The 72,089-nt window shown below is 36.7% G+C and overlaps 3 protein-coding genes across 9 annotated transcripts; 1 reads left to right on the top strand and 2 right to left on the bottom strand.

Moving 5' to 3' along the window:
* Window positions 1-20,002: 20,002 nt before the first annotated feature.
* MRPL22 (mitochondrial ribosomal protein L22) lies at window positions 20,003-29,464 on the bottom strand. 2 transcript variants are annotated; one of them, XM_039335784.1, is made up of 7 exons: window positions 29,328-29,464; window positions 29,191-29,236; window positions 24,918-25,047; window positions 23,340-23,405; window positions 22,687-22,764; window positions 21,591-21,660; window positions 20,003-20,910 (listed from the first exon to the last, which is right to left on the bottom strand). In XM_039335784.1, the coding sequence occupies exons 1-7, from the start codon at window positions 29,350-29,352 to the stop codon at window positions 20,699-20,701; spliced, it is 627 nt and encodes a 208-aa protein (XP_039191718.1). In that variant the 5' UTR covers window positions 29,353-29,464; the 3' UTR covers window positions 20,003-20,698. The 2 variants fall into 2 exon arrangements, with proteins under 2 accessions (XP_039191718.1, XP_039191719.1); XM_039335785.1 differs by lacking the exon at window positions 29,328-29,464 and having other exon boundaries at window positions 29,107-29,237.
* On the top strand, window positions 29,459-59,957 carry GEMIN5 (gem nuclear organelle associated protein 5). Of its 4 annotated transcripts, none has more exons than XM_039335783.1 (28): window positions 29,459-29,742; window positions 31,856-32,010; window positions 32,803-32,984; window positions 34,851-34,999; window positions 35,124-35,237; window positions 36,702-36,834; window positions 37,387-37,549; window positions 38,185-38,397; window positions 39,200-39,285; window positions 40,191-40,273; window positions 40,662-40,798; window positions 43,487-43,560; window positions 44,238-44,419; window positions 44,830-44,969; window positions 46,124-46,295; window positions 47,471-47,698; window positions 48,459-48,566; window positions 48,681-48,809; window positions 49,725-49,820; window positions 51,642-51,779; window positions 52,188-52,335; window positions 53,102-53,221; window positions 54,324-54,534; window positions 55,365-55,622; window positions 56,265-56,427; window positions 57,673-58,192; window positions 58,983-59,079; window positions 59,632-59,957. In XM_039335783.1, exons 1-28 carry the CDS (start codon window positions 29,571-29,573, stop codon window positions 59,797-59,799), a joined length of 4,539 nt encoding a protein of 1,512 aa, XP_039191717.1. In that variant the 5' UTR covers window positions 29,459-29,570; the 3' UTR covers window positions 59,800-59,957. The 4 variants fall into 4 exon arrangements, with proteins under 4 accessions (XP_039191717.1, XP_039191716.1, XP_039191714.1 ...); XM_039335782.1 differs by having other exon boundaries at window positions 35,121-35,237; window positions 48,462-48,566; XM_039335780.1 differs by having other exon boundaries at window positions 35,121-35,237; window positions 57,676-58,192.
* Window positions 59,958-60,921: 964 nt separating this feature from the next.
* CNOT8 (CCR4-NOT transcription complex subunit 8) lies at window positions 60,922-70,009 on the bottom strand. 3 transcript variants are annotated; one of them, XM_039335778.1, is made up of 7 exons: window positions 69,934-70,009; window positions 66,055-66,229; window positions 64,549-64,742; window positions 63,917-64,078; window positions 62,997-63,141; window positions 62,266-62,376; window positions 60,922-62,054 (listed from the first exon to the last, which is right to left on the bottom strand). In XM_039335778.1, exons 2-7 carry the CDS (start codon window positions 66,169-66,171, stop codon window positions 61,905-61,907), a joined length of 879 nt encoding a protein of 292 aa, XP_039191712.1. In that variant the 5' UTR covers window positions 66,172-66,229; window positions 69,934-70,009; the 3' UTR covers window positions 60,922-61,904. The 3 variants fall into 3 exon arrangements, with proteins under 3 accessions (XP_039191712.1, XP_039191710.1, XP_039191711.1); XM_039335776.1 differs by lacking the exon at window positions 69,934-70,009 and adding an exon at window positions 69,756-69,925; XM_039335777.1 differs by lacking the exon at window positions 69,934-70,009 and adding an exon at window positions 69,300-69,694.
* Between the last annotated feature and the right edge of the window lie 2,080 nt (window positions 70,010-72,089).

The raw sequence follows: 72,089 nt of genomic DNA, 5'->3' as shown, positions 1-72,089 counted from the left end.
TTAACCTACTCAAGTGCCAGGACAGATTGGTGTGTGTCATGACATTATGATCAGAACACTTGTGTGCATTAGATCATATAGTTAAGCCTTTCTCCTAACTTCTAGCCCCCACACTTCTAGCCCATTCACGCTATGTCTTTAGCAGCAATAGAAAAGAATTCGCCGCTGTTTTCTTCCAGGAAGGGTTTTTTTCCCCCTATTTCCTACACTAGTCTACAGCTCTGTGATTCCTGTATGGTTTCCCACTTAAGTATTATCTAGAAACAACCCTGCCTAACTTTTCAAGTTCAAAGCACTATTCAGTGCTGTAACTTGTTTAGACTCACCAGCATGAATGCAGCAAAAACAGAACAGTAGCTTAGATAGTTGCAGTTCATTCAGGATCAATAAATGAAAAAGTAACTTTCACATTTTGGTTCTAATTTATTCACTTTGAATTAGAAGCTGTGATGTTTGAATGGCAAACCTGTCAATTAAAGGACAGCAGCATTAGACATCTTCCTGCCAGGTTTTATGCCAGCAGCTAGAGAGAGGACTTTGTGGGGGAAGATGAAAGGTCAAATCAACCCCAAATCATAGTCAGGAAGGTAAGGTTTAAGAACAATGTTAGTGGCAAGGTAGGCTGGTAGTAATGGGAGACAAATAAGTTGTATGAATGAATGAACCTGAACCTTATTTACATTCTTTAATTAAAACCCATTTGATCCTTAGTTCCTATATTAGCTCATCTATGTTATCTTATATCCTATGTTGTCCTTTATCTTCCCCATCTTCGCTCCCATCATGTTACCTTAGAGACTGAAAAGATAAACTCAAAGGGGTTCAGCAGTAGTGGCAGCAGAAAAAGATAAAAAAAGACCCCCATATACAATGGGAGAACTTTACCGAAGAAGAAGCATTACAATCTTTGCAGAAGTATTGTGATCATTATTTCATTTTTTTAAAAGATATATTTGTGAAATATTATCTTGGATGTAAAGAGCACACTTCAAATCAGAGTTTGGGGAATCAATCTAGGGCTGCTGATTGATTGTTATACTGGTTCATAAAGTCACATTTATGTTGTATTAACAGAAGATGTCCTATTGATTTTCTTGTAGCACAGTTTCCCAAAACCAAATGCCCTATGGAAGCAGCAGAGAATGAACTCAATTCTTTGACCACTGTTCTACTCTGCTTTAGCTTTCCATACATGGCAGCACGCTAACTGCAGCATTACAGATGGAGTGGAGGCTTGCCAACCTCCATTTTACTGTTGTAAACAATGCTAGAGGGAGAAATGAGGGCTATTTATAACGATGTCATCATTTCAGAAAAAAAGATTGTTATTGACGAGAGGATGATCTAAATACAATAACTATGATAACTATCAAAGCTAAGGGGTTGATATTGGTGACGTGTCTTATTATTTGATTGCCAGCATTTCTGGCAAACCAGAATAAATAAATTGCATTTTGAAAATGCATCTTAATGTTAGATAAAAAATAAAATAGTTTTTTTTTCTTCCCATAGTTGTTCCAGTAGGAAATTACTTAGGTTTTAACTCTGAACAAATGTATAATGATGTGCTTTGTGTCAGTGTACTGTTTATTTAGCCAAGGCAATTTGTCAATCAAAAGCGCCAAGACAATGAAAAAATAGAAATAAATCCTCAGCTTGAAAAAGAAGCCAGGGGCAAGTCAACTTTCAGAGTGACTGTATTTTTCATTATTTTACTACCAATGGACATTTTTTATCATTCTTATCATTGTTAATTATTATCCTCTTAGGGATACCATATATGCCTTTACAAATGTAATAGCTATTTTCATCAGCAGACATGTATTTATTATAAATCTAGTTTCAGCTTCATCTTATCCTGGACTATGCCTTTGCTAAAAGCAACTCTGCAGTTCACAAAGTATTTCTCAATACTTTGACACACAAAGCCTATTCAAGGAATTTTTTTCCAATGTTTTGTTGGATGGGAAAATATGAAAAACTCATCTGAATACCAAATTAGGAGTGAATCTCACTTGATTCAGAATGGCTATTCTCAGGTAATCCTTGCTTAATGACTGACTCATTCCGTGGTTTTCCAAGTTACACCAGTATTGAAAAGATAACATTAAGATCAATGCCTGCATTTGTTACTTTTACAGCATCCCATGGTCACATGATCATCATTATAGTCAGTATGTGTTGTCCTGTGTCGGGCCTGTTGCTTTTCCTCCCTCCCCCCTTGCAGAGCAGATTAAAAAAACATTAAATGGAAAATGTGAAGACTATAGTTGCAGACCGAGAATTGTGCAAAACCCTTGTAGCCCAATGTGCTTAGCACAGAACATGATGGTGATGCAGAGCAGAGAGAATGGAGAGAGGAGGATTATAAGAGAATAAGCAGACACACAATGGGATGTGCATCAAAAGCATTGCAGCAGCTCTGAGTTTGCTCAGGGTTAAAAGCTGTGAGCATGTTACACAAGTAACCCAATGTATTCTCCATTGTGTGCCTGCTTACTGTATTGTAACCCCATCCTCTCCAGTGAACGTAAATATGAACATTAATTCCATTTTTGCTAATTATCCCAGTTCCAGTGAGCATTCCAAAGGGCAGGATAGTGAGGGAAAGGAAAGCACAGTCATAGTTACGTGATTTTTCACTTGGTGGCCATTTCGCTTAATGATGGAACTGCCAATCCCAATTGTGGTTGCTAAATAAGGGCTACCTGAATAACATTGCAACCTCTTAACAGAGAATTAAGTAATAAGCTTACTGTACAGCCCAGCGATGAGTTCCTCCCACCTCCCTCATTTTTTCCTAGTCATTATCAAACCACAAATATCTTTTTTCCCCTATGGGATATTTATATAAATTGATGTTTGCACAGTATAGTCTCATATATGTTTATTCTGATGTGAGTCCAGTTGAATTCAATGAGATTTGTTCTCAGTTAAGAGGATAGCAGGATAAAAAAAAAATCACACACATGCAGAAACACTAACTGCGTTTGCAAACTCAGGGCAGCTTTGAAATAAAGATAAAAGGTTCCTTCATCCTCATCTCCCAATTTTTTTAACCAGGACTTATAATATTAAACTATCACACTGCATATATCAGAATCTATCAAAGAAATCTAGACTTGGTTAAAAACCTCTCTCTCTTCTGCTCATAACTGTTAAGCAAATAATAAACTTTTCTGAATGCAAAGAGCAGTGCTTTTTTTGTAAAAAAAAAAAAAAAAAAAGGTGCTGGAACTCACACATGTTATACAACCCACCTTGCCTACCCTACAAGGTTCCATCCAAAAAAGGTGCTGGAACTCCGTTCTGGGCGTTCTATGACAAAAAAAGCCCTGGCAAAGAGAATAGCTAATGCAGTTCTAAGAGCTTTGGGTTTTATTCAGAAGACATGCTTTCAAAAATGCAGAAGCGTGTACATAATTTGAGATACAGACTTGGTTGCTTTATGACTTGCACATAGGGCTACATAAAACAGAGTCATAGAATAAAGAGGGTTGCAGGTAACTTATTTCAATTCCCTTCAACTTGCATTCTTGTGTGAAGGCAATTTTTATTAGTCCAGGATTCAGAACAGCTCAAGGGAATGGGGCAATGTCATCCTTTGCTCCAAATTCTCCAAGTCACAAGTTTAAATGATTGCAGGTCATTTTCAATCTGTTTCTAAAGGTGCAAAATGGGAATGGAGATAGTGATAGCACGGAAATGCCCTGAACTGCACCTGGTTCCACAAATGTAAGAGGAGAGTTTGGGTAGTATAAGAACAAAAATTCAAGTTTCCATGTTCTTTGTAACTGCACATCTTGCTTCAGGTTCTCTTGGCCGCTTTGGAAGTTGCTCTGGTTATCTCTTCATGTGGTTGTGCATGCACATGTATGCAGAGGCGGCAGCTGGGATGGGCTTTTTGAAACAACTACGTGAGCAGGAATAAGTCACAGCCACTTTAACAAGTCAAAAGGGGTACTTCAAATGTCTTTACTCTTTGTTCCAAAAGATTTGTTTCGAAAGATTTGCATAGCACTGAAAGAACACCTTAGTGAAAACACTGGTATGTTATCTGTAGAAAGTAAAGTGTATGGTAAGTATATTAATCTTTGTGAAGAACTTTTTGGGGGGGGGGAGAAATTTGTGATCAAATTTTGCTAGCAGAATGTGTCTGTTTACAGCAGATTTTTGTGGCCTTGGCCATTCTATTAAGGCAGTAGAATTGTGAATACATCTTTTGCTTACGTCTCTTTTCTGTAAAATGAGTGCTGAAATGTAGTTTATTTTACATTATTTGGAGCTCAGAACCCAACTTAGACTCTATTTCTCCACTTTTCTAGCATTTCCGTCAAAACAGTAGTTGAATGTATTGACTTTCTATCAAATAGATATGGTAAAGGGCCTGTTTGCACAATTACATCTATTGCATCATTACCTTTCCAGAGCCAGACAAAGTTAGTGACACATTTCTATGCCATGATTCCAACTAGTTCACCAGTACGATGTATTTTATGTGGGTCTGTCCTTAAAAACTGTCTTGAAATGACTGTTGATGCAAAATGCAATGGCTAAGTTGCTGATTAGGACAAAGTACAAGTTTGCTATAAATCCCTATAGTTAAAAGATCCTCAGTAGCTACTGGGTGTGAGGTAGGAGGTGTTGATCTTTAAGGCTACCTATAAATCTGCCCAATTACTGAGACCATCAAGACAGGCCCTTCTGAAGAGGCCCTTGCAGCCAAAAGCTTGATGTTGGATATTGAGAAAAGGCCACCCCCTATGTGTTTTCTAGGCTAAGAAGTATGCTGGCTTCCAGTCCTTTAAGAATTTATTTAAAAACACAAATCCCTTGTTAAGTTTTTAACTATTAATTATTTTAATCATTGGTTTGAATTTTGGTTTTGATTTTAATTGTAATAAATTTTGTTTCTGCATGTTTTATTGTTCGAAGATATCTTCAGTGTTGGGAGGGAGTATAGAAGGGAGGTGTGTACAGTATATATTCAACATTAAACTCCTTTCTTCTATACATAAGGAGGGAAAAGCTAATGTGGCATATTAATCTTGGCAGATGTACTGGCAGTTTCAATTCAATCCCTAATGATGCCCAATTAGCAAAGAAATTAAAAAGCTTTCGTCTCCGTATGGGCCCTTGGGAGAATCTCACATTTTCTTTCCCTGCACTTATCTTCTTGACAGGAAGCTCCTCCAATGATCTCACAAAAAATCTCACAATTTTTGGGATACTTCCTTTGTCATGAGGATGATGACTCATCTCAAGTATTCTACCAGCAGTCACTTCCTGGTTTTCAAACTCTGAATTTGCAATGAAGGCTTCCAAGGTGGTAGAGCTATAGATCTAGCATTGGAGGACTTCCCCACCAACAAAGGGCAGATGGCATCTGGGGCTCTGGTTTTGTTTTCAACTACTTTGTATAAATCAGAATTACAAATTATTTTTTGTGGGAGAAAATATTTATAACATTTTTTGTGGCACATATTTTAAATATGCTCATAACAAATACTCCAAAAATATATTCTTTTTATATTTGTTAGTGTTGTACCATCAGCATGATATAAAAAGAATGGGATTCAAGATGCTGAGGTGATCAGTAGAAACTTAAAAGAATTATATTAAAATTAGAGATAGTATATCTGGCTTGCAAACTGAGGTTGACCACTAGAAAGCAGCAAAATAATGTTACCTGCTGTATCTTTTGAATGCCACCAAGTAATCATCTTGCATTTTTGCAAGTCACATTCTGTATGCCAAATTAATTTCATATTTTTAATCATGAATATTTCCAGAGTGAGTTGTTTGAACTTGGTGAGACTTTGTTTGCTTTTACTTGGCATTTTTGATGTGCAGTTCTTTAGCATAAAACTCCCAAGTTCTCCCACATTAAAACAGTAAAGCAACAAGCACTGTCAAACCTCACTCTTAAATATTTTCTACAGTAATGAAGTGCAGCAGAGTAATGAAAATATTAAAATGATAATGTTAGTCATTTAAAGCCAAGTGCAATAAGCAGGCAAGAGAACTTGGACAATCAAAAAGGATCCAAAAGGCCTTCAAGTAGTAGCAAAAATATAATTAGTGTTCTCCACAGAAGCTTCTCCAGTGAAGTTTTTCCACCCAAAGGATATCATAACTTTTCTTGATTGCTACCTGCCTACCTTTAGAAGGCAGGGGAGGTCTCTGTAGATACTTAAATCTTGCTAAAGTCCAATTCACTAAAACCAGTGTGCCACTATTGTAACCAGAAATTACACTCCTAAAATGAAGATCATTTCTACATGCTAAAGAGATTTTGTTTCCTATTATCTATGCCACATGCAATATACTGAGGGTATGAAATATTGTCAATGTATGTTTTAGTTTGCTGTAGTAGGTTTATCTATGTTTTACTTACCAACAATACCTTAACCCAGGGGTATCAAACTGCCGGCCTGCGGGCCGGACACATCATGTGGAAGCTGCACCCACCTCATTGCCAGCAATGGCAAAACTGTCCCAATACGTTGCGCGACAGCACGTGACATCACGAGTTTGACATGTCTGCCTTAACCTATCAAACAGTAACAATAGATTGCATCCCAAGTATTGAGATGCTGTTTCATATGTTGAAAGAAAAATCTTCATCAGGGTCCAGTCGAAGCTGGGAATAATCAAAATGGAGACTGCTTTAGAAAGAAGGTTGTAGTTTATTGAAGAGGAGAACCAGACAGAAAGATGGCTGTGGGAAAGCTGACCACATGTAGTAGGGAGTGGTGAGTTTTTATACCTTCTTGAGCTTTTGTTTGGAGTTGTTTCTGTGGCATGAACTTTGATCTGAGTCTGAGTGTGCCTTTTTGGTATTCTGATTGTGGTGGGTTAATCCTATTATGTCCCAAAGGTCATATCCTGCTTCCCTGGCAGTGTGGCTGATGATTATGTCCTGTGTTGGATTTTTTTGGTGTGAGGGATTGTTGATTCTAGGGATCTTTGTCTTTCTAATCCCATCAGCTCTAAGCTTCCAGTGCCAGTCTTTCTGAAAGGATTATGATATCTGCATTTCTACAGAGCTGGTTTCTGCATGGGGGAGTAAGACTAGGGGCTATTAAAAAAACTGGGCATTCTTTTCTGCCTTTTTAAGATCCTTTGAGGAAATATAATATTCTGCCCTTTTTAATATTTCCTTCTCTGGTGGGGGCTGACTTCCCACAAATAGAATAATAAAAAGACAATTCTGTGTGTGCAATTTAAGTAATTTAACATCACTTGCAAAGGGGCTTCTCACCTTTTGCAAAGGACTAAGGATTACAATAGACTGCTCCCTAAGAAGCCTCGTGGATCAGGCCTTAGGCTAGAAACTAGAAGACTGTGAGTTCTAGTTCCACCTTAGGCGTGATAGATGGTAGGGTGACTCACAGGGTTGTTGTTGTTGTGGGAAAAAATGGGAGGAGAAAGGAGCATTATGTACTGTATGTTCAACGCCTTGAGTTATTTATCAAAATAATAAAGGTAGAATAAAAATAATTTAATAAATAAATAAACATAATCAGAATCCACATTCACAAGATGACTAACAGTCCCTTCTCTTTTTCTCACAGCTGCATGCAAAAACTGCCCAAATTGTCGGAAGATTACAACTACCAAGAAAATAAGTTTAGCATGGGACAGATAGAACAAATCCTCCCTGAATGTCTCTCCTCACTGCAAAGGAAGGGGAGGGAGAATATTCCCAATCTGCACATAGAAGGCTCCTAAGAAGCAGCCAAACAGATGGGGAGAGACAAAGTAATCTGTTCAAAGTCAGCTACTCCCAAGGAATAAAGAAATAAGGGGCTGATGTGGTACTGATATACTCCAAAAGAAAACAACGATAGGAAAGGGGGGGGGGGAAGCCCTGCATCTTGTTTTGCTGATAGAAACAGGTGGCAATTGCCAATTTTAAGTGCAATTCATGGAAAAACAATGTGCTTAGGATGTTATTTTAGACTGAAATGTGTTACAACATTTTAAATAGGCTCATAATAACTCAAGATGCGATGTTAAGCCACTTTGCTGGCATAGGCAGGAAAGCTGCTACAAAATCATTGTCTTTTGTGACAAGGAAGTAGATTCATCAGGTTTATATTTTAGACTAGTAGCATCCAATTTTCTATTTCAGTTAGCTGAAATAAATATGAAAAGAACCACAATGGTTCACAAACTATACTGCTCAAAAAATAAAGGGAACACAAAGGTATAGGATCCTATACGTTTGTGTTCCCTTTATTTTTGTGAGCAGTATATAATATACTTGCTTGCTGCTTTTTCTCCCATGGCTGATCCTGAGACAAAATGTTAGGCTGCTGTTTAAAGTGATTCAAAGACCTACTGTATAAAGTAAGATCTGCATATAACACTTGGGTGCAGCTGCATAATAACCCCTGCATTAAGGAATTGTGGACAAGTGAGAAATGTAACTCTACTGGGAAAGTGAAAAGCATGAGAAAGGGACTCAAAACACACACAGTCCTCCCGATTTGACTTCTTTGTCCTCAAAATGGACAGTGAAGGTTTTGGTCAGGCATACAAGGTTGTAATATACCCTACAACAATAAAGGACCATTCCTGGAATCCCTTGTTTCTTAGCCATCACAGAGCTGATGAAAAGTGCTACATATGGACCCCATGCCAATATCCTCCCTCATAAACATATGCACATAGGGGATATCTATTTCCACATACAACTGTAGTAATAGTATTTGTTTGATTGATTGATCGATTGATACTCCACTTTTTTGTATAGTGTCCATATTGCTCCTTCCTCTTACTTTTCCCTGCAACAATAATAGCAATAGCATTTGGACTGATATACTGAGCAGTTTACAGAGTCAGCCTATTGCCCCCAACTATATGAGTCCTCATTTTACTGACCTTGGAAGGATAGAAGGCTGAGTCAACATTGAGCTGGTCAGGATCGAACTCTTAGTTGTGAGCAGAGTTAGCCTGCAATGCTGCAATTTAATCATTGCGCCACCAAGGCTCTTAATCCAATGAAATAGGATGGGCTGAGAGAGAGAAAGAGAATGATTGGCATAAGGCTACTCACTGAGTAAGTGAGCCATGGGCTAAAGTGGATTAAAACATGGATCTCCTTGTCCCTAATCCAATACCTTAAACACTACACCACATTAGTTTTCTAATAGTTGCTGGGAACTACATTTCTCTTACCACTGAAAATCTATATGCAGTGGGATATGAGATAAGAATGACTCACAAAAAAGTCTTAGCATTTACAAGTTTGGTTTGGTTGTTGAAGAAGACTTTTTCAAGACTGAGAGTTATGCACTATAGTTCATAATCTTCTGAAAGAGGGTGTAAAGGCAGCAGAGCACTGAATGAGAGAAAATAACTTGAGACTTCAAATAGAAAAGACAGAATGCTCCCAGGCAAGAAAACAATGGATTCAGAATTATGATTTCAGCTTGTTTGTGACAATTAGGTTGGGGCAACAATAAGGGTCTCCTCAGAGACTTCTACCAAAATTATGGAATTCCTTGCTTACCTAGGGATGATATGATAGCAATCTTCCAGTACTTGTGGAGCTCTCACAGAGAATAGGGGAATGACCTATTCTCCAAAACACCAGGACAAAAAGTAACAAGTGGAAGATCATTAAAGAGAGATCCAATCTAGAACTAAGAAGGAATTTCCTGACATAGCTCACTTCCAAAAATTGTGGAGGATTTCTGTCTCTCTCCTGGCTGAGCAGGAGTTTGGACTAGAAGACTTCTAAGGTCCCTCCCAACTTTATTATTATATGTTCTACAACAGTAAGGAAGAGTTGGAATATCCAGTGGTACCAGCAGCTATGGAGTATATACTATAGAGTAAATCAGGAATTACATTTAAGTTTCCAACCACAACAGGCACATTTCTTATTCTCTTCCAACATTTTTTTAGATGCTCAATATGTTGTGTTTCAGCATGAGAAGAATGATAAGCTTATTTTAGTTGTTTGTCCTTAACACTTTTAAACATGGGAAGATCCTACCTTGAATGTAAGTTTTAATCTAAGAATAACATAACTAGTGGTTGATTTGTTCTGGTGTACTTTGGGTTACAACATGCAAAAATGGACATTCTGCAAGCTTTTGATTCCATGCAATGTTTTTCCAGATGTTGCTTACAAAGCATTCTTGAAACTTTGATGAACATTTTAGTCTATCTGTACCTGGCTGATTTGTTGCTAATGTTATACGTCTGGTTCCATTCTTTTTTTAAAAAAACTTCTATAAATGTTGTTACACATTGTGTTCCATCATCACAATTATTCTGGAACACCTGCTCAATACATCTGTAATATGCCTGGCTATTGTTGAAATAATTGGGAACATATTTGATTACTTTAAAAACGCATCCACCAGAGCTAAAAGATTGGATACATAAATGCTCTTGTGAAATCTATGTGAATTTTTTGCAATAACAAGATAAGCCATTGTCCCACCTTGGTGCTCTTTGGACCATGTTTTGGGCATAATAACAACCTCAGGAGTTGAGCCTGAGCGTCCAGTTGGGATTACTGCTGTTGTAGCTCCAATCTACAGCACCACTGCACAGTGCCACAAGCCTGCTTGACTTCTTCTGGCTTATGTTTCTATATGATTTCAACCTGCCTTTTGGAGATGAGCGGGAAGAGCAGAGACAGCTTAGGGCAGCCTGGCCATGATGACAATCATATATTTGTTTCAGATCATCTGGGACGTGACTCATATGAGATAATAATCTCATTGCTATGATGCTAACTGATGTCACCAACCATCACAAGAAAAAAGGACCTATTTAATGCTATCATCCCAGTTGTCTAACACAGGAGTCCTCAACCTTGACAACTTTAAGACTTGTAGACTTCAACTCCCAGAATTCCTCAGCCAGCAATTTTGGGAGTTGAAGTCCACAAGTCTTAAAGTTGCCAAGGTTGAGGACCTCTGGTCTAACAGATCTATAGTATTTGGTTTCCAGAGGGCTGTTGGGGAATTTCCTATCTTGTAGTGTGTGCAGTTCTACCAAGGCCTTGGTCACACTCTTGAACACACTGTGCCTTTGGATTGCAGTTCTTTCCTGCTTATGGAACCCAGATTGCACTTAAATGAAGAACTCTCTAAAGATGAATGGGCAGAAGAGATATCAAAATGACCCTGGCATCAGACTGGAATGAGCCTGACTATAACTGGTAACTCAACATAGAGCCTATACCATACATGTAGTCCTCAACTTACAATTACAGTTGGGACCAGAATTTCTATTGTAAGTTGTGGTCATAAATTAAATTTGAAACAATTTTATAACAATTTTTATGGCATTTGTAAAGCAAATCCAGCTTCCCCAGTGGGCTTTTTTTTTTGCCAGAAATCAGCAAATAAAGGTTGCAAATCGCAATCACATAACTATAGGACACTGCAACCAATTGTAAATGCAAGCTGGTTGCCAAGAACCTGAAATGTGATCACGTGACCACAGATGCATGATGCTTCAGCTTAATAGTTAGGAAATACTTACTGGCTCTAAATTAGTTCATATCTCCAGGCCTAGATGATCCTAGGGTTCTGAAGGATCTTGCAGATTTTGTGACTAAACTTCCATCTATTATTTATGCGATTTGTTTACATAATTTCTCTACCACCTCAGACTCTAGGCAGTTAACAAATCCTTGAAAATGGACAAAGGATCAGGTGAGTGAATAAAGGAAATGTTCCTACCTTGAAAACAGAGCATCCAGGAACAACAAAGCAAGAAACTGGCACTGATGAAGTGTCTAGAGGAGATTATAAATTGGAATTGCTTACAAAGTAACTACAGCAAAATTAAGAAGGCAGAGGCCAGAAGGAGATTTTTTTTTCATCATTACACCCACCTTGTCAAACAGCTGGAAGGGTAAGATTTGTCCCAATTCTGTGGAGTTTCTGGAAACCTGTTAAAATAGATTTTTTTTCTAGAGGGAATTTTAAACTAGCTAGATAACACTATGGCAATGTTGAAAGCTGCTTTGTTTGTTGGGGAATATGTGCAGTGGAGGAGGGGTTATTGTGTTTATGTTTGTAAATAGTGGACATTTTTACAGCACTGAGAATAATCATGTCTATGAAACCACATGTCTACTCTACCAAGGTTTACTTTGGTGAACTAAGATGAATAGTTCTAATTCTTTCATCACTTTAAACTACAAATGCTGCATTTTGACCATAGATTATTGCTAGAAAAATAAGAATATAAGACTAGGCTTATTAGTGTCATTTCTGTCTGCTTTTTTTAGAAATATTGCACAGCATGAAGTGATAGAATTCGTGTTCTCAAGTTGTTCTAGCATATATGATTGATAGTATGCCTACCCTTGCCCTAACCCATATTTTTAACTTATAAAATGCATGAAGAAAATGCCAATTGGTATGTTGCTCCTTTTTCCTGAACTCATGAAAAAAGTCACAAAAATATGAACACCTTAATAAAAAAAATTAAACCACAGTCTCCCAACTTCCTATGTCATAGATCATGCAGTTAATTCTGTTATTTAATTTAATTATACCTCTCTTTATCCAGGCAATTTAGGGAAAGAAATGTTCTTTTGAAACAGATAATAAGAAAATGTGGCAGTGACAGAGAATCTATGCATATGCTGAAACGATTTTATCTCATCATTTACTATCATATAACACACTCATATAACACACTCATAAAATTAAGAATCACATTTCAAAGAAAATAAAGTAAATGAAATATGAAGCCTTATTTAACATTAAAGATCATGAAATGAAAAACATTATACAATGCGTTTAGGAGTGCTGAGAAAGATGTCGCTATGTGATTAAATCTTGGCATAAAAATGAATATTTCCAAGTAATTTTATAGCAGGTTATATCAACATCAAATAGCAATCACTCAAACAAGCAAACAGCAAAGCTAGCAACAGTGGGAAAGTGTTTTTTAATTGAGTTACAGGAAAAGTCAAGGAATGGGAATTAATATATCTTTCTGTAAAAAAGGTCATAGTGGATGCCACTACAAAAAATGGCCTTGCTCTGAATCCCAGCAGATCAAACAATAGAAAATACTGACACAGTCAGACAGACAGATAAAAAGAAAGACCTCAAGAAGTATGTACTGTCATGGAAGATAGGCTCAATAATAAATTGAAACTTACATTAAATATAAAAGAAGAAAACTGTATTGATTGATCTATTTAACAGATCAATTGCAGTGATACAATTTTTAAAAAACTGACTCGGAATAAGTGACTCTTGACTTAGTCTTAAAAGAAACTCATCCAAAAATTTGGTGTAGCCAAAGCTTTTATCAGATGCTATTCTTTGTATATATTTACTGTATATGGTCAAAATGCCTTAAAATGTTTATGGAGCTTTTCAGTCATCCAGGTCACGGTTGTCCCAAAGGTGCTTTTTCAAGAGGCAACTGGACTTCCTTGTTTTTCTTTGAAGATGTTTCGCTTCTTATCCAAGAAGCTTCTTCAGCTCTGATTGGATGGTGGGAAATGGAAGGATTTATATTCCTTGCAGACAGATGTTATTTGCATTCTTTTATAGAGTCGTTGAGGCCACTTGGAGGTTTATCGGTCTCCTCAGGGTTACCTGAGTAGTGCTTCCCCACATGTGCAGATCTATACATTGCAGAAACAAAACAACCACTTCATAAACGCATGGCACATCATAGAAGAACAAACCCAACAGGACAAGATTCAGCAGTCCATCTGCATTTAAAACACAAAAGACATTCTTTTGAAGACAGCAAAGTCCACATTTTGGACTGAGAGGAACACTTGTTTGAAAGAGTGGACAAAGGGGCCATCTATGTCAAAATTGAACAGCCCTCTCTCAACAAAGGGGGAAGGATACGACATCATCTATCTCCAGTCTACAACACAGTCCTTTCAGCAGTTCCAAGAAGGCTCTCCACACTCATTTGTACTACTCAGGTGACCCCGAGGATGCAGATAAACCTCCAGGTGGCCTCAATGACTCTCTAAAAGAATGCAAATGACCAAATGTCTGCAAGGAATATAAATCCTTCCATTCCCCACCATCCAGTCAGAGGTAAAGAAGCTTTCTGGAGAGAAACGAAACAGCTCCAAAGAAAAACAAGAAAGTCCAGTTGCCTCTTGACAAAGCACCTTTGGGAAATCCTCTTAAAATTCAAACACTTTCTTCTGAGCAAATACGGGCAGAATTTGGTTACAGCAAGAATGGAAATAGGAAACATTTTGCTAAGGCACTATTTGTAATCACATGAATGATTTGTGGTGCAGTTTGATAGTAAACATTATAATAATATATTCAATCTGTATGCCACTCAGTTTAACAGTCTTGATAAAAAGCTTGTTCCCTCATTTTTTTCTGAAGGCCTAGTAAGAAGAGATGTTGAAGAAAAAGGGACATTTCAGAATTTAAAAATTGGGAATCTTTCCTCCCCCCAATATATTTTAAATAAGTGGGGTTTCTGTTTAAATATACTTCAAGGGAGTGGGAGGAAATCTATCTTCTATATAATATTTTATTTTCCTAAGAACAAGATATTAATTAAGCATTCATTAACTTTTGTTCTTTGATCTGTTGAATTTTTCAGTAAAAAGGATTTCCAGTAAGATTTTCAGAAGCCCACACTGTCAAAATTTTCACAGATCAAGCTACCTTAGAAAATATTCATAATTGACTGAATGCCTGAGATCTCTCCATGGGACCCCCAAACTTCATCTGAAATATTGAATTTTCTGAGTTGGTGGAAGCTCCACATATTGCTGTAATAGAATTATAGAATAATGTTATTAGAATAGCTATAGAACCCCAAACTGGTATTGCTTTATCCATCCTCAGCATTCCTTATTTACTTACCTACTTACTTACTTACTTACTTACTTACTTATTATAATCTCTTCTAACGTTATACTGAAATAACTTGGATACCAAAAGGATTTTACAGAAAATATTCTGTGCAGTATCTTACCCAAGTTCAAGAATTCTAAAATGACGTAGAATGTGTCAAAGTTGGGCAAGTAGGATGAAGTGTAATTGGTAGAGGACAGGAAGGCCTGGAGGAACGTTGTCCATGGGGTCGCGATGGGTTGGACACGACTTCGCAACTAACAACAACAACAATGGACCCTAATGTGCATCTGGCTTTTTTTTTAGGCTACGTGGCCAGGAAGTCCTTTGCCCAACTTCACACTGTATGCCAGTTATGCCCCTTCCTGGACAGGGAGACCCTCCACTCAGTTACCTATGCCCTGGTCATCTCCTGATTGGATTATTGTAATGTGCTCTACATTGAGCTATCCTTGAAAAGTATCCGAAAGCTTCAACTGGTGCAGAATATGAGCATTTGAGCCATACTGGGTGCCCAAAGAAGGGCACATATAACACTGCTCCATGAACTACACTGGGTTCCAATTTGCTTCCAGGCCCAATTCAAGGTGTCAGTTGTTACCTATAAAGCTTTACATGGCATAGGGCCAGGCTCCCTATAGAAACAGCATCAGCCCACCTCACTCGTTCAGGCAGGCAAGGTATACTACAGAACTTGTCACTAAAGGATTTTGACTGGTGGGGTCTAGGAGGAAGGCCTTCTCTGCTGCTGCCCTTGCATTGCTCTCAGAGGTGAGGAAAGCCCCCAATCTTTTGGCCTTCCGCAAAGGGGTGAAAAAGTGGCTACTGTATGTAGCCTTGCGAGGGGAACACAGTGACCTACACATCTATGAAGATTGCTGGTCCCATGAGAATCTCCTATCCGCCTGTATTAACTACAGTTAATTCACCATCTTGGAATTCTTCACCTTCTGACATTTTTATAATGTTTTTATAATTTTAAAACTTTTCATCCCAAATTGCTCTATTTTTAATGTCTAATTTTGTTGATTATATTGTACACCTCCCAGAGCCCTTTTGAGGTAGATGGGTCGTTACGAAATGTGAAATACAAATAAATAAACAAAAAATTGGCAAAATACGATGGTAAACAAGGAATGTCCGGCAGGGATAATCTTAGGTTCTTTTTGAAATTATGATGCTGCAGATGTCAGTACATGAGCAACTTTCCAGATCCTGGTACTCAGAGGCTGCATGGAGGAGTATATTGAAATTCTTACAAGGGTGCGTAAAGTCCACCTTTTCTTAGAGACATGTAGATATTATAATATGCCATGCTCTCGTGTACATGGTTTTATATGGCTTCCATCCCTTTTCTTTGAAAGGAAGGATGGGAATTAGCTCATAAAGCTAATGCACTCTTCCCACTCTAAAGTGGGAAGATCAAGGAACCATGAATCTAGTACTGTAAGGAAGCTTGAACCCACCTACCCACAATTGAAAAGTCACAGTACAATAAAACTGGTTACATTGTGCCTCCTGGTGGCCAGTGTAACTGAAAATACCATCCCACAGAGATGCACTATGTAAAAGCAGAAATGTTCTTCTCATTCCAATAGCCCATATACATTAGTGAATTTCTATGGCTAACTGTGAACTTGCATATTCCTGTTCTTAATTCAACATTGGCTTCAGTTGGATTGTGCTAGAAATAAACTGGAAGTCAGTGGAGATTTTAGTATTACCAGCAAGATATAATCCATGGAGTGAGTAGCAATTAATAATTTAGCTGCTGTTTTGAGTGTTTTGAGTTCTCATAAATTCAACCCAGAACTGCATATGTTTTCTATTAGCAAAAAGTATGTAGGAGATTTGTGTGTTGGTGGAGTGGCAAGAACTATCAAATTAGCACATCTTCTCTGTGGTACTGGTGAATATACAGTATACTATCTTATTTGTAACTGGGAAATGGGATACGGTGCTCTGATTTATTTTCTCTATTTTGTGCATCATTAACACGTTAAATGAGTTCAGAGCAGTTATAACCCAGATTTTCTTGCTTTGATTATAGATATGGATTGCATTCCACCAATTTTGATGGTGTTAAGTATCCAATAAGAGAGGTGTGTGTGTGTGTGTGTGTGTGTGTGTGTGTGTGTGTGTGTGTGTGTAAATCTGACCCTTAGTATGAATATTGAAAGGCCAGCATAGGTATCTGCCCCAATGGAAAAATTCTTGCTTTGATAATCCATTCAAGATTTTATTGCTGTAATGAATTTCATGGGCAAAGGAATGAGGATACATTTGGGAACTCTTCTAAAATAATCAGAATGTAATAGCTAAATTATTAACTGATATTCACTCTATGGATTATATCTTGCTGTAGTAAAATCTAGATTGACTTCCAGTTTATTTGTAGCACAAGTCACTTAACAGCCAGTGTTGAATGGAGACCAGGCATATACAGGATGAAGTGCTCAGCTAACCATAGAAATTTACTGGGTGTATTTGGGCTCCTCCTTGGTTCTCAGTCCAACCTACTTTGCAGTCTTGATGAAGCCATAAATTAGGGAAAGGGAGTTCTACTGCAGCAACTTGACTTTCAAAGCAAAGTGAGTAACTTTTTGAAGAGTTGGAGATCAAACCACAGGTTTCCAATTTTGTGGCAATGTGATCACAAGGGCTTGCCTTTAATTTTGGAGCCTATAGTTCGGCATTTTGGCTATTACTTTTGGGAATAGGAATGAAGGCATCTTTACACACACACACACACACACACACACACACACACAAACTGTTCCAAGTCACATCATTAAAATGTACAGCAGTGTAATCTCAAGACACTGGAAGGTTGTCCTCTATATTTAGAGGAAAGGTGGCATTTAAGTCTAAATAAAATACATATTTCAACATATATTGTCTTTAAATAGCTGAAGGGTCACCTATTTCAAGTGAACCTGACAACTGATTTGCATCAAATGCACTGCTTTAGAGGTTGCCAAACAGTGTTTTTGATAATACTGATACAGAATGTTCTTCATACTTGCACAGAGAGGTAGGGAGATGACCTTAAAGGAAATAGGCAAGAACCATCAGATAAGCAGTGGGCTGAAACTTACCCTAAAATTTGAGGGGAAAGATAGTATCAAAAGAGACTCAGGCAGGATCCTCCTTGATCCACTGGGATACAAGAGGGAAAGGAGTGGATTTTTATCATAAAAATTCTTCCAAACAATGAGAATTGTAATTTTTTCCATCCAAATAAATCCTTCTTAATTTCATTCCATACTTTAACATTATTATGACATGAATTCATACAGTTCACATTAGTTATACCAAATTTTCACTTTTTTTCAATCTGAAAACTTTTCACATCTTTTTCGTCTTATCTTAATGTTGTTTGTCAGTATCTTTGAACTTTTCCCTTGCTAATATTAAATCCAGCCATTGCATCAAATTCTCTTAGTTTTTCCATTACTAAATTTACCCTTATGTTCATATTAGTAAAGTTGGAAGGGACCTTGGAGGTCATCTAGTCCAACCCCCTGCTCGGGCAGGAAATCCTACACCATTTCAGACAAGTGGCTGTCCAGTCTCTTCTTAAAAACTTCCAGTGTTGGAGCATTTACTGCTTCTGGAGGCAAGCTGTTCCACTGATTAATTGTTCTCACTGTCAGGAAGTTTCTCCTTAGTTCTAGGTTGCTTCTCTCGGTTCTTCTCCAAAATTAGAACCAAATCATCAACAAATAACTTTAGTTTATAAATTTCTTTCTTAACTTTCAGTCCAGTAAGTCTCGTTTCATGTCTTTATCCCAAACTTGAAGAGCCAGAATGAATAACGATGGAGAAAGCAGGCATCCCTGCCTCGTTTGTTTCTATATTTCAGAGCTTGGTCATTCACAATTATTTGTGTCCTTTGTGAAAATGTATTGATGTCACCCATATAATAAAAGTTCTCTCCAAAATTGGTATCTTTCAAATTTGAAATAGAAAAACCATTCAAAAGCTTTCTCTGCATCAAGAAATATTAAGCTTGTTTTTCACTATGTTATGCCAAGTACTCCAATACATTAACAACATTTCTAATGTTATCTCTTGTCTCTTGGCTTTAAAAAAAACCCTCACTGTTCTTCATGAATAAAATCGTCAAAAACATTTTCAGTCTTTCAGTTAAAATCGTTGTGAAGATTGTATAATTATTAGTAAGTAATGATACTGGCCTATAATTTTTTGACAAAATCAAATCCTAGCCTTTTGGAATCGCTGCTATATATGCTCCTACCCAACTACCTAGAATGATTCCATTATCTAAAATGGAGTTTATCATTTTTTTTTTGTTAAGGTAATAAAAACTCATCTGGAAAATATTTATAAAATGTCAATAATCCATTTGGAACATGGGATTTATTTTTATTCATCTTTTTTATAGCATCACAAATTTCCCTTATTATTATTGGTGCATTAATCATTCACCTTTGGGCATTTAACTGTGATAGGTTTTGTTTCTTTAAGTCCTCATCTGCCCTTATTTCTTCTCCTTTGTATAGCATCGTATAGTAGTGATTGCTATTAGCCAATCTCAATAATGGATAGTTATGGTCTTCCTGTGATGTCAATTTCCTCATTTGATTTTCTTTAACAATTGTAGCACTAATATAATTATGTCCAGATAACGGAAGAGTTTTAAACAAAGATTCCATGTGAGGGAAGGATCTTACTGCCTTTGTATACAAAGGGAATTTGAAAGCCTTAAGTCGACATTAGTTCTTTTAAGTCTGTGGACACACAATAGTACTAAGTTAATTACCTCCTATTTTAATTCATTTTATAAGTCATTCAGAATTTTTAATTGAGAAATTAAGATACAAAATAATAAATGGCATTTTCATATGAAGAGTAAACTTTGTTCTGTAACCTACAATTAACAATGATATGAAAATACATAGATAGAAAGTTGCTTGCCATTAAAACTAAGGGAACTTTAATTATGATCTGATACATTTTGAAATCTAAAGCACACACACTATGCAATAATCATTAAACAATCTATTATCTGAGGTTAGCTAGTTTATGTGTTTCTGAAGAAATCTTATTAATGAACATGAGTACAGAGGCAAATTTCAAGGGTTGCAAGTTCTACAGAATTCTCTATGTGCTCAGTAAAATAAACAGGCATGCCATCTGTAATCATGTTTTATTGCACTGAAATTTCATTGCATCATTCATTTGCTGTTCAGAAATACATATTCCTCTATGAAGAATCAGAAAATGAACAGTCATGAAACTAATAATAATAATAATGATAAAGTTGGAAGGGACCTTGGAGGTCATCTAGTCCAACCTCCTGCTCAGGCAGGAAACCCTATACCACTTCGGACAAATGGCTGTCCGGTTTCCTCTTGAAAACTTCCAGTGTTGGAGCATTCACCGCTTCTGGAGGCAGATAACCAACAAATGTATTTTTCATATTTTAATGATATGTATTAAATACATTTTCTCTTAGAGTTTTGTTTGTTCGACATTGGGAATTGTTTTATTTACATCCAATCTTTCTTCTCTGATGAAATTCAATTTTCCACAAGATTCCCAAGTAGTTTCCAATGCAGGTACTTATCAGATCAGGACAATGTTCTGCCTGTATTAGAAGTATTGGGCATACTGCCTTCCACTATCCAGTACAAAAAAAATATTTTGTTTTCTGACCACCAGGGCAATTCTAACAGTTCTCCATTAGCAAAAGTACCTTTCTTAAATACCAATGTATAATGAATGACTGTTTTCAGAAACAGGAAATTGAAAACTTATTTATAAAATGTACTTTATTTAAGTTTTTATCAAAAAGGAAAAACAGATATACTATGCTATGAAAGCTGTCATAGTGTATTGATTATGGTTCGTTTACGAAGTTCTTCTACATACTCCTTAGCTTGATTGAATCCAGTCTTTACAGGTGCTGGAGGTGGAGGTGGTCCTTCAACTAACCTCACAAAGTAATGACATTTGGCTTTGTCCATAATCCCAAAACAGCCTTTGCCATGGTAGCGGATTCTTTTTATATAGTGTCCTTTTCCAGAAAATGATTCAGCTAGAGAATATCAAAGGAAAAACCTGGTTACCACAGAGATCCAAAGAAACACTTAGTAGAACAGTCAGTTCAACAGTTCCTTAGCTGTTTAATGCATCTCAAAGAAAAGAGAAAATGGTTCGGTCTTCTAAGATAATCAAGCCAAATGAATAAAAAGAATGGATGAATACATTTTAAAACATGTGACAGCTGCTATCCTTCACTCTGAACTAGCAGGACTATTTTTTAAAAAGATTTTTCTTTTTTGTCTTCATCAGCTACCTCTGCCTACCGCCACTGTGCCAAGAGTGTTGCTACTTCTGGAAACTTGTCTCACATCAGTGACTCATCTTGACCCCATTCAAAATTCTATATAAAGCATTAAACAAGGAAACACAATAAAAGTATAAAATAAAAATATTAAAGGTAAGCACCTTCTAATGTGATAAACAATCTGTCAGATCTTACTTATACTATGCATCAGTGTTTCTTAAACCCTTTTCTCTGTACTTGTTCTCTTTGCTCAACAACCATGGGAAAAAAGGTCGTAAAATTGGTACTATTCACTTAACCATCTTGCTTAGCAATGGAAATTGTGGTCCCAACTGTAAGTTGAGGATTATCTATAAATTATAAATTACATTACATTCTGCTTTTCTTTTTGTTTTTGGGAAAGTTTCATACAATTATAAAGTATTTACCAATGTATAAATTGGATTTAAATTCTACATTATATTTTGTCACTGCTAGTTCCTGGGCTTCCAGAAGAACCTATTATGAAAAAGGAAAAAAATGTAATAAAGTCACAGAGATCATGAACATTTTCAATTTAAGAGCTTTAAAGCTCTACAAAGAGAAACAAAGGAATATTTGAATCTTAGCATATTGAAAATCCTATGCTCTTCAGAGCAGAAGCTTCTGTATTCTAATTAATGGGATTTTTATTCCATGAGACTTATTGCCAGATCACTGAGCAGAGCATTGCCTTAGTTAACTTTTAGAAGTTCAAACAGATCCATGTCCCAGAGAAGCAGAAGCTGGTGGTATTCTCCAACTTGAGGATATGTAGGTATCTATGTTCAGCTAGGTTGGCAGGAGCTGGGGCAAGTAATGAGAGCTCACCCCATCGCATGGCACTCTGGTTTTGAACTTGGGCTGTGGGCTTTCCAGCTGACAAGTTCAGCATCTAAATTGCTGAGCCTGCCAACCTAGCAGTTCAAAAGCATGCAAATGCAAGTAGATAAATAGATATCACTTCGGTGGGAAGATTACTGCATTCTATATTTTCATGCTGGCCTCTTGATGACATAAGCGTCTTTCAGACAATCATCCAATCCCAACATCCTTAAGATGGAGAGTGTTTTAATTAAATTCCATTCCCCAACAATATTGAGCTGAAGTCCATTCCACCTTTATAATAAGCATCACAATTTTTTTTCCAAGACTCTTTTCTATCTTACCTCAATTTCCCTTTTCTGTCAAAACATAGTCAGACATACTTTTTCTAATCCATTACTGTTTAGTAAACTTCCTTTAACTTTCTTACATTAGCATTTTTTATTCTTCTGCTTCCTAACTCCTGGGACCCATTCCTTGCTTTCACACTCTATACATCAGGTTTAACCACAGCCAAATGGTCATATTTTCTAAAGTATAAAATCTTGTTTGGAAATCAAAAATTCACATAATATACAGATAAAATCTCTGCATATACTGAGTAATAAATTTCAGAAAAGCTCTCAGATAAATGGGATTAACCAAAATTGGAAACACATTTTAAAGAAAACTGTAACATACCTCTTTGATTATTTTTGCTCCCTTTTTATCATTGAATTCCATCTGTGCCAATGCCTCATCAATGCCCATTCCCCGTATCTGTGCAAAAAAGTCTCAAAATGATTACAATGGCAAAGATATTTTGGCATAAAAGAACTGTACAAGAAGTCCCCACTTACCAACTGCAAGTGAGACTGGAAATTCTGTCGCTATGCAACACAGTCGTAAAGTGAAACATAACATGACCATGTCCAACTTATGACATCAGTTCTGACTGTGGTTAAGCAAATCACTGCAGTTGTTAACTGTGATGCCACCATGAAGCCAGCTATGAAAGTCACCATGGCAATCATGTGACTGCAGGACACTGTGACCAAAATAAATGTGTGCAAATTGCCAAGCACCCAAATCATGATGAGGTGACCCTGGGGACACTGTGACCAGTGCAAGTTCGAGAACAAGTCACAAGACTCCTTTTTCAGCAGTTGTAACTTCAAATAGCCACTAAATAAGCAATCAGTAAGCAATGGTTACTTGTACCACATTGGTTCTTATTTATTGCTTTGAGGTCTGAGTAAAACACTGAAGTAGCATAACTATAAGCTGATGACACAGGAAAAGCTATCAGGATCATATAAACATGCATCTAAGAAATCTATCAAAACAGCTCTTACCAATTTGGCCAGGTACCACATCTTGTCCTTGTTATATTTGATATCTCTTCGACTGTGGTATATTTCCTTTAAAAAAGAAATGTTTATTACATAAAAGTAGCGAGGTAAAATGGTTATAGCAACTTATCCCCAAATGAATGCATCCATATTTGAGCACAGAAGAGACAGAGCCAAGATTATTCAAGACTCAAACCCTAAATGTAACTTTTTGAATCAAATTGTTTTATAGTACATATCAGCAACAAACCACAGCCCTAGAGCATCCTCTAACATCTCAAACACTACACATTACAGTTTTAATTTTAATTAGTTTAATTTTAATTACAGTTTAAAAAATAAAAGTCAGCTGAATCTTATAGGATTTCTAAGCAAGACTGCTGAAATCTCATGAGAAGTGATTAGGCAATCACCTAAGATCACAGGCCGATCAATTTTAGACACTAGTCCATCTACCTGAATACTATCTAGTTAGAAGAAGCTGTCAGGTATCTTAAGAAAATCCTGACATTGTGGCTGATATTATTTTATATAAACCATTAGCATGGTATATTGAAGCAGTTAAATTTTAACACAGTTTTATAGGAGATATGGGAATTAACTTGACCAGAGTCCATTCAACTATGCCATTGACATTCTTCTCTATTACCATTACGTCTTCCATCTGATCTTACTTTTCCCTTCTGGGTATTCTCAATTGATCACTGGAAGAGAAAGGCTCAGTTGCTAATGAAATAAAATGCATTACCTTAAAGTTTGCACCTTCCCAAAAATGAGTGCTATTGACCTATTACAGTGATGAGTACTAGAATGGTTCTGAAAGAAGACATGGAAGTCTTCTATGGTTTTTCATAATCTATCTCACCCCAAAAATGCCAAAGAACTACAAGGAATTATTTGTATACAAATTATTTGTATATATATATATATTAGGCCTATGAGTTTAATCCAAATGAGATGCTATAAAATGCTCAACATTTATTTCATTACATTTATTATAATTGCTGTCTTCCAACAAACATGCTCACTATGTCACTATGGGCCACATCCACCATAAATACAGCAACCAAGGTCAGATTATTTAATGCCATTGCCATACCAACTGCCATCTATGCTAGTGAGGCCTTGACTTCTAGAAGAATTATTGATAAGATCAACATCTTCCAGCAGCGTTGTCTCAGAAGGATTCTTCGTATCTCATATAGGGACCATGTCACAAACAAGGAAATTCTACAAAGAAGTAATTCGTGAAGACTCTCTGAGATGGTGATAGAATGAAGAATCCGCTTTGTTGGACATGTGCTCCGCATAAGTGAGAATGTCCAGCAAAGACAGCAATCAATTGGATACCACCAGATTGTCAGAGAAAAAGAGGAAGGCCAAAGAAAACCTGGCACCAAACATTTCAGGAAGATCTGAAAAACATCAATCTTAAATGGAAGGATGTGGGGATTGTAGCTATGGACTGAGAACTGTGGGGTATGTTTGCAGCCCATTGTTTTGCACAGGACATGATGATGATTATAGCTGCCAACTCCAACACAGCTCTCAAAAACTACTCCTCATAAAATTAGGACTTACTGCTGGTCTTCGAGGTTCATCTGGCCCTTGTGGAGGATAGGTGATGTTGTTCTTTTTTTCCCACCTTGTACTGTACCCGAAAGACCTGCATGTATTTGATAGAAGAGGAATGCTGGAAGATGCCAGGACCCTACAAGACAAGGTTTTATCATTTTACAAAAGCTAAATCCTATCACTGGTTCTGGTTGCAATATACATAAAGGAGAATATTTGTAGCTCAGGGTTGAAATGAAGGGTCCTTGGTGCTCTCTGAGCTTGGTTGTTTTCTTGCAGACATTTCATTACCCACTGATGATGCTACCTGTTTTGGATAATGAAATGTCTGCAAAAAAACCAACCAAGCTCAGAGAGCACCAAGAACACCTCACCAATTGCAACAGTTATTATGATATTGAATGTTAAATTCATTCCAAAGAAACTATATTTATTCTAATTCCATAACCTAATACACAATAGGATATGGAATGTTCATTTTAGGCCAACCTCCTCAACTGCACTGCAAAACAATATATCCACAAATATAGCTATTTATTAATATCTTGCATTTATGTATAATCTAACTATATGGAAACAACAATTCTTTGGTGCAAAGTGAAGTAAATACACATGAGCCTAAACTCAAGTACTGTTAAAATACGGGATTTTCAGTGACAGCTGTCACTTTCACCCATTAAAAAGTAGCTTACTGTAAATCAGAAAGGGATCCATAACAACCAGCCATTTTTTCCAATCAACCAGTAACAATTCATATTTATGTTACGCCATAAATTGTGGTTTAAAATTGCACTGGCTGAATTGGTATATAATAGTAAGCAAAAAGCAAAACATATGACTTAATACAATGTGTGAATCTAGCCAATGAGATCATTATTACTATTACTTTTATCAGTCATTCTTGGATTCTCTCATTTTATACTTATTATATTCCATTCTTCCTTCCACAGTTTTCAGTTTGTTCTTTTTAACTGTTTAGTTTGGGGCTGGCCATCCAGTTTTTAATCCTTACATTCATTCATTTGTATCCTATATGCACTTTAGGAATATTTCATCATACATAAACTTTCTTCAGTGTAAATAGTGCGCATTTGACTGTATGTATTTAACAAAAACAAAAATACTAAATGTATTGTTTTAAAGGAACTCATGTCTACTGTTATTTAATAATCTGAGTATGAAATTACATTAGGCACATATCTAATGCCCTTGAAATCTTTTTGAAATATTATTTGATAATATTTGATTCCAATTATTTAAAAAGTGTAGAATATCAGAGCTACTGAAAAATTCCTCACATTCATAAGAAGCAGTCAGCTGGTTACTGTCTAAGAAAGGTAAATTCTCTTGGGTTCTAGAATTTCTGTATGTATCTTTAGATCTTCTCTACTGGCTCTATACCAACTTTTAAATTTCATGGAAAGAAAGTTTTCCTTCAGTAATCTATTCTGTAAAGCAAATACTTTATGCTTTACAGGGTGTTCCAGTGCCATCTAGTGATCATAAATATATAATGCTTTCATACTATCAGAGAATGTGAGAACACTCAAAAGCTAATCAATTTGAATTAATATCTAAATTAATTAATAAAGTTACAAAAGTGCTGAAAAAATGAGCTTGTGACCAGTCCTTGTACAACTGTTGTGTACAACCCCTGCAGTCACATAAAAATTTGGGCCAGCCTGCATTTACAACTGCCTCCCTGCAGCCATGCCCCTAGCTGACCTACATTGTACCTTCACCTGCTTTCTCTCTGCTGGGCTCATGGTCTTGGCCACAAGCAGGAGAGCATCCCATGTTTTTATTAAAATACATGAAAAATAATTGCTACTTCATCTGTATTATTTCTGATGTTTAAAACAAAACATTTTTATAGTTCCCTACTTTAACTATTGTGCTTAATGTTAAGTCCAGTGTTGCATGGAATTTGTGAAGAGAAGCATCTGGCTATAACAGGGGTCTTCAAACTTGGTCCTTTTATGATTTGTGGACTTCAGCTCCCAGAATTCCTCAGCCAGCGTGCCTGCCTGATTCTGGGAGGTGAAGTCCACAAGTCATAAAAGGGCCAAGTTTGAAGACTCCTGGACTATAACTACCACAGGACTATTCAAATCTGGGAGATTTTGTATTATCAATGTCTCATAGCAATATTAGCAAAGATCAATTTGTCAATTATTATTTTAAACTACAGGAAGAAGTCACCAAAGAAACATTGTCCCTATTGTTATATCACAGATTTTTCAGGCCAGATTACCTAGTAGCTCCTGATCTGTCTAAGATAGAAAATGCCATAGGAGAGAACATGGACCATGATGCTATAAATGGTCCAGTCCTCTTCATTTGACAAGTCATATTTTCTAAAATCTAGTGACTGCCAAAACCAATTGAATTTGGAAGATATGTTGTTGCACTCACTTAAAACTAATGAACTATCTGACTCCATAAATATTGTTTCCTGTTGCTCCATTTCTAAAGATGTGGGATTCATGCTTTGGAATAAATATTTTGAAAATGGTTGTAATATTGAAATCAGAAGGTTTTTTTTAGGATAGCTGATAAACAGATGGAGAAAAAACATGGGACTTTGTTTTTACATATGACAATGGTGACAAGGTTGTTATAGGCCCAAAGATGGAAAGAATATATATCTACAATGGAAGAATGGACTTTGAAATTAAATGGAACTAGCTGAAATGGCAAAATTGACTGCTTTGCTTAGAGACAATAATTTGATTAAATTTCATATGACTTGGAGGCCATTGATAAATTTCTTACAGGAAAAATAATCATTTTTTTATTTTGGAATTTGAAGTTTGGATTGGATTTGACTAGAGAAATATTGTAGCTTTTTAAATATAAACATATTTGCATTTGATAACTTATCTTTTATATGAAATTAAGAGAACATTTTAGGAATGTGGGTTTTTAGTAAATTGATTATTAATATTTTAAGATATTTAACAGATTGGTATTATTTCTTTAACTCTAGAGAGAGGTATGTCTGTACTAAAAGAAAGTCAAAGGTCACCTTTGTATTTGTTAGATGCATTGTTTGGCATCTATGTTTTTGCTATTTTCTGTTATGTTAGTTTGTATTTTAACGCAGGGGTCCCCAATGCCTGGTCCGTAGACAGGTACCGGGCCGCGGCATGCCAGCCACTGAGCCGCACAAACAAGCAAAGCCTCATCCGTGGGATGCAGGCAGCACACAAAACGAGGTACTCTCCAATCCGTGGAAAAACCTTTCTCCACGGAACCAGTTCCTGGTGTCCAAAAGGTTGGGGACCTCTATTTTAATGTATGATGTTGAAACTTAATAAAGATATTATATAAAAAACCTTATTGTTGTATATCCTGACACTGGTTCCAAACAGGGATTTTTATTGGAAGTCAAGTGGATGATGCGAGCAAAGAATCATGGTTTTTCTACTGCCATTCCTTCAGGAAAGTAGAATTCAAGAAAAAAAAATTCTAATCAACTATATAGTGGGCTCTTGCAATTTGAAAATTGTGGTACACTATGTCATCTTTACAAAATACTATTTATGAAGTTTTTTAAAATGTATTGCAGCTTATATTAAACTTAATCCATGCCAATTTGATACCAAGGACAAAAAGGAGATTGAACATAATCTATTTTAAGTCATTTGTTAGTATGATTTCAATATGCAATTTGAAAATGCATGGAGTTGTGAATCCCTCTTAATTATTCTTTGTTACTAGGAATTTTGCAGCATCTTAAAGGATATCAAATGCATTATAATAGCCATTGGAAATACTGGTTCAATATGCTGGAATATGATGTCCCACACAGCTTGAGGGCATGATGTGGAGGACATTTGTATTATGTATTTGCACTTCATTTGTAATTTGTAATCCATTTTGACAACTTTACAGATACAGAGAAAGGAAACGCTTAGAGGAAATCACGATGCACGCAATATTAAATGGGTTAATTTCATTAAAATTCAAATAAATGATCATTACAGCTACCTTTTGCAAAACAGCACCATTGGGGAAAACACTGAAAAATACTGGGGCAGGGGCCGAAACAAATAAAGCGGAAATGCAAGAATAGATCTTCCTAGAAACATCTTATTCCCAAGAGATTCATCAAGCTTTGGGTCTGTGGTAAATAACAGATTAAATCCCGAAATTAATACAGCACTGCAAAAAATACCAAAGGAAGCTGTACCCTAAATAACTATTTTCACAGATTCTAATTTCTGTCCCTTGATGGATTTCTTAACTTCCGCGAACTTCAGGTGCGAAAGCTCACCTCCCGACCCGAGGGCAACCGCCAAGGCTCCACGCGCGGGCAATTCCTGGGAGAGAGAAAGAAGATGTGAGTCGTGGGATCCCCGAGTAATTCCCCCCCCCCACCTTTTCGCAGGCCGCTCGCCTCGCAAGGCTTACCACAGAGCATCCCCAGCAGCGACATCTTCGCAGCCTTCAGACAAGGACCGACCGACCGATCGCCTTTACGGCAGAAGCCGGAGCAGCTGCGGATCGACCTAAAGCATTTGCCGTACGGTGCTCCCCCCTTGCGACAGCACGTGAGGGAAGTTAGATCCGGCTTTACGGCGGTGCGTGGTGACAGCTGCCGGGAGCCTCCTGGAAGCCCCAACGTGACCGCGACGCTTCCTCGAGACTCGTGCGATGGCTGCGGCGGCGTTGGGCGGTGGGGCCGCCGAGCGCGTGCTGCCCGCTTCTCCTAACTGGTACTGCAGCCGGTGCAGCGACGCTTCCCAGGATGGGCATCTCTTCGGCTTCGCGGCTCGGCACAGCCTGTGTCTCCTGGAGGTCCGCGCTACCGTTCCCACCTTTTATGGTACGTGCCCTGGGCTGAGACTCAGCAGGCAAGGTCTTTCTCCTCCACCACCACTACCACCCACCAGCCCCTCTGTGGTGCCTAAGCCTCTTTCTTCTCTCGGGACAGTCCTAGGAAAGAACAGCAGTTGCCGTTTCCCGACTTAAAAGCCAGAATAACTTCCTTTCTCGTCATCCTTGGTGGATGGCGACCAGGTGGGAAAGCTTTCAGCCGACTATCTGCCTAGTTTTCCAATTATGAAGACTCAGCCTTCTAGGAGTATATTGCTCCAGTGTACTGTTTAAGACGATTGTTACGTCTTGGCTCCCCTGCGACTAAATTTAATTATAGGGTTAGCTATAGAGAGAAAAAAGGTAAATAGGTCCATTTTACAAACTTACTCAGTAACCCCTGTTAATCTCACCTGAAGTATGCTCTGTACGAAGGAGCAGTGCATTACTTATTATATTTGGTTAAGGGAGCATAACTGTTTATATTTGGGAAACACTAAGCGTGGGTTCACCCATGCTTGCGTAGAAATCTCACTATGTACCAGTATGAGCAGTAGGCTTTGTCCTAACGTCTTGCCTATTTCTGAATTGAATTCAGAGTTCTGGAAGAGAGCTAAATCCCTTACAAACTTGAAGCCAAGGGACTGAGAAAAATATAATATGCCACACATACCTGGTCAGAGTCTATCTGTGTCCAAAGATCCACTTCTTATTTCTTGTCTGAGATGGTATAGGATAAGTCCTCCTGCTTGTGCAGGGGGCTGGACTAGAAGACCTCCAAGGTCCCTTCCAGCTCTATTCTATTCATTCTTATTCCTATTCTATTCTTATTTCCCCTACTAAATAGAATGAGATGGATGGCCATAATAGAAAGGGTTTCATCATTTGCACAGGTTCTCCTCAGGGCTGTGTCTTAAGTCCACTGCTGTTCACCCTGTTGACTTATGACTGTTGTGCTAGGTTTGCCACCAACCATATTGTGAAGTTTGCAGATGATATAATAGTAGTGGGCCTCATTCAGGATGACAAGGTGGAAGCTTACCGCAAGGAGGTTGAAGGATTGGGGAATTGGTGTAAGGAAAACAGCCTAGTTTTAAATATCAGAAAAACCAAAGAGATCATTGTTGATTTCAGAAAAGGCAGACACAGCCACACTTCTCTGTGCATAAATGATTCACCTGTGGAGATGGTTACCAGCATCAAATTCCTGGGTGTGCAGCTAACGAGTAGGCTGACTTGGTCGCTCAACAGTGAGAAACTGGTGAAGCGGGCACAGCAGCGGCTGCATTTTCTGCACCGCATGAGAAAAGCACATCTTCCTTCCCCTGTCCTGATCACTTTCTACAGGGGGACATTTGAGAGCATCCTGTCATACAGCATCACAGTCTGGTTTGGAGGCATCACTGCTTCAGACAGGAAGGCAGTGCAGAGAGTGGTGAGAATGGCTGAAAAGATCATTGGCAATTCCCTCCCTCCCATCCAGGACATAGCACAGAAGCGCTGCTTGAGCAGGGTCCGTAAGATTATCTGGGACACTAATATCCTCTTCATGACCTGTTTTCCTTGTTACCTTCTGGGAGGAGGCTTCGTGGTATCCGAAGCAGAACATCCAGATTCAGCCAGAGTTTCATTCCATACAGCATTAACCTTGCAAACTCTCAAGCTTCCTCTTTCCGTTATATATTCAAGATGGATAATATTTAATATTTATTTGCTACATATATGTAGAGATGTGGGTCTATACATACGTTGTTCATAGTATGTTTAGGTGTGTGTCATGTATGTGCTTCACTTTGAGAGCGGACAACTAAATTTCATTTTTGATGGGTTCCATTGTGCCCACAGTATAAAAATGACAATAAAGATTATCTTATCTTACAGAATGTCTTGCCCAAAAAGGCTGCCTCTTGTCAAATTAAGATAGTCTTCCTATCCCAGCCATTGTGCACATTTTGCTGTTTACTTTCCTACTTTTAAATGTTTTTATTATATTGAGCTGATGTCTTAAAATAATTTGAATGCAAATTATTCCTTTAGCTGGGAATTAGGAATGTTAATTGGGGTAAAATTGTTCAAAATAAGAGTTGATCTGTTTTACAAGTCTAATATATTTTTCACTGCAGGGGAATTAATAGGCCACACTGAAAGAGTTTCTGGCTTCACATTTTGCCCCTACCCTGGACAAAACTACTATTGTGCCAGCAGTTCTGATGATGGAATTGTGAAAATTTGGAATGTCCAAACATTGACTGTCATGATGGAACATACACTACATCAGGTAAAATGAATTGGAAATGGTAGTTCTCGATCACTTGTTAGTTTGTGATGCACATTTTATTATATTCTAGAGCAAAACATCACTGAAATTTTTTTTAGAGAAATATGGAATCAAATATTTATCAAGATTTGTACTGTGTATACATTGTCTACATGGCAGGCTGTGAGATAGTGTGAAAAAATATTATTATGCAGTCTGTTTATTTTATTTAATCCTGCTACTTGCCTTTCTTCTTCTTTGTTCTTTCTAATTTTCATATCTCTTGGGTGCATAGATAGGCACTTCATAATGAAGTTATATTTTCCAGATGAAAACTTTTATTTGATACCAATAATGATAATTCTAATATCCTAAGAGTAAATAAAGGTCTATATAACACCTTTATTTTCAAATGAATCAGTTCTCATCTTTATTTATATGTGATTGGATTATGACTAATCCAATTAGTCTTTAGATGTAATATGTTTTTTATGAAATGTTTGGAAAATGTGTTTTCTTAATTTTTTTCTATAAAGTACTCCTGAATTATTTAGCACTCTAGTAAATAGCTGGTCATTACTTCAAGAAAGAAAGAGATAGAGATCATTGTCTCAGTTTCCACCTTGGAAGAGATATGGAACATTCGTTATTGACCTTTGGTTATTAACCAGTGGACCCACTGGATTCTGGAAGTAACTGAGATAGTTTGCAAATTTAAATTCTGGCTTTTTATATTTGAGTGTTGTACAAAACCTCAAAAAATATCAACATTTAATTTTCCTTTTAATTGTGCTGTTTTTTTTTCCCCTCTAGAATACGATTTCTGCATTGCACTGGTCACCCAGAGCAAAAGATCTAGTTGTATCTGGTGATGAGAAGGGGATAGTGATTTGTTACTGGCATAATCGAAATGACAGTCAGCAATTTTTTCCAGAACCTAGAACTATATTCTGTCTCACTTGTTCTCCTCACCATGAAAATCTGATAGCTATTGGGTAAGGATCAAATGTTTATATATTTGATATATTTTATAATACTATATACTAATACATGAGAAAGCAGTTGAAATAAGTGTTGTTTTTATCAGTGGTGTCCATTTCACTCATGAGTCAGATTCTCCCTCATTTTTTATATATGGCCTTCTGAATCTGCTTCAAACATTTGGATCAGATCAGATCCTCATATCAGCAGGCAAACTGATACAAAAATCATATAGAAAAGTCAGGGAAAGAGGGACAAAACACCCTGCATTGCTATACTTGCCCTATAGGCTTGTCCATCTTTTGCATAGGTAAAAGTTGGAACAGCAAAATTGTTCCAGGTTTCAGTTGATTGAACTGCAAGCTGCTTTGTTAGTTTGAACTAACTAATGAGTTCAAGTAATTTGTTTGAGGTTTTGAAGCAGAATACAATACCCTATTGTTAATACTTTAAAATGTGGAAAACTTTCAGGGAGAATATTTTCATTAATAACAATCAAAAATATTCTGTTACTAAATTATATTCTCATCTACATTGAGAATACAGGATCTAGTTTTCCTTTGGAGATTCATTTAGTTATTTTGGAAGACAATAACTGGTTCAAAGTTACCCAGCTGGCTTTGTATCTAATGCGGGTCTAGAATTCACAACCTTCCATTTTTAGCCTGGTGCCTTAACCACTCAACAAACTGTTTTGTCAGTGCTAAAAAGATTAATACTAGGGGGAAACGAAACGAGGTGTGTGTGTGTTGGTTTCACACTGTTTATACCAAGTGATGGATTAAGTTGTTGAATACACATTATTTTATTTCCTTCTGTTTCAATCCTATTATTAATTTTGTAGTGCTATCAGAGGATATTACTCTATACATTGTGGGAGTTAAAACTTCTTAGGGTAAAAATGTTGGTTATGTCAACAACCAGCACTCAGTTACAGAGCTGACAAGCAAAAGTCAAAAGGTTTGTTAAAGAAAGGGAGGAAAAATAAATGCAATAATCACAGAGCCATGAGTTAAAATAGATTGTACCCTCATGTTACAAGAGGGCAATCAATTCCTTTAACTGGCATCATTTTAATGTAAAGAGTTTTATTCAGATATACCATTTCAACATATAGAAAGCTTCGGCTAAGTACAGGTTGGAAAGACATGATCATCCTAACATGGTTTAGTTAGGATTACATTGAAGAGATACATATTTATAAAACAAATATGTGATTATGGAGAAAGAGATTTCAGCCCTAGTCTAAATCTAGGATGCTAATTAATTCCACTTTATCTTTCTTAAGTGTTGCATATTTCTAGAATAATGGGGAAAATAAACGGACTAACTTAAAGTATGCATTGTTCCATATTCACATAAAGTAGTTTTACAAACTGATGTAATGCCAAGAAAGCATATACTTTATGTTCAGAAACATTTGTTTTTCCCCATAAACTATACTGTATATCTGCAGATATAGAACATAGAACGCTTTCTGTTGTGTTCAGTATATAGTTCCTGGCAGGCTGAGAAATACTCCAACTGGAAAGTTTTGCTGTTCAGATTCATTAATTTCATGCAGAAACAATTTCATGCAGAAACATTAAATTTCATGCAGAAACTATTAGCATTCTATGTTAGATTATGAAACCTGTATAAAATATTATCATTTGTTTACAATTCTTATGAGCTGAAATCTCACTTATTTCTCCCACTTATTAGTCAGTGTAAGCACTTCCATCCTAAGGTTTATGTTTCCCACTCTGCTCTTACAAACAGCAAAGATTACATTACAAGCATGAATGGGCTGCATCTAGTATTGGGATTATTTATTGAACATGACTTGTTAGCTAAGAAATTAAATATTGTTTGCTCAATATAAATCTTTTTATCTTAAGCTATAAAGATGGGATTGTGATTGTTATGGACATCAGCAAAAAGGGAGATATTGTTCATCGCCTGAGAGGTCATGATGATGAAATACATTCTTTGGCATGGTGCCCTGTGCTTGGTGAAGATGCTCTGTTCAGTAAACAAGATTGCGAAGGTATATATAAAGCATATGTATTGCAATATAACAGCAGTGTGAGTTTTGTAGTAATATTAGCTTCTGTAGCGCAAGCTAAAGACAACAACACTATTTTTAACTGATTTCTGGATACTTTCAGAAGAAGATGCCATTACAGGAGCCATAACAGAAGAGGCAGGTGTAGAAAAAGGCTATTATTTGGCATCAGGAAGCAAAGATCAGACCATTCGTGTATGGAGCTGTAATACAAATAGAAGTAAGTCTGGAGAAATTATACATTATTTTGATAACATAATGTATTTTTTAACTCTGTTTTCTCTGTGCTTCATGATATTGAAAGTTTATCAATTATAGATAAGAAGGGAGTTGCCTCATCAATTCTCATTTTACATAACATCCAATCCTGAATTGTGTGAATTTAAATGTGTTGAAATGGCACATAGTCTTTTTTTATAATAAAGCCAACAATGATCATCGCTAAAGCTGTTCAGATCCCATTGTTTGTACTCTGACTGAGCAGATCTTGTTGAAATGCCTGAGGCTCAATCTTATAGGTTTAGCTGGGTTGAGTTTGGGCGCATAATTCCTAAGAAATAAGAAAGGGTCCTTTAGGTCAGGAGACCCCAACCTGTGGGTCACAGCCAAATACTGGGTTGTGGCTTAATCACCGGGCCACCTGAATGGCTGGCCAGCACCACTCATGCAAGCAGCGCTGCAAGCGTCGGGCATTCGTGGCCCCACTTGCATGAGCCTCATTGCGGGCGCTGGTGGCTACACTCGTACCAGTGTCATTGAGAGCGGTTGCAACCCCATGAGCGCAAGCCTTGTGGGTGCTTGCAGCAACACTCATACGAGCCTCATTGCGGGCGCTTGCAGCCACACTCATGCGAGCTGCATCACAAACAGTGCTCATGCACATGGGCCTGTCTTGCCCACAAAATCATCCCCTCTTTCCCCCCTCCCCCGCTCTGGGCCACCAATCCAGAAAGATTGGGAACTCTGCTTTAGACTATGACCTTGGCCATAGTGTCTGTAGATAGCCTCTGGCAGAGCCAGAATGGGAATGTTGCAATTATCCTGGTTCTTGATCCATTGATCATCATTATGGATTGAGTATAGCAATTGGGAATAGGAGCACTGCGTTCGGATTTTCCTTTCTCTGTGTGTGATTCCAGAAGAGATTGAGCCTGAGATTCCATACCTGTGGGGCGCCTTAAAGCTTGATACTCCTGTTTAACATCTACATGAAACTGCCAGTGGGCTTTTCATGCATTTCAAGATGCCAATTATTACCTATAAAACTTTTCATGGCACATGGCCCTGTTATCTGATGGATCGCCTACCTCCTATTGTTTTTGCCCATTTTGTATGAGCAGGCCAACCAGGCATGCTCCGGGTCTCATCAATTAAACAATGTAATCTGTTCCAGGAAGTGCACATTTTCTTTCTTTGCTCCCTAGAAGGGCATCCCCCCCATAACAAGATTTAATGATTCCTTGAAAATTTGGCCGTCTGAACTTAGTAAATAAATTCCATGTATTCAATCAGAAATATCATGTTCAACAGTATTTATGTCTATATCAATTTGTGTCTTACAGAACATGTGCAAAAGGGTTTTTTAAATAAAATTAAATGGAACAATCCCATTTTCATTCCAGAATTTCTCCTTTATTTTGATATCAATGCAGGCTTGAAGTCTCTATTTTTTTCTTTTTTCTAGTGGTAATGAGCTTGAAATTGCCCTTTTTGAAAAGAAGAGGTGGAGGTGTTGAACCAATGGTCAAAGAGCGTCTTTGGTTAACACTACACTGGCCTTCAAATCAGCCCACATGCATTCTCTCCAGTTGCTTTGGGTGAGTATTCTCTCAAATTAAATGGCTGACTGAAAGGCAAAAGTATAAGAAAATAAGTTTGGGGAAGCTGTCGATTAATTCCTTAACATTATATATTTTCTTTGTTTTCTCAATATACCTCCAACTTTTCAAAAACAACCTCTCTTTCTAAGCAATTTGCTTTATATTTCCAAAAAGTACCCTCTGGATGTGTGAAGATTACAACTCCTAGAATCCTGAGGCTTTGGACGTACAGGCTCAAATTCTATGATTTGCATCTTCAACATATCTGGAGAGCACTAGTTTGGGGACATTGGATATATGTCTCTTCTATGTTGCATGTTTCTGAATTCTTAAACGATCTAGAAAGATTTCCCTGTGAATTATAATGATCATTCTGTACATGTGAAATAAAGCTTTTTGAATTTCTGTTTTAAAATACAATTTTATTAGACTTCAAAATATTTCATATTTTGTGCAATATGACTATAAGTGTAAAAGGTTATATACTTAAAAAACAATCTACTTTATGAATTAACAATTTCTTGCTTTCTGCATGTTTATTTTTCATAGTGGTGAATTGCTGAAGTGGGATTTGGCACAGCCTGGGAAGCGGAAATGGGAACTCCTGGGGGCTTCGTCTGAAGGACAAAACCATTCTAGAATAGTCTTCAACTTGTGTACTTTGCAAGTAGAAGACAAACAACTTCTTTTCTCCATTTCAATGGACAGAGATGTAAGGATCATATGTCTTGCTTGCTTGTTTGTTTGTTTGTTTTAAAAAGCCCTTGAGAACGTTCTGATCTGAAGGTTCCACAAAAGTTGACCTATCTTTGCTGCTGATTCTAGGAATATGTGAGTTTTCGTCCTCTGGTTTTTTCCATATCATTGCTGATAACAGATCTGCCTACAGAGAAAAATGATCAAATGTTTGTGAGGGATTTTTGCAAGTTTGGTGGCATTTTTATTTGAATTATTATCATAAATCTGTTTTTTGCTTTGGTGCATTACAGTTCCCTTTGACTCCTTTTCACAGTTTTTGGAACTAGACCTTCCGCTGACTCATCTGTCTTCACTTTACTTTGATCTTCAACATTTAACATCTTAACTCTCATGCAGAAGAATACGTTGAATCAAATAGCACATTAGCTTTTTACACTTTGAATCTAGTCTTACGTCTGATATTTGTAGAATTCTAGTGTATTTATCCATAGAATCTCAGCAGGAATCTACTCACTTTTAGAGCAGATCAGTGCTTCCCTTCAGAAATTCTTTGGAAAATCTTCATAATTTTCCTACTGAACTTTTCCATGGCTTTTGATTTGGTGAATTTTTATTGAAGCTCCATTCGTATTTTTTTTTTCTTTGTAGGTGAAGTGTTGGGATCTGGCAACTTCGAATTGCTGTTGGACTATGCCTTCTCTTGGGGGTTTTGTTTACAGCCTGGCCTTTTCACCTGTAGATATAGGCTGCCTTGCTATTGGAGTTGGGGACAGCATGCTCCGAGTGTGGAACACCATGTCAATTAATAATCATTATGATGTGAAAACTTTCTGGCAGGGCATTAAATCCAAAGTCACAGCTGTAAGTATTCTTCTGTTCCTGTTTTTCAATATATATTTTATTTTCCAACTCAAAATAATGATTTCTACATTGGATATTACTTATGTTTTATGTACTGTGAGTGCTAATTATATACATATTTATTAAAACGTCAGAAATAATTTACTTAAAATGATTTAAACATTATTTAAACATATTAACAATAATAAAGATTGTTGTATTGATTATACTAATTAAAAGTCACTGCTTATATCATGGCCATTAGATAAGAAAACAATTCTCAGCATAATTTGAGCACAGATGTTAAGATAATGAAAAAAACATTAACAAAATCTGCTTTTGAAAGCAACACTAGAAAGTGGCGTTTAAAAATAATGTAATGAACTGCTGTAAACTGTAATTAACTTTGATCATGAATCGTTAAGCTTAATATCTTCATTCTTTTACTGGCAGCTATTACTATGTTACTAGGCTCTAAAATGCTATACCTGCAAATCTATCTAATTATTTTAAATTGTCAGGATACTTCATGCAATGATTTATTAGTTTATTTGCTAGTTTGCTTACTTAAAAGTAGCTTCAATCACAGAGAATTTCATGCATTGTTAGTTTTCTGTTTGTGGTGCTTTCTGCAAATGAACATAGCTTATGGAGAATGCTAACAAATGTCCTTTATTACATGTTCTGCTGGTATAGATATACTTTTAGTATATTATGTATCTATCAGCTATGTTAATGTCACACAGTGCAACCTGGATATAATTTGCATTAATCCATAATTCTGACAATAGCGTTGAGATCTTAGTGTGTTTTCTGTTTGCAGTTGGCTTGGCATCCAACAAAGGAAGGCTGTTTAGCTTTTGGAACAGATGATGGAAAGGTTGGAATTTATGATACATACTCTAACAAGTAAGATATAACTATTTTTGTTGATTAGTATCTATTTACATATATATAATGATGAGCTATGATTATAGTTTTTTTGAACAATCAATATATGGCTGATTCACTATTCAGTAAACCATTACAGATGACAATAGGTGATAAGCCAAAACTGCCCAGATTTTGGCATAGTATGCACTCAACCAAAGGAAGAGAAAGTAACGTTTGCAAAACATATGAAGATAACCTTCTATTGCAAAAGTATTTGATAGTGTCAGCCTAATTCCATATGCTATTAGGGGTAGAGACTTGATAAAACCATAGAATTAGCATTTTAGTATTGTTTTTAATTTAATTAATTTATTTAAACCAGATCCAAGTTCATTCTAAGAAAACTTTCTGAAAGAACTTCTTCAGACCATGTTCGGATTCAAAATCTTCCAGAAGCCTAGTTATTTCTTAGTTTTCTTCATAATTTGTTCTGTTGCTTCACAGATTTATTATTACTCTTTAATTAGAATGCATTTTGTATGTTCATTCTTATCCTTTGAGCAGTCACAGAAGAGGGCAGAATTTATCAAGAGAGGGGGGTCAATTAGTATTGCTATTGTTTCTTGTATTGAGAAAATACAAAGAAAATTGATGCTGTGATCAGCCAGACATACTTTTAAACTTGTAAAAAGGAGTTTAGAAGAATTGTGGAAAATATTGCTGTTCTAGTTTAAAGGAATTGTTGGACCTTTCCTCATTTCTATTGATATTTTAAATAATGCTTAGGGAGGTTACTTCAGATATGTTTCTTTAAAAATGATGCCAATGTTTTGGTTTGGTTGGTTTATTTTTCTGTTTTGTATTTTACTTTTTATGATAAAACAATACATAAATAAAAATTTAAAAAAATGATCCCAATTTCATGTATCTTTTCCTATTAGGCCTCCCCAAGTCTCTAGTACATACCATAAGAAAACTGTGTATGCTTTAGTTTGGGGACCTCCAGTTCCTCCACTGTCTTTACGTAAGTCTTAGAAATATGTTTATATTTTTTTCATTGGCTTTTTTACTTGCTCCACATTTTGTGATAATGCTCTAGAAATAGCATTATCTTCTCCCCCACCCATGATGGGCATGTTCAAACTTTATTAAGATCTTCACAGATTTTGAAACTGCTTTATAATATAATCATAAACATCAGGAATATTCCAATTGACCATTACTTTTTGCAGTAATTTGATGATTTAAGTCATAGTTATGTTGCATGATGGTACTTTGATCCAATAAAGGATGATGGAATTATTATATTAAAAGAAATATTTAAAATAATAAGTTTTAGATTTTTTTTCTACTAATTACATTAAAATATACATGTATAAGAGACGATAGCATTGTTTTCTTATTTATTGTAGGGGGAGATGGTGATAGACCTTCCATAACCTTATATAGCTGTGGAGGAGAAGGAGTTGTTTTCCAACATAATCCTTGGAATCTAAATGGAGAAGCTCATGATATCAATAAACTCATTCGAGAAACAAATTCAATCAAAGTGAGTAAGAATTTTGACCTTGGAATGAAAATTGCTCGTTAGTTCTCCATCTGTGCTATAGTTCAAGTAGAAGAAAGTAACATCTGACTCCAAAGTAACTTTTGGCACATTGACATAGAATGCTCAGCTGTGCGAATTGGGTTGTTGGCAGTTCACCATCTGTAATGAAATAGAAAGAAGTCAGTCTGAAATTAAAATCCTACACAGGTAGAAAGTAAGGGGTAAGGAAGAGGTCCTGGTATAGAATGTTAAGAAGCTATGGGGCACGAAACTCACAAGCGGATAGCAAAAAGTTCAAAACTGAACTTGATTGAAGAAGAAGGGTAATAGCTCATGTTCAAGATTACACACTGGCATTAAGCATGGCAACACATACTTACTTTTCTGCCTTATTGTGTTAATCAGTGTGCCTCAGCAGCTCTGTTTAAAGTGACCACCAGTTTTCTGAGGAACAATTAGCAAGAATGTCCCATGAGTTGTTACATGCAGCATTTTGCTGGTGAAATTATTCCAATTTGCTCAGGTATAGAATCTGCTGATGAAATGGTTGGGATGCATCATGTGATATTCCTAGAACTCTTTTTCAGCTTCTTGATTGTAAGCAAGTGATAAGATAAAATGCTTTGAAATGTGTTGGTTTGTAATATGTAAATAAAAGGCAAAGCGTAAGCAATGAAGATTAAACAAAACTGCAGGAAGGCTAAACTTTATGAAGAAGTTTCTCAGCATTGCTAAGGTCACTACAAAAGAAGACAGAATGTTAGACAAACTAATCAAAATGCAGTGTTGGCTACTGCAGAATAGAGGTATAAGGTAACAACAGGAGAAACATGGGTGAAAAAAATGGAACTATTGATTAAAATAGAACTGAAGCAAAGTAGCATAGGCATTTGTGAGAAAAAGAATTAGTGCAAATAACCAAGATAGCAGTGGACATGAGCTATTACTGTACAGTTACGATCTAGTAATCATTAGAAGGCAAATGCAAAATAATTGTGGTGAGCAGGAAAAGGGTCTCACTTTCATATACTACTCAGAGCCTGTAAGAAAGGAGCAGAATAAAAATTCTAACAAATAAATTCAATACTGCCTTGACTTTCTCAAACTGTCTATAAGGCTAGGATGCTACTTTGTTTTCTGTTATCTTCTTCACTGAAAATCTGTTAGAAATTTAAAACTTTTAAACATTTGAAAGTTTCATTCTTTTATTACAACTTCAGAAAATATTTTAAATTCTTCCAAGTAGATTGGCCAGATCTACTGATTGTGGAACTTTTATTATGTCAAATTACTGTATTATCTCTTGTAGCAAAATTGCCATCTATCATGCCACTATATTTCTGCAACATATTTGCATAGGAAAGTTTAAATGGAACAAGTAGCTTTGAGAAAAGCAAGATACTTGCATTCAGCCACTTGTTTTATTGTGTCATACTATCTTATTTCATTTTAATGCTAGTATGCCTCTTGTTGGATGTTCAGTACTGAAGTGAGAGCATGGGATGGAGTCAAAAAGCTATATGAAAGCACAGTTTCTAATTTCTTGCTGAGAATACTTTCATATTCAAGTCATTCTGTAGATAGCATACTGTCATACTAACCTGTTTCCTGTTTTTTGTGATAATTGTATCTGTTTTCAGGGAAATATTACAGCTGCCATATATATTTCCTGTATAAATGCTGGGATGCATGATTTGCTCAGATTGGCCTTAGTTCTTACAATTAATGTATTTGTATTGTTTGATAAATACATAAATGAGACACCGATAGACTCGTTCAAATTCCATAGTCAAATGTCTCCTACAGAGTAGTTTTTAATCATAAAAAATTATGTCTGCCTGTGGGTTGAAAAAATAAATTAATTTTTGCAAAGTTTAGATGAACAGAAATTATATGGTGGCTTTTTTCATTTAGTTATTTCTTTTATATATGCCTTTATTTTGCATAACTTCAGGCAATGTACACAATGCTCCCACCTCTCAAAAAGACAACCCTGTGAGGTAGGTTGGTCTGAGAGAGAATATGGCTGACCCAAAGTCACCTAACCAGTTATCGTGCCTAAGGAAAGATTAAATCGTAGGATCTCCAGGTTTTTAGTCTAATATCTTGACCACTACTCATCAAGCTGATCTTTTCCCTCTTTGTCTGGTGGTAGTTGCTAGATCAGTTTTTCTCAAGTTTGGAGACTTTAAGATTTGGCTTGCTGGAGAATTCTGGGAGTTGAAGTTCACATGTCTTAAAGTTGGCAAGGTTGAGAAACACTGTGCTAGATTATTGTGAAAATTGATAGAATTCCCTGATTCCTCTATTCTCCCTGAAAACCTTCAGTTGACTATGTTTACATTATTTATTGCAGGAATCCCCAATCTGTGGGCCGTGGCCCACTAGTGGGCCATAAGGATTTTGCAACTGGGCCGTGGAAATGGCCGGCAAGCATGTGCATGTGCACATGGACACCCACATTTGTGCAAGCAGCAGGCAAACACGTGCATGTGTGCTCCATTTGTATGAGCAGCAGGCACACCACTCGTGCAAATGGAACTGCACACCCTTGCTGGCTGCTTGTGTGAACCATTCCCTTCCCCCCAACACCACCAGTTTGCAAAGCCAGAAGCATTGAGGAACGGTGATTTATTGAATGGATGTCAGTACTATTAAGGCTGTATAATTTTATTGATTTTCTTTTAGCACAAATTACCACCACATACAGAAATCAGCTGGAAACCAGATGGCACTCTCTTGGCTATTGGTAATGAAGATGGGTATGTGCTGAAATTTTAACTCAATGCTAATTTGCTATTTAATAGCAAATATAATGGTTGAGAGTCAAGCATATTAACTGACTTCCTCATTTCTTTTATGTTGAACTCCTTTACTGGGCAACAAAATCAATATAAAATTCTTCAGTCATTTAAAAAAATATAATTATTTAGTTCACAGAAAAAAATTCCCAGTAAATATGAGCAAATAAAGTATGAGCAGACAAAATGACATATCCAGATACTTGACTGATTGTGCTGTCATGATGTGTTTTGAGTGCCTGACTATATATCCTTGACTTATCACTGTTTTAATATATAATTGACAAAGTTAATAATTGGACTCTTTCTGACTTGAGTCCTTTTTTGTGTCTATCTAATACCGTTCCACTTTAATATCATGGAACAAAATTTGACAAATTTTTGTATTCATCAAACTTAAAGCATCCCTACATTCATAAAATTATCATACCATGCAAGCAGATATAACATATACCAAAAATATATGCATATTTAGAAATAGAGGTGGCTGTGCTATTATAATAAAGTATTCCAATTTGCAGGCTATTCAGAGTGGGATGGTAATGTATGTGTATATGAATTATTTTTGGAGAACAGAGACTAAAGTACTTATTTCTCCCATCAATTTCTATATTGATACTTCCTTTTTAATCTTGCAGATCAATTGAGATACTTCAGGCTCCTCATTTGAAACTGCTGTGCACCATCCAGCAACATCATAAACTTATCAATGTTATCCGTTGGCATCACGACCATGGGACACAACCAGAACTGAGTTATATGATAGCTTCTGGCTCAAATAATGCTATTATTTATGTACATAATATCAAGAGTGTCATAGGTGACTATGTTTCCAGTTCTTGCCACAAGTCACTGTTTAAACTGTTTCTCATCTTCTTCTATATTATTTTTGAATAAGACGGCATCTGTCATTGTTCTGGGTTAAAGCAAAACATGTTTAAAGCTTCATCTCCTGTAAGATAGCCAGTCCACAATGGACAGATTGTTCTCTTGATGAAAAGAGTCAGAACTTTATTCAGGAAGATCCAGTGCAGCAATAACTAATTTGTTTTCTTCTATTTCATCTTGTTTTTTTTCTTTTTTTTATAATTTTCTGTATTATTTGTTGTTTGATTTTTCCCTTTGTCTTTCTGTATTCATTTTTTAAAAATATTCTAAACATGTTTTAAAATCATATAAAAAGTAAGTTGTCAGTTTTGAGCTCATTCAAACAGAATGTTTTCTCTTTAGAGAGTTCTTCAGAGAAGCCTGTAACAATCACAGAGCCTTTTCGTACTCTGGCTGGACACACAGCCAAGATCACTAGTTTGTCTTGGAGTCCACATCATAATGGAAGACTGGTATCTGTTTGCTATGATGGCACTGCCCAGGTAATGCTTGTGAAATTATTTTAATAGATTTTTTTTCCTAATCTAATGCTGGGTTTCCCAAAGTGGTCAACATCTCCTCACAAGGGTCAATGGGACTATCCATTATTGTTGTTATTATTGTGCAGTAATATTATATAGTTAAAATACCATTTATTAAATTATTTTCATATAATGTTTGGGGATTGATGAAAAAATGAAACTTTATGAAGGGATTTATGAGTTGAAGAATTTGGGGTCCCCTGGTCTAATCAAATAGATAAAAGATTTAGGGATGCCTTGGTTAAAAAAAATATAGTAGGAAAACCAAACTTGGAAAAGCAGATTCCAAAAGCAGCTGCATTTTGTATATTTTGGGAATATTGTATATTATTGTGTAAATTGTCATTCTCTGGAATATGTAGAACGCTTGTGCACCTAAAAGCAGAATGTGCAGGATTTTTTTTGTCATGTAAATGCTTATATCTATGAAAAAATTAGCAAATGGTTTAATTCTGTCCTGTCTGCTGTCCTTGTCTTGCCCCTTCCCAAAGTTAAATGTGTCCTTTGGCCTTCATAGTACAAATATAAAAAACCAGAGCCAAATTTTAAAAGCATAGTGCAAATTGAAAACAAGCCTACAGAGGTGATAGATTAGAGCTTTATATGGGCTCTTTCAAACCATTGATTTCTATGGCCTAAAATAGAATTGGTATGGGGGTTCACCTGATTTAATCAACCTGATATGGACACATTACCCTCTTGATAATAAGGTAAAAAGCATGCAAAGGCTAAGTTAGCAATAGCACTTAGACTTATATACCGCTTCACAGTGCTTTACAGTCTTCTCTAAGTGGTTTACAGAGTCAGCCTATTGCCCCCAACAATCTGGACCCTCATTTTACCCACCTCAGAAGGATGGAAGGCTGTGTCAGCTTTGGGCCGGCCAGGATTGAACTGCTGGCAGTCGGCAGTTCTAACCACTGTGCTACACAGCTCTTAGAATATTAATTAGAATATTATGCAACACGGTTCTTGGAATATTGGTAATATTAGTTAGAATATTATGCAGAAAAATACAGGCAAGTATCTAATTTTAATTTAAGATCACGTCTTTAGAAATTGGAGATTATTTTAGTGGAAAAATCACGAGGGACTGATGAGGCATTTGTTCACAGGTTTGGGATGCTCTAAAAGAAGAGCCTTTGCACAATTACAGGGGACACCGAGGCCGTCTGCTCTGTGCACAGTGGTCACCTGTGGAAACAGAGTCCATTTACACTGGGGGCGATGACTTCTCTGTTCACAAATGGGTAGCTTTAAAACAAGAGCACATTCGCCCTCCCCAAGGTCAGTAAACTATTAATTTATACTTTGACATAGCAGTAAGAGTAAAAAAAAAAACAAAACCCAAGATTTGTAGTGATGTTTATTCTTTTTTTTAGTCATTATTCTTTGATTATAGTATTAATATTCCAGAATTAGTAAGCACCGGCTTCCTAAAAATGCAATAGTCATAGATTGAATGTTGGACTAAATCCAAGGAAAGAGGCAGAGAGAACAGGGAGCATGTTCCCACTGCAGTTCTTTTGATTAGAACAGTGTTTCCCAAACTTGACAATTTTAAGGCATGAGGACTTCAACTCCCAGAATTCCACAGCCAGCGTTGCTGGCTGTGGAATTCTGGGAGTTGAAGTCCTCATGCCTTAAAATTGTCAAGTTTGGGAAACACTGGATTAGAAGATAATAGGTCCCCTAATGTGTCTGCATGTGCACAAACCATTTTTTTTCTGCTGATGTTTCTTTCATTTTGGGAAACCATATTGTATCTATAATTATCTTCTTTGTTTTACTCAATTTATTTTTAAATTTTGCTTGCTGCCCAGAGTCACTTTGGTGACAGGAGAAGTTAAATAAATGAATAAATGTCCCTTCAAACACCATCTAACTGTGATTCCTAAAAATCAGCAATTATAGTTGATTGTAGAGTAAGGCTTGACAAATAGAAAGGCTAAGAAAATCTCTGATTCAAATAGGGGAACAGAAAATCTCATTCCCTTCCTGTGTGACAATGATGATTACGCATCATTGTCCTGTCTACTGACTTTATCTTGCCCCTTCCCAAAGTTAAATGTGTGCCACCTACGGCCTCCAAAATATTGTCTTCCTCCAAACTTTGGAGATAAAATTTAAAAAGCAGAAAATTAGTGTGCTGTCTCTTATAATGCATTTCATTTGTTGTAATCCTTTCAAAGGAACCAGTTTGATGCAATGGTTAAAGCATCAAGCTAGAAACCAGGAGATCATGGCTTCTAAGTCCTATATAGACATAAAGCCTGGGTGACCTTGGGCCGGTCACTTTTTCTCAGTCCTAGGAAGTGGACAATGGCACTTTTGAAATCTTGTAAGAAAACTGCAGGGACTCTTCCTTGCAGTTGCCAAGAATCAAAAAGTATGCATAAGAGAAGAAAGAAAGAAATTAAGAGGAATCTCTAAAGCTTTTAAAAGCATTTCCTGTTTATTAGGCAAGAAGAGTATTGAGCTAGAGAAAAAAAGAAGCACTCAGATTAAACAGAAAGTGAAGAAAAAGAAGAAACCTTTGGGGAGGTTGCCTTCTGCACAGAATATAAATGACTGGACGAATGGTGGTGAAAATATGAAAGAACCTCCCTTGGAAGAAAATGGGGTTTCTGACCCGGAAGGAGAAAAAGAACCACATGGACAAGAGGCAGCTGAGAAAATTTCCACAGAAGGTACATAACAGTTTGCATCTCTAATCATAGCTACAGTAATTGTCTTAATAAACTGGAAAATAGCATTTAAGCTGTAGAAACATGGTTGTGAGAGATGACTATTTTATTACTCGCCTCTAGAAAGGCAAATACTTGACATTCAACCAGAGTGAATCTCTTGGTTCCCTATTCCTTCAAATCATAATGTTTGTTTTTTTAAGTAAACATTGTTCTTTATCTAATGGGGCCAGAGACTTGACTCAGCCTTCCATCCTTCCGAGGTGGGTAAAATGAGAACCCAGATTGTTGCGGGCAATGTGCTCACTCTGTAAACTGCTTGGAGAGAGCTGTAAAGCCCTGTGAAGTGGTATATATGTTTAAGTGCTATTGATGTTACCATCATGTTATCATGTTTTCTTAATTCTGAAACCTTGACTGATTAGCTGAGTCACTGAGAGGATTGTCTTTTCTTAGCTCTTATGCCAAGGGTGTCAAACTGCCGGCCCGTTCATCATACCGGAGCCGCGCCCACCCCATTGCCGGCAATGGCAAAAAAGCTCCAATATGTTGCGCGACATCGTGTGACGTCGCGAGTTTGACATGTCTGTCTTATGCAGTTCCCTTGTTTTCAATTACATTTAAAGCTAGAGTTAGTGAATTTAGATAGACAAAGATATACTGCATATATATATTATCTTCCTATAGTTTTCGCTGTGGCAGTTTGTAGCAGAGGCATGTTATTCTAGGCATTGCACAAGTTTAATTAGTTCTTTCATTGCAGCAGACAGTGATTCAACAACTTGTCCATCATCTGTCCATGGGCTGGATAGCCTGAAACCTCCTGTTTTAGTTAAAACTCCACCTGTAAGGAAGGATCCAGTTAAGCCAGGTTTGTACACATTATTTATAAATATAGAATTATTTACATATAATCTCTTGAGGTTTTGGCATAAGGATCAGCAGCTGTAGTCAGGATATGAGTTTCTAACAACTCTCTTTCCAGGAGCAGATATTTCCGTGAAAAGAAAAAAGCCTCGATCAATCCTGCCTCTGAGCACATCTATGGACCACAGGTCAAAGGAGGAACTGCACCAGGACTGTCTGAGATTAGCGCATTTCTTACATTCCAAAGGTAAGATAGGAAGTATGTGCCATACAATGTACTGATCATTTTTTAGATAACTTCATATCTTAAATAGACTGTTAGCCTTGCTTTGCGGCTTTTTCAAAAATACATAGCACAATATATTAACAACAAGTTTGTTCCATAGTTCCATATTATTTACATTAGTAATATGAGAAAATTGTATATCACAAAAATAAATGACATAGTGTATAACTGGGACTCGGAACCTGTTCTGACCCACAGGCTGGATTGCCATCAAGAGTTAGAACATACAACAAAAACAGAGATCTTGGAAGGATTGCTGGAGGAGAGGAGTAAAAAAATCTCCATGTTCTTTACCAAGTGATATTTATCAAAACCGCTTTTTAGCTGCAGTTCAGGAGGAAAAGAGTAATCTTGATTGGGAAAGGCTTTAATGCCAGTAGTTTCATTCCCCAAATAAATCTTGTACTTTTCAGTCTACTCTGTTTGCAAAACTAAACAGAGCATGGTTTCTCCCAAGCATGATGTCACTTTGATTTCATTTCAACTGGAAGAGTATATATGTAGTGTCTCTATTATCCGGTTATGCATAAGACTCCCTCTTAGAACAATATATGAAGATCTGTTCACATCATGTAATCAGTGTAGTCAGAACACTTGAAGCTCGGTACAGCTGCTTTGAAGCCATTACAAGCCAATCATACGAATGCCTGTACACAGAAAACATTTTGATTTAGTAGCAGTACTTAACTCAGAAGACTGGGAGAGGACCTCTAAAGCAGCCAGAAGCAGTAGATTCAAAACAGGGTACACAATGCAGCTAATTCGTGCTCTAAGAAGAAATAAATAACATGTTAAGAATTATTTAAGCTATGGGAAGCACTTTTCTTTTATCATGAAGATCATAAATGTGATAAAACTTTGTTACTTTCCTGGTAGAGTTGAATGAAGATTTGACCCCTTCTCCAAAGGATCCTATCCATTTGGGTCTGTTCACAGATAGACCTGCCCTATATAAGATGATGGAAGCAGAAGGTTAGTATTTGAATCATTAATCAGTAGGTTTGGGTAAGGATAAATAGTAAATAGGATATAGTATTTGCATGTAAAAATGAGTTGTTAAGCCATGGCTCATAACCATGGGTTAGAAAATAATCAAGTTTGTTTGTGGATTGTTTTCTCTGTGTTTCAGTTATTCTGGCCTTAAACCTCTGTGGATTGGTTAGTGGCTTAGAAGAAACATACTAACGATAAACCAGGAAAATATAACCAGACTTGCTATTAGGACACAATGCTAAGTTATAGTTGCAGTCAATAAACCAACAAAAAGTTTCAAATTATTTGCTGCTCTAAAGCATACTGCATTGCTAACCATTCCCACAACATCCTTAACCAAATGTTACATTTTCTTTGGCCTACTTGTCTCTAGTCCTTGTTTCTAAAGCAGTGGTTCTCAACCTGTGGGTCGGGACCCCATTTGGGGTCGAATGACCATTTCATGGGGGTCGTCAAACAAGGCTGTCCGCCATTTTTCCCCCTTTTCTTTGGCTACACCCCTGGCACCCGGTGATGTATAAGTGGTTGGGGGTCACCACAACATGGGGAACTGTATTATGGGGTCGAGGCATTAGAAAGGTTGAGAACCACTGTTCTAAAGGATTTCATTGGGCCTCAGAAATCTTCACTGTATTCTGCTACTTTTTGGACTTTCATTGTCTCCTAGCATATCCTCACTTGTTTCCTTTTCCTTTGTCTTCCATCTCCAAACCCTCCTCAGTATTGGCTCTGAAGTAGTCCTAACAGCGGGTCACCATCATATAGGTCTCTGCTTCCATAAAGTTGAATTATTTTGGTGATCATTGATTTAACATACGGAGGGAATTAAAAGTCATATTTAGATAGAGTTGTATTTTTATATACTATACAATTGCTTCTTCTAGTTTAAATTGAATGTTGATGATTTCTGTAGTGGGTAATCAGATACTTAAAATTGCAACTCTTAATTTGGGGGGGTTACTTTTTGGGTTGTTACTGTTTTAATCTTTGAATAACTCAGTTGAATGATCACATATGAATGATCTCTGATTAGATAAGTGATTGTGTTTTAATTTTTCAAATGGCAACTAATACCACACTGATAGTGTGCTGTAATTGTTAAGACGGTGGGCTGGCACTGGGGAGACTCAGATTCTAATCCAGTCTCAACCACAGAAATTGAGTGGGTATCTTTGCACAATTAACTCTTTAATTAATTAATTTAATAATTAACTCTGTAATACAATTAACTCTGGAGAGCCAGTGATGGCACCAGGCTAGAAAGAGGCAGATAATGAATTCTACTCCTGCCTTAACCATGAAAGCCAACTGGATAATTTTGGACCAGTCACTCAATCTCAGTCCAACCCACCTCACAGGGTTGTTGTTTGGGGAAAATAAGCAGGAGGAAGTTGTGTTGCATATATTCTCTGCCTTGAGTTATTTATAAACATAAAGACATACGAGTAATAGGGAGATGGACAGTTTAGAAATATGAAATATAAAGTAAGAAAGAAAAGTAACTCTCAATCCAACTATTTAATGGGGTTGTTACTGTGAGAAAAAAACGGGAGGAAGGATTTAATTTTATTAGGAAAAGAGTACTTAAATGGAGATAAGAGTTGGGTTAAGGGAGAAACAGTGTGGCAAATAAAAACTACATAGTCATTTGGATCCAAAAACATCATTAAACTGAGGCAATAAATAATAGCACAGAGTGAGTTGCAAACTATAGATGTATGTGGATTTTCTTGTTGCTTTTTGATGATGATGCTGTACATATTGTTCAAGGCATACTATACATAATGCTTGTACCCACAGGAAAAAGTCATTTAGGAAATGGACACCCCGAGCTATTTCAACAACTGATGTTATGGAAAGGAGATCTTAGAGGTGCTCTTCAATCAGCTGCAGAAAGGGGAGAACTAACAGATCAACTAGTGGCTATCTCACCCATGGGTATGCACAGTACTGAAGAAAATCTGCTATTTTGTACCCAATACTAGGCAGTATTGTAATAATTATGCATTGTTCTAAAGTATTCCCTTCCTTAATTTGAAAATCTTACATTGGTTTTATACTGCAGGGCCAAAGTAGCTCTAGTGCTAGTGGTCAGAAGTGTCAGGCTAGGATTGGGGAAATTCAGTTTCAATTGTGGAGTTGATCCTGGAATTCAGTGGGTGTCTGTAGTCATTCTGTCCCAACCATACATATCTCCTGGGTTCAGTGAGATAAAATTTGGGGAGGGTCCTCCCACCCATGTTTGAACAAAAAAAAAAGGTAAGATGTAAATGCAACAAATAACAAATCATGTGCTTATTTCTCTCCATGTTACTTTATTTATTGTTGTTCCCGTCTTCCCTTCAGCTGGCTACCAGGCCTGGGCCTGTACTGTAGAAGCCTTTGCAAAGCAGTTGTGTTTTCAAGAACAGTATGTCAAGGCTGCCTCCCATCTCCTTTCCCTTCATAAAGTGTATGAAGCTGTAGAACTCCTGAAGTCTCATAATTTTTTCAGGTCATTACACTGCTATTGTTTCATTTGGTTCTGGTATAGAATTGGGAATCTTTATGGAGAAAGAAATGATTGTCTTCTAGCTTTTCATGTAAATCAGAAGAACCAGAACAGCATAAAGGTAGTTCTCGACATACAACGGTTCATTTAATGACCTTTTAAAGTTACAACCTCACTGAAAAACACCGCTTTATGACCGCTTTTCACACTTACAACAGTTACAGCATCCCTATGGGCACACGATCAGAATTCAGACGCTTGGCAACTGATTCATATTTATGACGGTTGCTGTGCCGCAGGATCTTGTGATCATCTTTTGCGACCTTCTGACGAGTGGGGAAGCCAGATTCACTTAACAACCATGTTACTAATTTTAACAAGTGCACTGATTCACTTAACAACTGTGGCAAGAAAAGTTGTAAAATGGGGAAAAGCTCATTTAACAAATATCTCACTTAGCAAACCTAAATTTTGAACTCAATTGTGGTTGTAAGTCAAGGACTATCTGTAGTTAGTGTTATAAAGGAATTATTTTATATCAATTTAAGACCATGTTTAATGTTCCTAATTTCTCCTATAGTCTATTATTTGACATTAAAATGTGTGTATCTAGTTGGATGCTGGCTTGCTGATTCTCCCAGCATCTTATTGGGGAAATAATCACAATAATTATTTTGAATTTAACTTGATGTGAAAGATCAGTGGTTCAGTGTGCTAATGTTAAGCTGTGATTTATTTAAAACTATTTTTCTCTCTTCTTCTGTCTCAGAGAAGCCATTGTAATTGCCAAAGCTAGATTACATCCTGAAGATCCAGTTCTAAAAGATCTGTATATCTGTTGGGCAGCTGTGCTAGAGAAGGATGGCCATTACTCTATGGCAGCCAAATGGTATGAGTTGCCAGCAAATATTATCTCTTCAATATATTGTTGTCACTTTTCTACTAAGCAAGATATTCTCTCCCTCAATCTCTGTCTAAATACAAAGAGAGACAGAGAGAAAGTGTGTTTTTCTGAGGGAGTCTGCAAATAGGCAACATAAGATACAGGAAGAAATAATAAATTATACAAATTACTCTGCTATGACTTTTAGAAGGAAAAGGTGTTCTGGTTGTGACTTCGGTCAGGCTATAAATGTCCAAATTTTGCCTTTCTAAGGAATTTTGTAATGTCAATCCTAACATTGCTTGTCCTTGAATTAATTGAGTTAATTATATTCTCAGTACATAATAAGTTAGCATTAATTTTTTTTCTGGACTTGACTATGCTTTGCACCTGCTACCAAATGAAAGTCATTGGAGTCTTCAAAACAATACAACCAAAATACAATCTTGTGGTTCTTGTGGTCCCATTTAAAGTTGAAGAATTGTAAGCAATTCTTGATAACCTCTCAACCCTCTTCAGTATATATTAATGTACAAAGCAGATACTTCCAAGAGGAGAAATAAAGATATAGAATTATAGGTGTGGTCATGTGCCCTTTCAGAATTTGTAAAATGTGAACCATTTTGTAAATAAACGTGAACATGAGTGATCTCAGACGTAATAGCACTCGTCCAATACTTGGAGGGCTACCACAGAGAAGAGGGCATAGATACTAATTGCTATTAAGGCACAGCTGTGGATAGTTATCCTTCATTACCATCTCAACCTCTGTATGTCAGCTTTAGTGTATACTGTATTATTAGCCCAAATATTCAAGAATATACAAACTTTTTAACAGGATCGTTTTATTCTTTCTTCTATTGTTATGGTTTGTATAATGATTGTGCTATTCTATGTGGCCTAATAGTTTAATTTGAATCGTATTATAATTTTTTTAAAATATGTGTTTTTTCTGGTCACTCATATTTACTTTCAAAATGTTTAGTATCTTACAGATATTGTGAGAGGAGTGTAAACCTGTGAGCACAACTATACATGGATTAATAGTTAAAATGAAAATTTGATCCAAATTAAAGTTTAACTCTTTGTATAAAATGTTTCATTTCAGTTACCTTGGGGCCACCTCTCCCTATGATGCTGCCAAAGTACTGGCTAAAAAAGGAGATATTACATCACTTAAAACTGCTGCCGAATTGGCTCTGATAGTTGGAGAGAAAGATTTATCTCTGTCCTTCTCCTTGAGATGTGCCCAGGAGCTTCTTTCATCTAAGAATTGGGTTGGGGCACAAGAGGTTCTCCAGCAGCATGACAGCTTGTTGGTCAGTGAGTGATGATGATGATGATGATGATGTGTGTATATATATATATATGTATATATATAGTTTGCTATATTCTTTAGATCAGGGGTAGTCAACCTTGGCTCTTTTATGACTCGTGGACTTCAACTCTCAGAATTCCTGAGCCAGCCAGGAATACCCCTGCTTTAGATGTTAGCCCAATTTAAATTAATATCTGTAGCTAGTTTATATATAAAAAGCTAATTTGTACTCCCTTACAACAGAATGTCTGAACTTCTAACAAACATATTGATGCTTTTTCTATGACATGAAGGGTTAGCTTTCATATGTTTGAGGTCAGACATAGCTAACATGAAACAGTCATACTTTGGATTAAGGATGGTACAGTTCTTGGAAATTGATGCTGTCTGCCAGCCACAAAACATACGAACATATAATTCTGCAAATCGGCTGGTTTGGGTTAAAGGTTTGGATAATGACCCTGTATATGTAAAAGCTTGAATTAACATAAACATTTGTCATATTACTGAATATTACATATTGTCAGTATACAAGTGATTCTTTAATACAAATTTTTGTTTATATATAAATCAAATTTCTATCATTGTGTCTAGTTTCTGTGGCAACAAGAGTTTGCTGATCAGTATCTTTTGTTGCTTCTAGAGTGATTTATTCTTTAGCTCTTCATTTTGTTTATACTCTTATACCTATTTTCAACCATATGAGAAACAGTTTGGTCTAGTGGTTAAGGCACCAGGCTAGAAAGCTGAAGACCATGAGTTCCAGTCCCACTTTAGCCATGGAAGCCAGCTGAATGACCTTGGGCTTCTCCTTTTTTTTTTCACTTAAAGGGGCAAAGATTGGTATTCTGTCTTCATGAATTGCTTCACAAGTGCCTCAGTCAACGGAATCCAGTGGGAACTCGATGCCCATCTACACCTTGTTACAACAGCTGGACCACCAATCAAGATAGCTGTTTCATAGAAATGGTTATTAATGTATGGCAGAGTGTGTTAGGTGTGAACACGCCTGAACAGTTTCAGAATATATTTGAGCAGCTGAGGACTCTTGAGTACCCTCCTGCTACTAGTAATACACCTCCCAAGCAGGTAATTTGTTTATGACCTTTGTGAGTATAATTTTCTAATGGTAGTTTGTAGTGATTGAACCACAAAGTAATTATATTGGATTCACAACAGTTCCTGACAAATTCAAAGTCTGTCTAGAATCATAGAACTGTACATTTGAGCAGAGGATAAAGGATTTAGTTCAGCCTTCTGCAATGTGCAGAAAAATCAACATACCAACCGTGGGAGGTGACTGTCTAGTCTCCTTTTAAATACCTCCAAAAATAGAGAATCCACGAACTTTATAAAGTAGACTGTTTCAATTATTTTACAGATCTTAACCTTCTGTTTCCACTCCAAGTATACATGGCTATGAAATATGTTTCAACATATTCCCTATAGTTTTCTCTTAAGATACCTGAACAGAGGTAACATGTCTTCCTTACTGTTGTCTTTTTTTTCTTACTAAACATCCCAGGTCCAGCTGCCTATCCTATAGGGTTTTTTCCTCAAGTTCCTGACAACAATTCATTTATCTTAGTTGTCTCACTCAAGCTCCCTTTGTAACAAATAACACATTAAAACTGTTATAATAGAAGCTAGCTGATAATTGCCTTTGCTGTTCCATCTACTCCCATGAATTGAGATCTTTAAAATCTATCTTTATTTTCTTTCTTTTTCTAGCTGGTGTTCCACATTTCCCATGAGTTGACATTAGCATGTCTTAGCCTTCAGATGTCTTCCTGGGAGGAAACTGTGAAAGCTACCTTAAGAGCTGTGATGCGCAGTTATGACGCTGGAAACTTCAGTCTTATGCAAGATATATGCAACCTCTGCTTCCCTACAGGTGATGGCTAATTTTTCCTTGGTCTCAGTATTTCCATAGGTCCAAGAGTATAGCCTCCAGTTTTCATAATCTCTGTTCAGTTTCCTTCAAAATCTTGGTTGGTAGGAGGCACTGGGTTGCGGGTCCCAACTACCTTGGATATTGTTTTCCTCAGAGGCTACCAGATGGCAGCAAAAGAGTTGTTATATTGTACAATTGTTATGAGAACAGAGATTCAAAGGACTACTTAATAGCACTCCTAACACGGCACAGAGCTATTCTTTCTCTTTGGGTAAGAATTCTGACCAATTCCTGATCTAGCTAGAACATCTTTTTTCCACTTTTTAATAGTTCATTTTGAGAGAAAACCATCATTCTGCTTTTTGAGAAGAAAGATTCAGCTCGCATTGTTGTCATTCTTTAAACAAGTCCAATGAGACATTCTTGATCTCATTTTCTACCTGCAGGCAGGATTGCATAATAACATAAGACAAGTATGGCTAGATACTTCTTGGGTCACGAGTAGAAAAGAGAGATGCACCCCCCCTCCCCCCGCCTCTGTTGTTCTCCCACTGGCATTCAGCATGCTGCCCCCAACCAAAAGGAAATGTTTAAAACTTCATGATCAGTAGGCCTTCAGGAACCTGTCCTCCATGAATGTACCCAAACCCTTTCTAAAGTCATTCCAGTTATGCCTGCCATTTCTTGTAGTAGTGAATTTCACAGGAAGTTACAGGTAGTCCTCGACTTACAAGCACAATTGAGCCCAAAATTTCTGTTGCTAAGTGAGACATTTAAGTGAATTTTGCCCGATTTTACCACCTTTCTTGCCACAGTTGTTAAGTGAACCACTAGAATTGTTAGGTTAGTGACACGGTTAAGTGAATCTGGCTTTCCCATGGATTTTGCTTGTCAAAAGGTTGCAAAAGGGGATCACGTGGCTCCGGGAACCTGCAGCCATCATAAATATGAATCAGTTGCCAAGCACCTGAATTTTGATCATGTGACCGTGGGGATGTTGCAATGGTCGTTAGTGTGAGAAATGGTCACTTTTTTCAGTGCCATTTGAATGGTCACTAAATGAACTGTTAAGGACTACCTATATATATTTAATATCTGAATCTATTTTATAAACTAAAACTTTATACTCTGATATATTTTCTTTTCCTTATAGTGGCAAAAATGTATAACAGTGCAATTCTAAATATTGGGTTTTGGAAAAAGATTGAAAAGCACAACATTCCCAATTACCTTTGTCTTGTTCAGTAGGCTGCAATCATGTGAGAGACCAGCTGGACAGCAGAAATCCTGAGAGCATGGCAGCTTTCAGAAGTTTAGAAGCATTTGTGGCTTATGGACAGCTATACAACTTGTGGTGGAATTCCCCTGAGAATGCTGGCTTAGAATCCCTGAAACAAACCTCTGAAGCTTATTCTCCTGCTACTCTTGAACCGAGTAACAGCATTAATACAGTTTGTTTGACTGAAGAAACTGTAATCAAGCCCACCAAGACCGAAGATCCTTCTTATGTGGATTCCAGTGGAGTTGCCTCAAAAACTGATTTAGCGGACCATTTAAGCTTTTTAGAAGACAGACAGATAAAACTGAGGGCATGTAGGGTGCTCCTTTCAGAAGAACACGCTGAAGTCCAGAGTTTACAGAGGAATATTTCTAGAGTTCAACAATTTTTTGCAGAAATGATTCATGAGCATCAGAAAACCAACTTCCATCAAAGTGCTGAGGGGCAGGAATTGGAGGCTAAGTCTGCAATAAACCAGAATCTGAAGTAAGATTTGCTAAATAATTTCTGTAGAAAGGATAGTGTATGCTAATCACGTTCAAAAGCAGCAGCTGTGTTGGATTTGACTTGTACCTTATAACTTAGAGCACATTAGCTTTTGGCATGGCTGATATTCCTTATCTATCTATCTATCTCTTTCACCGTAGGGGTGAATTTAATTGAGATAGATATAGGGAATATGCATTAATGAGCGGCGTGGTGACCTAGTGGTGAAGACGCTCGCCTCCCATTCGGAATCCTAGGTAGTGGCAGATGTTTCTCTCCTAAGCCGCAAAGAAAAAGTAACAACTGCAAACTCCACATGGTGTCAGGAAGGGCATTCAGCCAATAAATGCTCAGCTCTATCAATTGCCCTGACTCTCCCCCTAAATTAAGGGATACGGAACTTTTTAAAGCAGACTTTGCCATAGCAGAGGAATAATGCTAGGAAGATGTTAATATTAATGGTTGATACCTGAACTGCTATGGTCCTAAACTCATATATTTTCAAGGGGAGCTTTAGCTTTATACAGGTACTATTCTAACTCCAAAAAAGTCTCTAAAATTCTTAATCTTTATCAAAAAGCTTTAGAGAACATACAACTGCACAATTTCAAACATAACCTTACCATTTGGATTGCTTTTGTAGGATTTGTTAGAAACAATTTTGAAAGTAACTTGTCTGTATGACAGAACTATTTAATTTCTTTTAGTTTCACTGCCAATATATATTGTAAATAATTCATTGTGACTATATTATTGGAAATGAGATCTTTTAAATTTAATCTGTTTACAGTAAAGAACAAAGGAAGGAACCGGCTTCTCTGCCAGATCTGACAAAGCAACTTACAGAAACAAATCAGAAACTAGCAGAATTTCCAGAAAGCATGAAGGTAAGACTTACGATTCTTTTTCGGCAGCCTCCGATGTCCCGATCCAGCATACAGAGGCAGGTGGAAGCATCCCCCGGCTTCGGTTCCGTTCTCTGTTGCAGAGAACAAAGGCCTAAAGTACCATGTGAGATCATGTGAGATCAGTAGCATGAGATCTCGCCCCACTGATCTCACGTGACCTTGCATTACTTTAGGCCTCCATTTTCTGCAAACGCACCAAAGGCCTGGACCAGCCAAGAAAGCGAAGTATTGGGTGCCTAGGGAGACTCGGTGTGATAATTTTCTAATTTTAAATAGCTGATGGGGATGATGTGTTTCACTAATTCTAATCTGATCATTAACTAATAATTTTTTAATTGTTAGAACTGATGCTGTTTGAATGGTATAAAGCTAATTTTAATTTCTTTTTACTCATATATGTGAAGTGTTACAGCATTACTAATTTAAATATGAACTGAAGAATAATATACCTAGCTTAGAGCTTCTAGAATAATATACCTAATATAACTAACTTAGAACTTCTAGTTTTATTTATTTATTATTTATTTATAGGATTCCCCTTTCCCTGATGTATTAGAATGCTGCCTTATTGTGCTACACATGGGTGCACAGTGCCAAGTGGATCTGATTCCAGAATTACAAGAGCAGTCATTAAATCTACTTAGGAAATACGGAAGAAATCACATATATAAAGAAGCTTCCAAGAAATTCTTTATATGAAATTCTTATCTTTTTCTTCTCAGGGTTAAGGATGGTTATGAAATATGTTTCATTCTAGAATGAATGATTAGAAGACTACTGTTATACAGTCATACTGGACAATTATTGAGTGTAATAAAATAATGTGGAAAAAAATAAATACCTACTTTTTAAAAGCACTACCAATTTTTTTTCTACTTCAGAAGGAAAGTGCATTGCACCTCTCTAATAAACATGCTATATGAACTATCTGGTTATCTTTCCTTTTAAAAGATAGGTGCTCTATGAATATCTTCTAAATATATATACATATACATTCTAAACCCATTGAAATACTCTTCCTGATCTAAAATTTAATAAAATTTTAGATTTTATTAATCTCATATTTAATAAAATTATGGAAGATCTGAAGAAATATTAGTAGCATATATAGAAGTCCCCAGGTTAAATACATCTGACTGAGGGACAACCTACACTTATGAACAGGTACACACTTATAAACATGGTACACAGCATTGCTCTTCCTTGAATTGATGAGCTGCTGAAGCTACACAATGTTTTGATGAACCACTGAAGTTGCAAATTTTCAGAGGTTCATAAAAATATTGCATGGCTTCCGGTGGTTTGCCAACTCAAAAGAACAATGTCATCCACCAATTTTAGTAGTAGGCAGGCTGTTTGTCTCGACATACAACAATTGAGCCCAAATTTTGGTTGCTAAATGAGACAGTTGTGAGTTTTGTCCCATTTTCCGAAAATGGAAAATGGTCATAAGTCACTTTTTTTCAGTGCAGTTGTAACTTGGGTCACTAAACGAACTGTTAGTCGAAGACTACCTGTATGAATTCTGACTTGCATACAAATTAAAGTTAAAGGCAGAAACAAGACTTCCTGTATATTTCTTGCAACAGTATTTAAGGTATCTTCTTGTACATAAAGAGGAGGAGAGGAAAACCCGTGGAGATGAAAAGGTTTTTAGAGTAGAATTAGTAATTGTTACAATTTGAATTGTGCTAAAAACCTCACTTTTCAAGTCTATAAAATTTGCATCAGTTTTTATCTCTAGTGACTAAGTTCCTTTTGCTGACAGTTCTTTTGACACAAAAACAATTACCATTTAAAAAAAAAATAGAACTCCAAGTCTCATGCTTTAAGAAAAGTCTTTATTTTACAAAATTAAGAACCAATTATATATACAGATGCATTTAACAGCAGCTTGTAATACTTTACATAATGGGGAGTTAAAATTTCACACTGTCAAGATCCCCTCCACCCCAAACAGGATTTTTGTTTTCAGGATGATGACATCTGCAAAACTATTAAATGAACTTTTAGTCTACATCTATTGAACAATCTAGGATTCCTCTTCAAAGTAGTATAAAATGGTAATCTAAAAGTTTTAATAGCCCATTATTACTAGATATATGTGATTTTACTCAATTACTGAGCATCCTATTCACAGAAGGGTTAAAGTATTTCACGCAACATGAAACTATTTTTGGTCCCAATTATTACTGCAGTCTCAAGCATGCTGACAGTTTTATTCTATTCTAAAGTTATTAAGATGAAAATTGCCAATATGATATCACGGCCCAGCAAGCTAAAGGAAGGAAGAACTAGTGATAATACCATCCAGGACCACCATTATGGTGACTTCTAGCATATAGTTACATTATGTTCATGCAGTCTCCACCACCAGGGCTGAATGGATCACTTTCACAGACTGACACAAAAGATAAAAACTAGCAGAGGGCTTAGAAACACATCACCCTCACAGAGAGCAAAAGAAATTTTAAAATAAGCTGTCAAAACTAAATCTGCAAGTGCATGAAAGAACTTCAGCTCTGCTGAAAATTCTGAAAGAACTACTTGCAAATTCAGTAATGTTTAAAATAAAAAGGAGTTATATACATAGTATGTAGCTCGATTTTTTTTTACATACAAGACAAACTCTCCAGCCATTATGAAATCACTTAATTGGAATCTACCAAGATTCAAAGAAAAGATGCTTTTTTCTCTTCAAAAAAACACTCGTGCTTTCGCCATTTCTTGGAAAGATGTGAAACAGTTTCAAGAAGGAAATTTACCTCTGTGGATCCATGTTAATATCCTAAAGTAGCAGTAAGTCACTGGGGCATATTGTTGATAATAGCCAAAATACTCATTTTCTCTTGGGCTGTTTCTACATCTTCGGTCTGTTTCTGAGCTACTCCTGTGCCAAGGCCATATAGTCTCCCACAATACTTTGCATCATCAATTGTATCCTCAAAGAACAACTAGGAAAAAATATATAAGTGGTTATACATTTCATCTAACACATTTGGGGGTATATCTTTAGATTTAAAATAGTCATTTCAACAGTGGCTGACACTTGCATAACCCAAAGAAATTAAGAATAGTATAGCACTGCAAAAGGTATTGAAGAGGGTATCAAGAACAATATCAGACTACAAGCCAAAGATTTGGAAAGAAGCCAAATGAGCCTACCTCCTTCATTCTGAAGAATGCCATGCCTGTAAGTAAAGAATCTGACCCCGCTTGGTGCTGCCGGCCAATACGCTGCAAATCTAGCTGGTCAGCAACTTCCTGAAGCCCTCCCTGCAATAAAGGAAGAAGACTGAAACACAAGAGTCAATGTTTCATCTGACCTCTTTTGACTGGTTAATGGGAGCTACAGAAGTAAGCAGACTAGAATTTTAAAGGAATTTTGAAATTGCCAATGCTACACTTTGAACTTGTATATATAATTAATCTCCAGCAATAATTTGGTGGTTACAAATGATTGTTTTAAATAAGCAATGCTCCTGAAAGTGCATTTAAAACAAATGATTCTTTTAAATAAGCAATGCTCCTGAAAGTATATGACTTTTATATTTTTATGATTGGGAAGTTTTATGTATTTGAATATATTTGATGTTTGGATTGTTGTATACTGCCCAGAATAGATTTTTGTGAGATGGATGGTCTGTGATTGATAAATTCTTGCCAAGCAATTATATGGTGCCATAATACAAAAGTTGGATCCTGCTTTCCCAAATGACATTTAATTTTCAGAGAATTTGTAGCTATAGTAAAATTAAAAGCAACTGTTGAATAAAGCCCTCGTGCATTTATAAATATATAATTTGTTAATTATGCTACCTTTTAAATTATATCTACTACAATTCCTTGTTTTCTTTTACACTTCATGATTTGCAATTAACAATGATAAAATGTACCTTCAGGTTTTTGCAGCTCTTCATTAAATACTTAACATCATATATAGATGGAAAGAAAAGGTTCAGAATATGAAAGAACTCATGTTCTTCTTCTGGAAGTCTAGAATCTGTCAGCAGTTTCACCATATAACCAAAGTCATAGCCACTGATGAAGTAATAGTACAATGGCACATGTTAGTTAACAGCAATGTGACTAGATACAGCAGAGTTTACTGTTCTCTATTTTAATTCAATCTTTTCCAGTTCAGCTTATAACTATTGACAGTGGAAACTGAACTGGAGATAGCTCCTCAGCAAGTAGAATTAGTGGAATATGCAAATGAATGCTGAGAACAAAAAATACTTGTTCAATGTACCACAATGATTACAGGGATTTAGTAAGAACAAATTGGGTGGAAAATGTAACAAAACAGAAGGAAAAAAGCTGGAACTCATATAATCTGAGTCATATGTTCAATTCTAGCAACAACAACAAAAAAAAAACTCTAAAAGTTGATGCCTGCAAAAAGTAAATAAGTTGAACCAGTAAAATATTAACTGCCTTCATCATCAATTGATATTTACTAGATTTGGGGATAGGTGAGATTCATTATGGAACAGTTTAAAATGTTGATAAAATAACAAACATTTCTATAAAATTATCATTCACAATGAAACAACCCGAGAAGGCTAAAAATTTCCAAAAGTTTGGAGGCAAAGCACTGATGATCTACAAATCATTAAATATTTAGAATTGCAATTTTTTCTGCCACTGAGGATCATTCTCAGATTCATATACACCAACTGTACACCAAGGCCATTCACCAAATCGTTCACTTTTTTTTTTCAAACAATTCCAACATACAATCTACTCATTTTATGCTGGATCAAATGAAGAAGGCAAATAAAGTTTATTGACATATTGAAAAAAACAGACTAACCTATGAAATGAAAGCCACTTGACACTGTCACTGAGCACTACACCAGAGGTCATTAGAAGTTCTGCAAAATGTAAAGTATCAATTCCTTCTTCCTCATGTTTCTGAAATTGTAATCCTGAGCTTGCAAGGAGGTCTATTGAATCCTGAGAATACATATCTTCCCTAATGAGAAAGACAAATAAATGTTAAAACTAGTTTGATTTTTCCTAAACAATCACTGGATATCATTTATTTATGTTACTACTTCAAATTCATTATTTACCATGACATAGTTTGTAGAACCCTTCTGTCTGACACAGAAAAAAGGTCAACAGTTTATATTATCTTTTTATTACACTTCAAGTATGGGAAAATACCTTATTTTTCTTATCTAAAAATGGCCTGTTGTATTTGAAATCAACAGGTTATTTTCAAAAATAATCTATTACAAAGTAACACATCTTTTAAAGAGATTAACAGCTTCTACTGTGCAGATTTTGAAATAGAATAAAATAAATAAAAATAAAAGAATACAATAATTCTTTTACAAGAGAATGGAAAACTGACAAAAATATCTTGGTTCTCTGTGGCCACAACTCAAAGAGTTGTGGCCACAGAATAGAGAAACTATTCTGCCAGTTATTCAGACTTACGTAAGATTGAACTTGAAATTAAACTGCCAGGTGTTGATTCCTACAGGATATTCTCCTTTTTCATTTGTGAAGGTCAGGCCTAACTGAATAATTTTAAGCAGGTCAACATTACATCGGAGCAGTTGATATTGATAATCTATAGAACTGCGAAATTCACCAATTGGTCGAACAACAACCCCAGGAAATTCTGTGTCCTATAAAGGAACATAAGAAAACATTAAACCGAAGCAACAATAAAATCTGGATATTATCTCTATAGAAATATTGTGGTTTTGCAAATATACGATTATTCATAATTGATACTTTATTATGTATTAAACAAAAGAAAAATATATTATGAATGTTTTTGTAGAATCTTGATTTTAGTAATTTAAGATATTTTAAATACTGGTATTAATTATTTAAATCTAGATAGAGGTTCCTGTATTTTATTATTACCTCTGTACTATAAAAAAATCAGAAGTCATTTTTGTTATATATTCATTTGATATATTTTTTGTCACTTTATACTATAATTTGTCGTGTTATTTCCTTACCTTTTTTCCTTTAATGTTACTTTGTATTTTGATCTCCCAAAAGGAATGTATATGCATAGTATATGCATGGGTCTCTTCTTATTTACCACACACACTTCTTCATTAACCTATTCTCAGTGCATTCAATTTATTTTACTGAGATCATGCAATTGCTTTAAAGGCAATAAGGAATAGTTTATTCATGTGTTGAAATATTTCTGATGAATTTGGAACAAGGTGTTTTAAGGTTTAGGCTTACAATATTTTTGCATATATTTTATGTTTCAGAAAAGCGTATATGCTAATAACACAGAATAAAAACAAATGGAAGATTAATCCAGAATTTATTGATGTAATATGTCAGAACTCATTCTGATACAATGATACCTTAGAACTCAACTGCTTTGAAACACATTGAAGTTGCTACACAACACATTTTGACATGGAAATTTTAGCTTGTTTGGTATTCAATGCACAAACTAGAATTCGTCATGTCAGCTGCCTTGTGACTCACTACATTACTCCTTATGGAAAAAAATTGTTTGGTACTTATCATTTTTGGTACTCATCACACCTCCTGGAACTAATTGACAATGAGTACAATTTGATTTGTCTGAGAATGGCAAATCTATGTAATCCAGCACTCTCTAAAAACATCCAGCCAAATAGGCCAAGATTTTACAAATAAGCTTTATACAATGAAGCCCAGAATGTTACTACAGAAACTTCAAATGTATCAATGTTTATACAAAAATCTACTTTTAAATAAAATAGGGATTATACAGGAATAGTATTAGTAATGAAAAATTTGCAGATTTGAATTCCATAACTCGCTTAAATGAAATATTTAATAGAACTAAAATGTTGAAAGAAGTTTCTTTAAAATATCAAGTGGATTCCAGACTGAATACACTGATTTAAACTAGAATAATTTTACTTATCTTAAAAATATTATGCCAGAATAAAAGCTGTACCAAAAGCATAAATTTACCATCGCAATGTAGCTGTAGCTTAGAACAATTTCCCGAATTTTTCTCATCTCTTCTTCTAGATTGTTTGCCCATACTTCACAGATCACTTGACTATTTTCAGCAAGTGCTGCTGGCATCTTGAAGGATTTGTATACAATTACAATGGAAATCCGGTATTCCAATATCTCAAATTATCTAATAAGTGTTGATAAAGAAAAAAAGACAATATAATATCCAATACTGACAAGAATATCACACTCAGCAACACTTAGGATGAACAAATAAATCCTTAACAATGCAAGTATTAGATTGCTCTAAGCATCATATAAGTAAATATAAAAAAGAGCAATGAATTAGGATGAAAACATATAAAGACTTCTATAGATAATTACCAAAAAAGACAAAACAAGGATATGAGGAAAATATTTGAGGTAAAGTATTTCACAACTGAAATGTAACTAATTTACTATAACCTTCCCCTCATTTTGAGGGGTAGGTATAAGACTCTAGGTTTATTTTAAAACTTTGCACCAAAACATTTAAATTCCTCAAACCAATTATCACTTCAAATTAGATATGAAAATGGACTTGCAACAGGGGGAGATGGGAGAAATAATGGTGTCTACCAATCTCAAAATGAGGAATAAAGCAGTAAACAACCATATGTTACAAAGCAAAAGGTTTAGGCAACAAGGATAGTAAATCATTTGTTAGCATAACTCAACAAAAAGAATTGAGTTAATCTGAGCTGATCCAGGGAATGGCCCAATAAATTTGGTGCCCAATTTCTCTACTTCATCCTCCCAAATAAGGGAGAGGCCCTTCTGACAATGTTGGACAGCAATATGTTTGTGTCTGATATAAAAGATAGGATCAGAAAAATATTTTTCTTGTATCATCAAGAATTCCTGTTTAAAAACACCTCTCAAAAGCTAGCAACTATCCAGAATAAATGGAGCAAGGCAAAAAATTCTGTCAAAACCCTCAGCTGTCTGGACAAGAACCACTTCCACAACAAAAGGGCAAGTGGGATCTGGATGGCAAAGAGGAGCTGGGAGGCAAAAGCCTGTTTTAACAGAAAAGCTGATCAAGAATTACTCTTGAAAAGGATTCACTTCTCAGTCAGGGCCTTTAACATTCTTCTGCAAGCTGCAAAATCAGTACTGATGAAAGTTAAAAATTACCGAAAGCTTTGCCAGCACAAGTGAACTCTGTTGGAGGCCCTCATAAAGCTGCAAGATCCTAAAACAGATAGATCTACAACACATTTTCTCATCTAAAGCTTAAGTTGTGTTGGCAAAGCTGTTCAAACACAGTCTGGACATGTTCATGTGGGAAGCTGAATCTAAATAGATAATGAAATTAGAATCCAAACTATTACAAAAAAAAATCTCATCTTTAAAATCTAATAAACATTGAAGAAGCATTTACCAAACCATAAGGCACGACTGTGGACTTAAAATATTCCTAGCACATGACAAAAATAATGTATTCATGCTCCTCCTTGGTGTAGATCATGTGATAAGCTCCCCTGAGTTCCAACTTGATAAAAAAAAATGGGAGGGGAGACAGCAGATATAACAAAAATTCAGAAGGTGGAAGCTCACTAATAGTTAAAGTTCAAAATCTGAAATTTTGGGCCACTATCATGGACATTTTAATTCTTAAAAACAATGCTACTGAGCCAACATGAGAAAAAAATATTTAGCAAGCATTTTCTCTATACATTTATTTTAAAAGGCCAATTCTTCTGGAGATATCAAATATTGGTTTTGAGCATAAATCCATGCTTTGGAGAGGTTAATCTTTGGTCATAAGATGTTTGCATTCGCCTGTCTACTCAGGTTTACAAAATCAAGTATTCTGTATTCCAAAGAAATCCAAAAACTCCAGGGAATTTCTAGAAACCTGCCACTCTGACAAATTAGCCATCAATAGACACATAGACATTAACAATATCCATGCAATCAACTAGCCCAAAAGGAACAAAAAGACCCAACCACCTCTCCACCAGCAATCAATACCCAGATCAGCATAAATTAACTCCAAGTTTAACATCAGACCAACAATCAAGTAAACAATGCCCCAATCAAGAAACTGCCAAAAAAGCCCCACAGTAAACAGCCCTACCAAAGAATCTCTAAGACCACTCTCATCAACACTGACAGGGCAAACTACTAGAATATAAACTGACAGCAAACAGCACTTCTTACTAACACTGATGACGTTACCTAGTTTTGGTAATGAAACCTCTACAAGAAAACAAGCAAGCTCAGAGAGCACCAAGGACCAGATGATAAATGTTTAACTGGAAGAAACTACGGTAAGTGGCTGACATTAATCTTTAAATTTTAAATAACATGGAGCCTGAGTATCAGGGAGAACACTCATTTTGAAGAGGTTCTCTCCCCGTAAGAATGTCATGTATCTGATAGGAAAGAGCCTTTCCTGTATTGCTCCCAGGCATTAGAATACAACTTCTCTAGAGGTGCCTCTCAACATTAAATTACTATATGTTGTTTAGTTTATTTTCATTCCACCCATTTCCTCTATAGGGCGACTCTGGAAGGCTTACAGATTATAAAAAGATAAATAGAAGTAATTAAAATATTAAAGCTGTGCAGATTAAAATTTTAATAAATTAAAATAATAAAGATGCATCTTTCACCAACATAAATTTATCTTAATTTTAATCTTCAGTATTTTTTAATTTTGTTACTGTCCATGCTCTTCTGAGCAGAAAAATGGGATGTAAACTGAGTAAATGAATAAAGACGTATTTGTTTCTCCTCAAATTGTTTATCCTGTTAAAAACACATACCTGTGCACACACACACACACACACACACACACACGTTTTCAGCAGACACTCTTGAGGAATTCCTTAAAACGGGGGGGCAACCTTTTCTCCCCCTCCCAAGCATTTCATTTCCTATTTCTGAGCGAGTCCGCACATCCAGACCGCTCAACACAACCGCAAAGCTTTTAGGTTGTGCTCTGAATCCACCTTCCCTTTCCCTTGGCAATCGGCCACAAGCTCAACAACAAAGCTCGCTTCTTCTATCTATGCCAACATGACTGGGCTCAGGAAACTCCGCCTCTCCAAAGATCACCCCAGTCCCTGCCCTGCATATGTCTCCGTTTCCAGCCTTTCTCTTCTTCTCTTTGCGGGAGTCATCCAGAGAGAGAAGAGAATGGGGAATTCAACCTGAGGCCACGCTCTGAAGGATCGGCGTTACTACTGTAGTACTGTATCCCCCATCACCTCAGCAAGTGATGTGTCCGATGGAACATGGCCCTGTGAGGCACTGTTTATTTCTCCTCAAGCAAGAAGGCATTTGCCAGGCCGTTTCGTTTCCGTCTTTCAAAAACGGAGCCTTCCATTTTAATGCTGCCCAGCGTTAACTCAGAGGATCTGGGATCTGAATGTCTGCCCTGGTTTGCTGAAGCTTGAGGGCTCAGTAGATATAGTAGATAGGACGGCAGCCGTGATGATCGGCTCCCGGTGATGACGGGCTTGCTCCCCTCAGCAGCCCCCGCTGCCTCTGGGAAGTCGACTACGAGAGCGAGCAAACCGAAACGCCTTTCCCAAAGACCCAGGACATCCGGTCTGCAAACAAAAGATCTGCTCCGCCCCGGACTCTCGGGCCCTCCCGCCCTGCCTTGAGCCTCTTTCTCCGGGCCTGCGCTCGAAAAGGAAGCCCCGCGCGCGCCGCCTCACCGAGAGCGCAGCAGAATCGAGCGCCGGACCGTTATCACTCTTTCCCGCCGCTTTCGTGGTCTTAGTTAGAAGCCGCTCTAGCCTGGCCCTTTTACATTACTCAATGGTTTGAGGGATTTTTTTTTTCCCCGCTTTCCACCTTCCCTGCACGCATGCGCTTTGCGTAGAGCCTACTGACCCTTTTCAGGCAAGAAAACTTCCGGGCGCCTCGGAAGATCCCGGAAAGACGAAAAGGCTGTAGTATTGCTCATGCGCATGGCCAGCGTGGCCTCCCAGCGACTACTGCGCAAGCTGTTCTGACTTGTGTTTATTAACCAGTGAAAAGCGCCAATTATGGTCACGTTTGCATGTTGCGTGAGTCTCATATACGGCAATGCAAAGCTAGTAGGGCTTTGCACTCAGTCGACCTTGAGTTTTGTTAATGTAGACCTGGTAACCTTAAATTAGTACGCCGGAGCAATGAAGGCAGACTATTTCGCATCCCGGAAATCCATAGAAGTGAGCGGTGTCCTATTATATTAGGGCGGCAGATAAGAAATGCACAAGATCCATTTAATTGCGCGGAGGCATATCGCGGGGAAGAGAGGGTTATGCTTTGTGCCCATATTAAACACACTTGCAACTGGATTCCGTATCTAGCTATCATTCCATGTTTCCTTAATTATAAACCCTAGTAAATTAAAGTCTATTTAAAACTCTGACTTAGGAACAAATCCTATCTAGGCTAGAAATAATTGCGTAGAATTATGTCAGCCCTGAAAGCCAATTTGGTATGGCGCTTAAGACATCAAGTTAAAAAGTACCAGCTCTGCTTTAGGCACGAAGGCAGCTGGGCAATTTTGGGCCAGTCACTGTTAACTCTGCGAAGCCCGCAGTGGCAATGCACTTCCGAAAAATCTGACTTGAAAGCATGCAAAAAGTTATCAACCGTACTATGAAACAAGTCCTTTTGGAAATCTGATGGACTTTATTTCAGGTTCCTGGAAATTCTACCCATTAATTAATAAAGAGAAGGATGAGTAGGATGTAGATTAAATGGAGAGAGGGGTTATATACTTACAATGCATTCAGAAAATATTCATTCTACAGCCTGATTCTACAGTTGTTGAAATTCATTTTTTTCTCATTAATCTACACTCAGTGAAAACAGAATTTTAAAAAGGTCTGTAAATTTATTTTAAAAAGCACTGAAATATCACATTGGTGTAAGTATTCAGACCCCTTGCAACAACACTTGAAATTTAGTTCAGATACTTCCCATTTCTTTTGATCTTTGCTGACATGTTTCTACACCTTGATTGGGGTTGACCTGTGGTAAATTGATTGGACATAATGTTGAGACTTTGGAAAAAGTGTAAAGAAGAGCAACTAAGATGATTAAAGGCCTGGACACTAAAACATGAAGAATGGTTGGAGGATTTGGGAATGGCCAATCTAGAGAAAAGAAGGACTGGGGGCAACATGATACTAGTATTCCAATATTTGAGAGGCTGCTAGGAGGAGGCAGAGGAGGAGGTCCATTTATTTTCCAAAGCACCAAAAGGCAAGACAGGAAATAACAGATGGAAACTAATCAAGGGGAGAAGCAACCTGGAATTAAGGAGAAACTTCCTAACAGTGAGGACAACTAACCAGTGGAACAGCTTGCCTTCAGACGTTGTGGGTGCTTCATCACTCAAGGTTTTTGAGAAGAGACTGGACAACCATTTGTGTGAAATGATATAGGGACTCCTGCTTGAGCTGGGGGCTGGATTAGAAGACCTCCAAGGTCCCTTCCAGCTCTATTTTGATTGATTGATTGATTGATTTGGAAAGGCACACATATCTCTATAGAAGGCCTCACAGCTGACTGCATACTGTAACAGAACAAAAACCATGAGGTCAAAGGAACTGTCTGCAGAGTTCAGAGACAGGATTATTGCAAGGCAACAGATCCGGGGTAGGCTACAATAAAATTTCTGCTCCACTGAAAGTTCCTAAGAACACTACGGCCTCCATAATTCTCAAATGGAAGAAGTTGGTGCAACCAGGATTCTTCCAAAAGCTGGTCACCCAGTCAAACAGCAATTGGGGAAGAAGGGCCTCAGTACGAAAGGTAACCATGAACCCAATGGTCATTCTTACTGAGCTCCAGATCCTATGTAGAGATGGGACACAGTTCCAGAAGGACAACCATCATTGCAGCCCTCCACCAATCGGCTATACGGCAGAGTGACTAGATGGAAGCCTCTTCTGAGTGCAAAACACATGAAAGCTCATTTGGAGTTTGCAAAAAAAAAAAAAAAAAAACACGTAAAGGACTGTCAGACTGTGAGGAACAAGATTCTCTATCTG

Source organism: Crotalus tigris, unplaced genomic scaffold (assembly GCF_016545835.1).
Source record: "Crotalus tigris isolate CLP2741 ecotype Arizona unplaced genomic scaffold, ASM1654583v1 scf7180000017658.5313226, whole genome shotgun sequence".
In the NCBI taxonomy this organism is placed as follows: Eukaryota; Metazoa; Chordata; class Lepidosauria; order Squamata; family Viperidae; genus Crotalus; species Crotalus tigris.
The sequence above is the reverse complement of the archived record's forward strand: the minus strand, read 5'-3'. Positions and strand labels throughout refer to the sequence as shown.

Coding starts and splice junctions, on each gene's coding strand:
- MRPL22 (XM_039335784.1), bottom strand. CDS start 29,352: ATGTCGCTGCTGGGGATGCTCTGTG. Junction 25,048..29,190: donor GGTTGCCCTCGGGTCGGGAG/GTGAGCTTTCGC, acceptor CTTGTCTTGTAG/GGTCCTGGCATCTTCCAGCA. Junction 20,911..21,590: donor TAAATCCAATTTATACATTG/GTAAATACTTTA, acceptor GATATTCTCTAG/CTGAATCATTTTCTGGAAAA.
- GEMIN5 (XM_039335779.1), top strand. CDS start 29,571: ATGGCTGCGGCGGCGTTGGGCGGTGGGGCCGCCGAGCGCGTGCTGCCC. Junction 44,420..44,829: donor TAATATCAAGAGTGTCATAG/GTGACTATGTTT, acceptor TTTTCTCTTTAG/AGAGTTCTTCAGAGAAGCCT. Junction 49,821..51,641: donor TAAGATGATGGAAGCAGAAG/GTTAGTATTTGA, acceptor TTGTACCCACAG/GAAAAAGTCATTTAGGAAAT.
- CNOT8 (XM_039335778.1), bottom strand. CDS start 66,171: ATGCCAGCAGCACTTGCTGAAAATAGTCAAGTGATCTGTGAAGTATGG. Junction 64,079..64,548: donor AATTTCAAGTTCAATCTTAC/GTAAGTCTGAAT, acceptor CTTTCTCATTAG/GGAAGATATGTATTCTCAGG. Junction 62,055..62,265: donor CATTCTTCAGAATGAAGGAG/GTAGGCTCATTT, acceptor ATTTTTTCCTAG/TTGTTCTTTGAGGATACAAT.